The sequence below is a fragment of the Pseudonaja textilis genome, chromosome 1 (assembly GCF_049901715.1).
Source record: "Pseudonaja textilis isolate UNSWEBS1 chromosome 1, rPseTex1.2, whole genome shotgun sequence".
Taxonomy (NCBI): Eukaryota; Metazoa; Chordata; class Lepidosauria; order Squamata; family Elapidae; genus Pseudonaja; species Pseudonaja textilis.
In genome coordinates, this window is record NC_141990.1 from 226,984,063 (window position 1) to 227,043,302 (window position 59,240).

A 59,240-nucleotide genomic window follows, 5' to 3' on the forward strand; every position below is an offset into this window, starting at 1 on the left:
CAACTTTATACGGCCTTGGTAAGACCACACTTGGAATGCTGCATCCAGTTTTGATCACCACAATATAAAAAGGATGTTAAGATTCTGGATAGAATCAGAGTAGAGCAACAAAGATGATGGGGTGGTGGGGTCTGGAGGTTTTGAAGAACAGTTACAGGAATTGGGTATGTCTAGTTTAATGAAAAGAAGGACTAGGGGTGACATGATAGAAGTGTTCTAATATCTAAGGGGCTGCCACAAAAAAGAGGGGGGGTCAACCTATTCTCCAAAGCACCTGAAGGCAGGATAAAAAACAATGGATGGAAACTAATCAGAAGAGAACCAACTTAGAACTAAGGAAAAATTTATTGACAGAACTATTAATCAGTGGGACAACTTGCTCCCAGAAATTGTGGGTGCTCCAATACTGAAGGCCTTTAGGAAGAGACTGGACAGCCACTTTTCTGGAATGGTATAGGGCCGTGATGGCAAACCTATGGCATGCATGCTGGAAGTGGCACACAAAGCCATCTCTGCTGGCACACGAGCCGTTGACCCAGCTCAGTTCCACCACTCATGTGTGCACCTCCCACCAGCCAGCTGATTGTTGGGTATCTGCCACGCATGCATACAGGGCGGGGCATATGTGGAGACACGTCAACATGTGCAGGGGGTTGGGGGAGCATGGGAGGTCACGTGCGCATGCACAGGGGCACAGGGGGGGTCATATAGGCATTGCATTATGGGTACAGGCACGCATGCGCGCACCCTTTCAGCACACAACAAGGAAAAGGTTAGCCATCACTGATATAGGATCTCCTGACTGAGCAGGGGGTTATGCTGGAAGACCTCCAAGGTCCCTTCCAACTCTGTTATTCTCTTATTTTGAAATGTTTTCTGCAACTCTGAATTCAGCTGTCACATGTTAACAAGCAGAAGAATTCGGCTTCCAGTTTGAAGGGCTTCAGTGACAGACAGAAATCCGCAATTGTGCGTGGTTTCGGTCTGGGCTTGCCGCTGGAGCGCCCCGAGCTGGCTGGTTTCAGGGCTAAGCCACCCTGTAGAGGTGGTGAAGAGGGGGGAGACCACCAGCAGGGTTGAGGAGAGCCGCATCTCTCCTCCTCAGCTGGCCATTACTCCCTTTCCCGAAGGTGGTAGCAGCGGTGGTCAGAAATGGCCACCACAGAGAAGAACTCAACTGGAAAAGAATGTGCAAGAGGAAGATAAGAAGTGAAAGTTTTGGTTGACTGGGTTAAATTGTAAAAGCAACAACCAAGGTACCCTGGAATTTAAACTTACAAAAAATAACATTGTTTTCAAAGAAGAGTTGGAAGCAGCGAAGGAAAGGGAAAAGGGAAAAGTTTGGCTTTTTTTTCCCTTCTCTCTCCTCCCCTATACTGACAACTAAGAGACTTAAATAAGAAATCAGAAAAATCCGCTTTGACATCAATAGGCAATTAAGCTGAAAATAAAACAAAATGCCAACGGGATAATAAAGATTTCTGGACATTAAAAACTTTCTTTTTCATAAGCAGGAAGGGAGAGAAAAAGAATAAGGGCAGGATCTGGAAGAGGGAGGAGACTGCCTGGAATTAAAAAGAATCTACAGTAAAACTTCTAAAAGATACATTTTAACTGAAACTTTGCAACTAAATAGTAACCCCAGGAAGAGAAAGTGGAAAAAAAAGAGCAAAAAAGAAACAGCTTGTGTGTATTTGGATTATTTGGTGATTTTTGGATTTTTGGTTATTATATTTGAATGACTAAAATCAAACGGGTGGTTGTTTAAAAATTTATACAATGGCACCACTTCTGGATGAATTGAAAATGGAACTTAAAAAGTACAAAGAAGATGCACAAGAAGGGAAGGGTTCTTTTGGCTTCATTTTTCAATTCTTAGAAATGGAGATTTGGAACTAAGAGAAACAACAAGAAAAGACTGCAAAACAAGAAGACTGAGACAAAGAAGAAGCTGTCTTTAATGAACAAGTAATTCTATGTGGGGAAGAAAAAGGAAAGGGGGGAAAGAGAATGGAGAATTTAAGACTTAAAAAAACAACCAAGAAAAGAAAAATAATTTGAAAAATAAGTATAATACTGGAAAGCAACAGAAAAGGGGAATACAGAAGAGAGAAATAGAGGTAGAGAGACAAGGGGGTAAAAAGGGAAGAGAGAAGAAGAGAGGGAAGAAGGAAAGGAAAAGAAGTTACAAAGGATCGGAGCAAGATATAGAGAAACAGGACCTATTTAGAGATAATGGGTGAAAATCTAACTGAAAAAGGGATTCTGTAAAGGTACATAAGATTGTATTAGTAATTATATTAGTAATAGAAATAACTTTAGAAAATTGGAAACAATGTATGATTAAAATGAGGGATAAAATAGTGTAATTTAGTGAAATGTTTGTGAATAAAATAAGTGAAATAAAATAAATGAGAAAATTGAATTAGGAAGGAACGGGAACATTTTAATTAGTCACTGTTTTATAAATTATAAGTGAAGAGGGTGGGGGGAATTAACTATGGAAAGTTTATAATTGTTCCCTTAGAAGTATGATATTTAATTGAAAAGTAATGTTAAAGATCTTAAGACTTTAATGAATATTAATATTAATGATAGAATTGAATTGGAATGGAATGTTGTTTTAATTATATATATTTATAGGGTTTTTTTTAAGAATACAGTGTGTATTTTAAGAATGTACCAAGCAGAATCCGAATGGAAGTTATGTATTATATTGAATGTTACAACTTTAGGGAAAAGATATAAAGGCGTCATACTCCAATCAGTAACTACAGGAGAAATTTTGTTTTATGAGAAAAGATAATAGATAATTGAAACAGGACAGACAAAAAATATAAATACAATGATTTGAATTGAGATGAGATAATTAAAATAAAATTGATAGAATTAAAAGAGGGGAGAAGCTATGCAGAAAATGTAAAATAGTAATAAGATATGGAATAGAATATAAAAATGAGCATGAACATGAATTTGTGTCTGTACAAAGAAATGTAACCCGGGATTACACTACTTTCAAAAGAGATGTTTTATTTGTATTTTTTTTCTCTTTGTGAAAACTCAAATAAAATTTACAAAAAAAAAAAAAACCAAGCAGAAGAATTCAAGCCACAGGTGCTGAGGAAAAAAAAAGTTACAGTGGAAAATTTATAAGATCTTTCAGAATCACTTTAACGCAGTCTGGTTCCCCAAAAGTACGTGTGCAAACTGGTGTAATGCAGCAGCAATAAAGATGATTTGCAAAATCCCCTTTTCTGTTCTTGCTTCAGGATAATGCTGCACTGAAAACGTTCTTGAAAAGTTAGATCAAGGCCAAAGTGCCTTTCGTTCTCCATTCTGTATCAGTGGCCAGCCAGGTGAATTCAGATTGCTCTCATGCATTAATGGTGGTGAGGGTGGCAGGTGGGAGCATTTCTTCTATTGTCTTGACCCATTGTTCTCTGCTAGCTTTGTTCTCTGCTAATGCTGGGGGGGGAACCTCAAATAATTAATAATAGAGATTAAGAACAGTCATTGTTTAGGTTTTTGAACTGTTTTGCAAAGAAGGCAAGTGTTTGAGTGCTAAAGCAGCAGGCTATCTAATACTTCCCTACTTTCTTCAATTGTAATTGACTAGCTGAGGTACATCTAAATACACATTCCAGGACTAGTTTTATCATCAGAGAAAATAATTTCCATGACTTGCCCAAACCCTTTCAGTTAGCCTTCTGTCTTCTATGGAAATCACTGTTTTGTCATAATATTGAAGTAAGAGAAAATTACTAGTTCAGTCAATTTCTAATCCAAGAAAGAAGAACAAGCGACAGCTGCTCTATTACAAGCAACAAATACCTTGACCTCATTCTCACTGAGAATATTGCAATGCAGTTCAACAAAATCTAGACCAGTGGTTCCCAAACTTTTTCAGTCCACCGTCCCCTTGGTGCTACAAAATCATCCTCAATGCCCTCCACCCAGGGGCGGGATTCAAATTTCTGTGGGCATGGCCTAATTTGAGGTGTGGTTTGCTGGTAATGTGATTGGGTGGGCGTGGCTTACTGGTGACATGACTGGGTAGGCGTGGTTTGCTGGTGACATGACTGGTGGCGTGGCTTGCTGATCACATGACTGGGTGAGTGTGGTTTGGTGACTGGCAAACCAAATACCAGTGGTCCTCACTTAATGGCCGGTTGTTTAGCAAGTGTTCTAATTTATGACTGGCCTCCCCAGAACTACTTGACCTGTTTTTGGAGTTTTGACAGCCATGCACACACATATACACATACTCCCTTCCAACCCTGCTGGAGCAGGTCATTGGACTAGAATCAGCAAAGCCTCTCTGATTAGATTCTAGTAGTGAATAAAATCTAATCAGAGATTCTTGTTGATTTGTTTTATTTGTATTTCTTTATTTTATGTTGCTGAATTGCATTGACATGTGTGTCCCTTCTTGTGCAGAACCCAGAAGCTTTTGTGATTCTTTGCAGCAAAAATTACTGACCTCTGGCTTTGCTCTACTTTTCAAACGTGCCGGCATTGCTGTGTTCTAGGTGCTGGCCCCGCAGGTCCATCCCATTGAGCCCGCTGCACTTTCTTTCCCTTTACTCTTTCTCTTCTTCCTTCTTTCTCTCTCTCTCTCTTTCCCTATCTCAGGCTCACCCCATTGACTTCGTGCACCACTCTGTTTGGACTTGCTTGGGCAGGTGCCTCCAGTGCAAGGGGCTCAATGGGGTGGAACGTGGTGGCGGCAGGTGTTAGATCTTGGGAAAAGAGAGACTTGAGACCAGCGTGACAGTTCAGCTCTTTATTTTGTTATATAGGTCTGTGCTGGACCTGCGATCCACGGCAGCCCTTCTTATAGAGATTGACGACGGCTCGCAGCCAATGACGGCTCTTTGAATCTCCCACGATCGGCACGGCCAATTGCGGTTGATTCCTTATGAGCCAATCACGGTAGCTCTTCCCACCAATCACAGAGTAGTCCGTTTTGGCCAATCAGGTGAGGGTATTCCAAGAATGCTAATATGGAACAGCAGGATGTTAGAAAAAGAGAGCAAAGCCACTCTGGCTTTGCTCTCCTATTCCCAACGCTGCGTTTGGGGCGAAGCTCCTTGCACCAGAGCATGATTCCATACTTACCACACTCCTGTCTCTGCTTGGACAGAACCATCAAGGCACTTCTATTGGATTGCCCCTTGTACCAAGGCTCTGATTTAATATTGCTGCCTCCTCCTCCTCCTCCTCCTCCTCCTCCTCACTAAATGCATGGATTGACCTCAGATATGGATGTTACCTTTTTCTACTGGTGGATTAATCTGTAAAATGTAATATAAACTGCCCCTTCATCACAAGGACACAGCTTTAAAGATATAAAAGTCTGCCCCCAAGGGATACTTGCTCCAGGCTACTTTAAAATGCTTTAAAGCCCGGTTCACCTTCAACAACGCTTCCTGGAACTTTTCCTTGTAGTACTGAGCTCCTTGGCTTTTATTTTGAAAACCAGAACTCTTGGGCTTCAGTGCTGGATTTTAAAAGGCAAGCAGCTCCTCAGTATTACAAGTGCCAGGAAGCCAATAAATTAGTTAATTAAATAATACTTTTAAACTACTTTATCTCCCAGCAATCTGGGCTGAAGCAGAACTAAACAATATCTGTTTTGTTTTCTGAATAGATTTTATAGGAAGGAGGCTTAATTTCACATGCGCACACACCAGCCACTTCCCACTCGATCTACCTCATTTAGGAAGCATGGAGGATGTCATCAGCAACAGCAAAACTCCAAGTGGGATAGGCTGGGGGCGGGAAGGGAGGAGGAGAGAAAGGTATTTTTGCTCCAGGCTTAAAGCCCGGCAGCTCCAGAAACATATTTTCAGCCTCATCAGAGGTAAGTGGCTGAGAAGGGAAGGGGAAGAGGCGGGACCACCCAAGGGCATGATTTGCCACTTCTCCAAACTGAGCAGAATCATAACATCCGGTTCTATAGAACGGGATGGAACCAGTAGAATCCCACCCCTGCCTATATCATTCCAGACAAGTGGCTGTCCAATCTCTCCTTAAAATCTACAATGAAACACTCACAACTTCTGAAGGCAAGCCATTCCACTGGTTAATTGTTCTAGCTCTCTAAATTTATCCTTAGTTCTACTGTAGGTTGGTACTCTCCTTTATTAGTTTCTGTCCATTGTTTCTTGTCCTGTCTTCAGTTGCTTTGGAAAATAGGTTGACCCCCACCTCTGTGGCAGCCCCTCAAATATTGAATTAGTGCAATCATGTCACCCCTAGTCTTTTTTTCACTAGACTGGACATACCTAATTCCTGCAACAGTTCTTCATACATTGTAGCCTCCAGCCCCCAAAATATCTTTGTTGCTCTTCTCTGCACTCTTTCCAGAGTCTTGACATTTTTTAATAACATGGTGATCAAAACTGGATGCACTATTCCAAATCTGGTCTTGCTAAAACTTTATAAAGCAGTCTAATACTTCAGGTGATTTTGATTTTATCCCTTTGTTAATGCAACCTGGGATTGCATTGGCTTTTTTGGCTGCTGCCGCACACGGCTGTCTCATATTTAGGTGATTGTCCACTAAAATTCCAGATCCCTCTCATAGTTATTGCTATTGAGCCAGATTTCACCTAATCTGTACATTTGGGTTTTCTTGATTAGGTGTAAAACCTTACTTACTTATTAAATTTATACACCATACAACTCTGGCAGTATATACATGGAAAACAAGTGTGGATAAATTATTACCTTTATTGTCAGAGTACAACCTGTGTACAATGAGATTGGCTAAATGAACAGTGAAATAGGAGCTGGTGATGCAGTTCTTCTCACTACTTCTGAAAGGCCAGCATTAGAAACTAAGCCCTCCACAATGTGGCTTCACACATTGTGAACAGCAGTGGGATCCTACCTATTCCACTACCAGTTTGGTGATTGCACATGAGTGCACGCACAGCTAATGCACATGCACAGCTTTCTCCACACCAGCTGAGGCCTGCAGTGTCAATCAGCTGAGAGGATAAAGAAGAGAAAAGTGGAGAGATGGGTGGGAGGGCTGATCCTGCACTTTTCTCTTCTTTCTCCTCTCCGTTGATCATTGGAGGCTGTTTTTTTTTTTACTATCGGTTCGGTTGAACCAGTCTGAAGCGGTAGCATATCACCACTGATGGTGAACCATTTTTGTACCACAAAAAAAATCAATTGAAGGCTGCAGTGAATTACAAGGATTAAGACAGGAGGCCTTTGACTTTCTGCCTTAGGTGTTACTTATAGAATTCTATAGCAAAATGGCTGCCTCTGCCTACATGCACAGAACTTCCCCATCTAATTTTCATGCAGAAGGAACTAATTATCATGCAGAATGAACTAATTATCATGCAGAATGAAAGGTCTGCTCCCACAGTAATGTTTCCATGAACTTGTCAGTATTTCATCTGAGTTTTATGGTCCAGATTCTGCTTCTTCTATTTACCCTCCTTGCTCTGGTTTTAATGTCTGTTGAATGTAGGCATTCCTCTTCATCAAGTCCCATCTGTAAAAATGTTGTACTGAGATTTTCCAGTGATTTTATTCATAACCCTTTAATTATGCCCTGTGCTTTATTCTGTGCATGCTCATCACTTAGTCAGTAGGTAATTAAAAAAAGACAGGTAATCAAATAAATAACATGTAGTTGGAGAAAATCAGCTACTTAAGATGATTGCTTCAAGTAAGTGCTTCTAATTGAACATATCCTGATCTTTTCACTTCTCGCTACAAGGAGAAAAATATCAACACTGTGTTACAAAAACTCATTAAGAAAACTATCATAGGCAGCCAGGGATCTTTGAAAGAGATGGATAGAGCAGAAAATCAGGGACCAGATGTAGTTTTTTCAAAACTGTGGATGCAACCTCAAAAAATCCAAAACAGGAGGACAGGAATTAGGGAGGACATGACTTTGTAATACATTCCAAAGAAAGACCCTTCATAGCATATGTTACCATGAATAAAATTCATCTAGTCAAATCCTTAAAGCAAAGGCATCTTTTGCAAGGCTTGTATGGCACAGCTGTTTCAGAAGCCACTCCCAATCTTCTCCACATGGGTGGAGTTTTCCCATGTTTATACAATCAAATAATTATATTAACTGCCTCAAATTAAATTAGCATTTAATCAAATTTAACTTTTGTCCTGGTTCTGTCAAACGCATGGTTCAAAGATCAAGTGCAGCTGTGGAACCAAAAACAATTGTTGATCCCCAGTCAACATGAATCAGTTCAGATGGTTCTGAACACAATAATCTCTATTGGGTTTGCAACTATAACCAGTTTCCTTTTCTGGCCTGTAGAAAATGCATGTCTATATTCAAAAGCATACATTTATCAGAGCCCTCTTTACACTTCTGGCCTGCTGACTTAGCTCCATCAAAGCCTTGGGAAAATTGTGCAGTGTATATGTTATGAACCACTCTGCCCCCCCCCACACACATACATATACACACCCTGAAGAATTAACAGGATCAATAAAGCATCCTCTAGCCAGGTCTATGCAGTTTGGCAATGTGGGAAAAATCGATGAGGTCAAAACTCTTGTCAGTCATTGTGCTGCCTGCCTGTAGGCTGATTACAGCCTACGAGGGGGGAGGTCTGAAATTAGCCCACTTTCATCTGCCTTCTTCTGGCAACTAAGTGCATAGCCCGAGAAATTTCTATTCTATTTTCTGTTACAGCACATTGTATTGTAGGTGGCATGATGGCTCAGTGATTAAAGACACTGAGCTTGTCAGCTTGCAAAGCCGACAGCCTGGGTTTGAGACCCTAGCTCCTCAGCCAAAAAACAGAGATGAGCACCACACTCTAGAATTGGACACGACTGGGCAGGGCAACTTTTACAGATACTGTGTCCTTTTTTTGATGGTTCAGGAGTTGCAGTTTAGAATCTGGATGCTGCCAATGCAGTCCTGTTCTATCCAAATCCATAGGCAGATAATGATGGAATGTCCTCAGCAGAGGTGGGTATTCAGCAGGTTCTGACCAGTTCTGGAGAACCAGTAGCAGAAATTTTGAGTAGTTCAGACAACCAGCAAATACCACCTCTGACTGCAGGTTTTACAGTATCCTTCCCCTCCCACACCCACCAAGCCATGCCCACAGAACCAGTAGTAAAAAAAAAATATGAATTCCACCACTGGTCCTCAGCCTTTCCCTTGATTGTCCTACCCTTCTCGACCTCTCTGTTATCACAGCTGCCTTGTATTTATTCTCTTGAACGAATGGTGATCAAAAGAGAGATAACGAAACAATAGCTTATCTGTGTTTGGCGTTTGTGCTCATGAGGAGACATTTGAAGATAGCCTCTGACTTTATTGCAGTTCAAGGTTGTTGTTTTTAAAGACCTGTTCTTGCTACCGTGTTGGATCTGTTTCATTAAAATCATTGAGACTATTTTAAATTTTGAATATAGTTACCTTCTTTGGGGAGATGCTATATAGATATCAATGTGTATTACTTCCCTTATTTTTAAATGTGGTAAATTCACCCCCTTTCAACCAGCAGCTGGGGAGCTGACCCTTTCCCCCAAATCTTAATGTCTTATATTAGAACTTTCTCTGCTGCTGTCCACCCAACCTTGTGTCAATGTTTTAGCATGGAATTGCTGCCTCCACTAACAACTTCTATCCTGCCTTTACTGCTTTTATTTTAAGTCAGTTCCAGGCACCTGACTTCCCTTTAATAGAATGGGGAATATATTTTATCCACCTTGTGACTGTCCTTGGATAGTGTCAGAATAAAGATGATATTATTTTAACATCAGCTCAGTTAATGACAATTTCAGCTTGTCTTGCACAGAGGGGGGGATTTGTTTGTTTAAAAGTCATTGCTAGGGTAGTTTAGTGCTGCGACTGGGTGCAGGTAGAGAACTTCAGCAAACATGAGAATATCTAAAAGGGATATTAAAGGATTGTGAACATAATTTTCAGTGCTGTTTCCACGTAAGCTTCGGAATGAAGGCTTGTGCATAGTTTCTGCCGATTCAGATTGTGCCCCAGTTGTGCTGCTCTGAAAAATGATTTATAATCAGCTGTTGCCCTGGCGACCCCACTGGATTTCATTAGAAGCATTGCTGCTGGTGCTAAATTTAGAAACAGCCAAAGAAATGAAAGGAAGGTCTTATTTGAGAATGTCAAGGGACCAAATAAATGTAATGTTAAAAAGAAAAACCAACAACCTTATACATACTCTGTGTCAGAAAGGTTTTTTTTCTAATAATGTGAAAATGCAAGTAAAGCAGAAAAATGCTCCATTTTTACAATGGAACAGAAAGGGTTGCACTGCAGGGGACTGTAAATGAATGTATGTCCAAGTGAGATATGCCCATACAGCTTAGAACAACACAGAAGAAAGCATGCCCTACTTACAAGTTTTTATACAACTTGCACAGAGAGGGTTTTTTAAAATAAAATAAAATCCTGAGTAAACAATGATTTAGAGAGGCAGTTTGGTGCAGTGGTTAATGTGTTAGCCTAGAAATTGGAAGACTTTGAGTTGTAGTTCTGCCTTAGGCACCAAGCCAACTGGGTAATCTTGGGCCAACCTCTCTCTCTCAGCTCTAGAAAAGAGGCAATGGCAAACAACTTCTGAAAATCTTTCCCAGAAAACTGCAGAGACTTGTTTAGACATTTGTCAGGGATCAAAACTGTCTTGAAGGTACACGATGTATGTGTGTGTATAAATAAATAAGTAAATAAATACATAAGTTGTTTTGTAGGGAAGATCTAGAAGACTTAGTACATAAATATGTTCCATAATACATTGTGATGATCTTGATGTATGTGTGGGTTTTATGTATGAGTGTGAGTTGTGAGGCCTATTTGAGGGGGTTGGATCTTTGAATATTTGGAGATATTCCCTTGAAATTGCTGTCCTAATTTGGTTTGATGAAACCACCACCAACTTTTCCAGAAAGGAAACATGAATTCAGTTTGCCAGTTGCAAATCCAAATATGTTTTCCCTCTTTGCAATCTGTCTGAGGTGCAATTTGTCATCTGCTCAAGCATGGGAAGCAGAGGTTATTTTGAGCCCTCCCCTCCCTACTCCACCCCCACTGTCATGGCAAATAAAGAAAGTCTCAAGCAGCCTCTCTAAAGATAATCTTCTAGTTTATAAGTGGGTCAGAGCTTCTCACCACACAGAAAATGGGGGTGGGTGCACCCTTGGCTGACAGATGCCCGGAAAACTCTCACTTTAGGTCTTTGTCTGAGGGATCGGTGCCTTATGACCTTGTTGTCTGTGTTGTATGTAACACATGTAAAGCCTGTAATAAATGGCCCTTTCTGTCATGGGAAATAATGAAATAATCAATAACTCAGACTGGAAGGAAGTTCTGGTCTCTTAAAATAATAACCCCAGCCACTTACAAATACCAAGGAACCCTACAGAATTGCATTATTGTAACTAGACAAAAGTGCATATCTTATCTACACACACACACTTGGCAAAACACCTCCATGGGTATATTCAAACTTCAGTATACGGTTCTTTTCATTTTCCTCTTTCCCTGAAGGCGGTGGGAGCTCAGGATCTCTTTTGTAAACATCAGATTCTTTTGAAGAACTTGAGACACATTCTTTGTTCAGCTGAACTGAAATAAAACCACTGTTCAGAAATGATGCAAGCAAGTCTCAAGCAGCCTCTCTAAAGATAATCTTCTAGCTTATAAGTGGGTCAGAGCTTCTCACCACACAGAAAATGGGGGCGGGTGGGAGAAATTAAGCAATTATTGTGTCACTAAAACCAGGATAGTGGAGTGACGGAAAATAAAAGAACAAAACCCGATTTCAGATTTCTGAAATTCTACAAGTCTGGTTTTTCTTAGAAGGCAGGGAAGCCTTCAATTCAACCACTACTATCTGGATACATGCATAACATTAACCCATCATTTTCAGACAAAGCTGACTGGGTGGACCCCAGCTGGGTGAGTGATTTTGTGCTTCAGACTGGAAAAGATGAAACATTCAAGGGTTTTTATTTCTGCATCCAATTACTGAATTCTTTTATTCCTAGGCATCAAATAAAGTAATAGGCAAAATATAAATGGTGGGAGATATTTTATAGAACTACAGATTAAGTATGCTGGCATTTGAAAGTTAAAATTAATAAAACTAATACCTGCAACCATAATCCATTATTACCAACCTAACTCCTCGCTTTTTAAATAGGAAGGGGGAAAAGACCTTACAAGCAGCGGGAGCTTTGCAAATGCCCTAAATTACCCTAACCCTAACCCTGATGAAATTCCTCACCTCTGCTTGCTCCTCAGTGGCCAAATGGGGACTTTGCCTCATCCAGCCGATTGGCAAGACTTCCTGTAACTTATGTTCCTTTATGGGAGACATGGGAAATTTGGAAGGGAATACATCTAAACAAAATTGGGCTATTTTTTTAAATAAAAGTTGGCCAAACAGGTAAGCCTGTTCAAAATATAAAAACATAACAGCATAAATAAATATTTAATGTGAATACCAGTGCATTAGTGCATGGGCATATACTATCAACCAATCTTTTAGGTTTTTAGGTATCACCAGAATTGCAGCAATTTGAAACAATAAAAGTCTTGTGGCCTACTGAAGAAAAAATGTCTAGGTAAGCTGTTGCTATCTCGTTATCACTTTTTAATTAGTCATTTACTCTTGCTTTTAAGCAGAGAGACAATTAAGTCAGGAAACAATACTAGATATTGACAGTGCAAACTATTAGTGGCATTTAGTACAATTAGTGTTTCTAAGCATCTTATCCTTATGAGCCTCCCTTAGAATAAGGGAGGCTCAGCCAATCTCATTGTATACATGTTGCACTCTGATAATAAAGGTTTGAACTTTGAACTATTTTAGCCTAGCCTAGTCATCTGGGGTGGGATGCTACTGGTTCTGCCTGGCTCTATAGAACTCGTAGCTCTGAAGAGCAGCAGACACCGAACCAGTTCTGTGTCTGCTGCTGTTTGGCCCACCCGGGCTCTGACCTGTCCTTTATTTCCTGCTTTTTCAACCTCAGCTGCTTTGCGCAGCACAGCTGAGATTGAAAAAGCAGTAAAAAACTTTGAAACCTTTTCAAACGCTGTGTACCCACATGCAGCACTTATCAGCTGTCCGGGCAGCACAGCTTAAGGCTTATTACACACGCGCGCAGTGCGCATCTGGCGTGTGGGTGCGCAAAGCGTGCTTGTGCATGCAAAACATAATCACCAAACCAGTAATGACACTGGCTGAATCCCACCCCTGCCTAGTCTACCCTGTCCTGTCCTGCCTTGCTCTGTCTTGTCCAAGGTATCCTTTTAAAACCAAAACAGCTTGCAACAATCCAGCCACTCTGCCTTATTCAGACCCATCTCCTGCTTGCATCCAAACAACTGATTTGCAGTCTATTTAAATATGGACATTTGGGATAACAGCTGTAAATTAGTTAATTGACATTGACTCTTTTGCTGGTTTTAACAGCCATTTGTTTTCAAACAGGCATTTTGAGAGCTATTTGTTTATTTATTCTGCAGAAGTGAAAGTCTGGAGATAATCAAAGCCAAGGGTGTTTACATTGAAAACAATATCAGGAAGTTTATGGATAAAACTTGAGGGATGAGCAAGTTTTCTAAAACATCCTGAAAACACTAGGAGGAGATGGAAACGTTACTTCTCAATTGCACTTTTTCAGGCTGCAGTTCCTAACCTTTCTATCTCAGGAAGTGAATTCCGAGGGAGATGAAGGAGGGAGGGAAAGATGGGTATCATTTGGGAGGAAAAACTCCCGACTTTATATTATCGGTCTCCTGAGGTAATAAAAGAGGCATCTCACATCTGAGGTGGCACTGAATCTGTATGCAAACAAACGTCAATGTGGACTAAGAAAAGACAGGGCCTGGAATGTTTATTGTGATCTTCAAGAATCTCCTTGATCTTTCAGTGAGATTCGCTTTCTTTGTGAGACTCTCTGAAAGGAGATGAGCTTTGATTGCATTAAAGCAGCCTGAACTTGAAAGAGCAGCCTGCAGCAGAGCCCTGATGACCTTTCAGGAGCTTAGTATCTTAGGATCAAGATGAAACAGATGCGTCTCGGTTTAGAAATGGCCTCTCTATACCACATTAGTAGCTTTGCCCTGATTAAAGTGTTGATTTTCTCACTTGCCTCTGCCGCTGTATTCTGCTGATGAGCGAGACTCCCGGGCAGATAAGACTGAAGTCAGTTCTGCACAGTTGCACTGAAAGGTAAGCTGTCCCGACAGTGTTGTCTGTGAATTTCCTGTCATTTTGAGCAAAAACCTTCCTTGCCTTAAGCAGAGACCACAGATTGAGATAATCAGAAGTAAATATAGAAGGAACCAAACACACACACACACACACACACACACAAAACACATAGGCAGGCACAGGAAGTGTGAGGCTATTTATTGAAACAAAGGCTGTTATTTTTGTCAGGAGGCATGGGCCATCTTGGTGGCAACACTTGCGTCAATGCTGTTCCTTTGCCTGCTTCCTCAGCAGATATCATGGGCCAGGACCCTAATTCTAACCCTGACTTAATATAATTGAGGGTGAGCTTTAATGACTTTAGAGCATTAGCACTCTCAGGAAGAATGTGCACCATTAACCTGGCTGCAGCTCATTATTGTCTATCATTGGTACATTACACTGGAGTATTTCCATTAAGTGTATAGCAAAGAGGAGTACCGACAATGTGGGTTTCAGCCAGAAAAACAAATCTTCATGGTATTTCACTTTGGGAGGGGAAAAATGGAATATGGAATTGTCCAAAAAAATTATTGGTTTTATAAAATTAGCCTGGGTCAGGCTAAGGAATTAAGTATAAATATGAGAAATAAAATAAATAAAAGAATAACCTCTACTGCACTGCCCAACTAGATGTATCCTGTGCTTATAATCACAGAAAGAGAGAGTTAACAATAGCAATGTTACTGAAGCTAAGCTATCCTTAACTAATCAGTTAAGCCATGATAATGTGCATTCTTCCAGTTCTTGGCCCAGCGTATTTTGTGCTGCCCCAATGTCTGAGCTGTAATCTTTATTAGTAAGCAGGCTCAAGGCTCATTCATAAGTGGTCCTGTCCTTAGAGTACCCTCTCACAATGTATGTACATTGATTCATCTGGCTTTGGTTTTTCTACTATTTATTGTGAATAGCTGGTAGGACAAACATAACTAATGGCTCTCTTTTAAGTGTGACAAGGAAGCCATGTCCAAAAATACACAGACACCTTGGACAGAAACTTCAGCCATCTTTCAAGATCCCTAGCTAATTGTTTGCCAGTGAAGAAATACTTTATTCATTTGAGCTACTTTGAACATTGGTCTTTCAGAAGACTGAAGAAGTGTGTTCAAAAATATGTTGGTGATGTAGAAAGGACTTCTGAGATAAAGCAGGATGAAAGTTGTTCCCTCAGCAACAACTTTATCCCAACTTCCACCCCATCAATATTTTAGTTGGGTTGGTTTTAATGGGCTTTCAGAAAGCAGATAGATTTAAGGTTACCAAATGCCCAGCAGAAGGACATGTCCTCCTTTTTGTCCTCATATCAACCATCTGGAAGGCATTGCCTCAGTAGTGGTATTCAGCCAGTTTGCACCACTTCGGGCGAACCGGTAGCAAAGATTTGGCAAGGGTCGCCGAACCGGTAGTAACTTCTGGGTGGCCACGTCCCCAATCCAGTCAGCCAGTCACTGCTCGCTTGTTTGCCTGATGCTCACCCGCCCAGTCACTCCTTAAGGTATTGGGGCTTTCAAGAAGAGATTGGTCTGCCATCTGTCAGAAATGGTGTAGGGTCTCCCACTTAGGCAGGGGGTTGGACTAGATGACCTATAAGGTCCCTTCCAACTCTGATTATCTGTATCTGTATTTCTTTTTTTTTAACCTCTTAACAATCCCCTCGCTCCTTACTGCTTCGCCCAGGAGGCTTCCCTGAGGCCAAGAAGGCAAAAAATGGAGGAAGGGGGTGCAGACCTAGAGCCCAGGGAAGCTTCCTGGGAGCAAAAATGCCCCCCTCAGAGACTCCTCTGAGGCCAGGAAGGTCCCAAAATGGACCGTGGAGGGGTGCTGCAGGTCCCTCCTATGCTCTGTTTTTTTTCTCCTTCCTGAGCCCTAGGGGAGCCTTCTGGGAGCAAAAACGCACCCCCAAAGGCTCCCCTGAGGCCAGGAAGGCCCAAAAAATGGGGTGGGATGGGGGTGGTACTGCCAAAAAAAAGCCACGGTCACCCAATCACATGGCCCTGCCCACATAGCCACGTCCACCTAGCCACACCCACAGAACCGGTAGTAAAAAAAATTGAATCCCACCATTGCATTGCCTGCTTTTTGAATGTCTTGTTTGTTTTCATTTTGAATTGTTTTCACAACAGTAGTCGTTGAAACTTTCTGGTTATTGTCATCTTGTAAATTGTGTGCTTTTCCCCCCTCTTGTCCATCAAAAGACCTCATAGCCTAGTTTTATGTAATTTATTTCCTGGTTCCAGCAATCAGTTTCAACCTTGAAATCTACAACTACTGTTCTCCACAGATCATATGACTCATCATATGGTTTGATGGTGAAACATGAAAAGTGTGTCATTGATGCCATAATCTTTCTAAGTTATATTCTTGAAACTAAAGATCTGCTGGAAAAACATTGAGATGGAATAACCGGTCTTTCTGAGCCTGGAAAAATAATTTCATATACAGGTAGCCTAAGCAGATTTTTACGGGCTTTTTGCTGTAATTTTTATTGTAGATATGAAGAAAATTAAACAGGGCATTTTCCTTCCCTTCAGACCACAGATTTGGCCTCCTTATCTGTATCCTCCTTTGTCTGTTGAGATAGTTGGAAACTTTAGGTCAGTGATTCTTAAAGTATGGTCCAAGGAGCCCTGAGGAGCTCTCATGACCATTTCAGGAGACTACAAAAATCAAAATTATTTGCCAGATATTGATATTTACAAAAACATGTGTGGAAATTTACAACAACAACAAAAAAACACCCTGTAACCCTGAGGCCATGATATAATGCAATATCTGTATCTCTCTGCTCTGAGAGCTTAACGGAAAGGGGATTAAATATACCATTCTTATAGAGTTCCTATTGTTTAGTTCTCTTGGTTCTCTTTACAGGAGCAAAACAATGGTAATCTGTGGAGCCGCCCCATTATTATCTGCAGACCAGGACTTCATTATGAAGGGTTGGACAGAGCATAAAACTAGTGAAGAACTGTCAGAACAAGATCAACACAAAATGGTGGACAGAATCTGATGTATTGACAGACGTTACGGTTTTTTTTAATGCTTTTGAATCCCGCACACTGATGCCCCTAGCGTACAGAGATTGTTTGCAATAGGCTTTGCTCTGGGTCCTGCGCGAGCACTTATTATCCTTAACTCAATGAGCTCTGTCCTGCTCCTAGAAATATATACACTGTATGAGCTGAAATCTGACTTTTGTAGTTCCCATGGCAACCAGAAATATTGAGCAGCCTATCTGTGGTTAACTGTTCATTAGTCACAAGTGAAACGGTTGCAACACAAACCTACCATTTGGGTAGTGAATGCTGTTCTTGAGAGACTGATGATGTGCCTGATTGCCTTTCTGGTTACCTTCATTTTTAAATTTTGGTCTTCCTCATCAGTTTCCTCAAAGAGATCTAGCCTCTTGGACCCTTCCAAATTAGGCAATGCTGAACATGATCCCATCTATTCAACTTTTGGTTTTCTTTATGCTAGCTGCAATTCATCTGTCCCTCTCCCTCTCCCTCTCTCTCCCTCTCTCTCTCTACCATTCTGTTTCAGAGATATCCATGTTGGGGTACTTTTGTGCCTGCTAAGTAAACAAGAATAAGGGTGGATGTTTTTGTGGTCTGATAGTGTGAATCCCTTTGTGAAGGAAGCTGGGGCCCAATTCTAAACCATTAAGTCTTTAAAAAGACACCTAGTGAAGTACGCTCCAAGCCATTGTTGAGAAGTGACGCAAAAAAACCACATCAGGAGGGAGAGGGAGAGGAAAAGCACTCAGTCTTGCTCCCTACCCCCTCCCTTCAACCATAGCAGGTAGCAGAAAAGCCACGGCAAGGACAGAAAAAGGGGTGCTTGTATTGCATCGGATGTGGTGGAACAGACTAATGAGATTCACGCATCTTCTAGGCTTTATCCCACTAATGTTGGTGGAGATGCGGGGTGAGTAATTTTACAAGACTACGCTATCTGCACAAGTTCAAATCTCAGCAGGGGAGTATAAATCATGCAGAGGCTTCTATAAGGTCCTAGTTGATAAACTTAAGCTCCAGCCCTTTCTGGACAAAGACAAGACAGACAGTCCTATTGGGATTAATGTTGTTGAACTAGGGGTAACTGAGGACTTCAATACTTGTGAGAAAGATTAAGAAAAAAACTGAGTTCTTACAGTTTTCTTCTATTTGGAAAGTTTTCAGACCCTGACCCATTTCTGGGAGAGTTGCATGTAGTGTTCCCATATCTTCTTGCTTCATCTGGCAAGAAATTTGGGTTGGCTGTGTGAAACCCAGGAATTCCAATATCAGTTCTGCGCAAAGCCCTTTGTCTCATATGCTCTGCTCCATCATCAATTCCTTCCCCTACTGTGGTGGGGTTAGGGGCAGCTGAATTTGGCGTTTTCACTGCAGGGTTCCTATCTTAGATGTTCTTCTTTGTGACAAAGTACCTATTAAATCCCCTAGGGCTTTATTTAAAATATTCCATTTTAAGAAGATTATGATTAATTTCTTTTCATGCATATGAAATGTTTTAAATTGCTAGAAAGTTGCTGCTGCTATCTATATTTTTCACAAATTTTGTAGGCTAACTTGCTAATGACTTCCGTTATTTTGCTACTAGTTTTAAACTATGTTTTGAATTGCTAATATTTTAATACAATGCTGATAACTTTTGATAGCTGGCTACACAATAAATTTGGGGGTAGAGGCTCATATATTGATAGAGAGCCTTCTTCAGGGCACTGTGAATGAATGTAATGCCTCTGAGATTGCTGTGGTTTTGTGGGGTCAGTAATAGGCTAGTAAATATCAGAGTCTCAGCATGAGCACATATAGGTAGTCCTTAACTTGCAACTATTTATTTAGTCATCATTGAAGTTACAACAGCACTGAAAAAGCTTACTTATGACAGGCTCTCACAGGACCATCACAATATCCCCATGGCCACGTGTGTGGATGTTTGGTAACCAGCATTTTTTTTTTTTTACTATGGTTGCAACTACAGCCAAGCAAAGTCAATGGGAGAAGCTGGATTTGCTTAACTACTGTGTCAAGCACCAGCTATATTGTATTTCTAAAAACTTTGAAAGTTTATGAAGATTTGAACAATATGCTGAGATCACTCCGCTTTCTAGGGGAAAGAAATCTAGGTTCCAATATTAAACACACAAGCCAACCTAGTCAACCTAGTCAAAGAAGGAAGATTGATGTGAAAATGCAAGTTAATACAGGATGTAATCTATGTGAGCGCTGCAGATCTACCCACCGTATAACTGCAGCCATTAAACTGAGCTGTAATTAAATATGTATATAGTCTGGGAAGAGATTTGTTGCGAATTCTTGCTACTTATTTGTACCAAGTGTTGATTCATTTTGAACAATATAAACCTGTCTTCCTGTTAATATATCCACCCTACCCAGTCATTAATCAAAAACTCCTTTATCTGTTCACACCCTCATTATATTTGAATTAACCAGAGATCATGAATTGTGTCTACTGAAACTTGGCAGGACTAGCAGAAAATGTATTTCAGCACAAGGCTGCACCAGTCACTCAAGCTACCCACAGAATATAATTATTGTACACTAAAAAAAAGAGTACCTGCTTACTGAAGATGGAACCGTGATGTTAGTTACAAGTGGAAAATCAGAATAAGGAAATCAAGTCAGTTCTTGAATTAATTGCAGTGGGAGGGGGAAAGGCAAGGTAGGCGGGTTTTTTTTCAGTTCTAATCTAAGCAAATTGACTCCACTACATGTCCTGCAAAAAGTGAATTTATATACTTGCCATGGTTTACATTTAACACCTTTCCTTTCCTATCCTATCCTATCGTTCCCCCTTTCTCCTTCCCTTTCCCCCTTTCCTTTCATGTTAATGCAAGCACGGTTCCATAACAGTTTTGTATATGGAATACAACTATACCTTGAAAATATTATCTGATAAACTGATCTTATCCAAAGCCAAGGCATGAATTGAATGAGAAAACTACTGTTTCTCATAGTAATGTGTTTTTAAGGAAAAACAATTTTATTTTCTAATTCCTATTGAGGACCAAATCAAGATGGTAGCTATGTTAGTGATAAGTGATTGTAACATACATACATACATACATACATACATTTATCTATCAAATTTATAGGACTGCCCATTTCACACAGTGACTCTAAACAACATGTAACAATTAAATAAAACAATAAATATATTAAAAGAATCATTAAAAGCAGTTATTACTGTCAGAGATTACAGATGGATACCAAAAATTCATGTTTAAATTCAGAGTTTTGTTTTCAGTTCACATCACTGTCTAGTTCATCCTACTTCGGCAGAGAGATAAGAATGTTCCCATAATGTACTGCTCTTCTGGTATTCTGTAATTCTCTACAAAAAAACCAATGTGTTTGGGGATACCATATGTTGATTTTTGCATCTTTGGTTTGTCATGAGGCAAGATATTTCTTTTCTCTTTACCAAATATAAACTTCTTGTGATTGTATTTAAAATGAATGTTTACACTAAAAATGTTAAGCATTTTTGGGTGAAGAACATTACGCTTCCATTATTATTTAAAATAATAACATTTAAAGTAATTACTTTTTGAGCTCCCTATCCTTGAATATATTTTCAAAAAAACCCTCTTCGTTATATAAAAAAAAATCATTTCCACTGCAGCTGCTGGTTGTTGTTTTGTATATGCAAAAAGTTTGCCCCACTTCACTAAGGAGCCAACAGGTTCTAAAATATATATGACATATTTATTTTCTTGGAGATTTTTTATGTTTATAACTAAAATGCGTATATTTATCACACCATATATTATTCATCAGGAACACAGTTGTATATAAATAGAAACTCAGATAGTGTGATTCTATCTTTTTAAAATTTGCATTGGCTGAGGATGATCTTTATTGCAAAAACAGAAAAGCAGAACTTTTTTTTAACAATATATACTATTATAATTGGGAATGCATACCTAATTTGTATTAGGCATGCATTTCCAATTATTCCCACCCATATGATGTCTCTGAATACTTTTTAAAAATACCATAGAAATTATAGCACACAAAGAAATTTCTGAAAATGGAAAGTGATTTGTTTCTTTGCTATGATTAATTTTGATGATGCTTGTGCAACATCACTATCTGTATTTCTTTTTAAAATATCTCATCTATTTTTTACCTAATACTTGAGGAAATCAAAACCTGATAAATCTATAACTTAGACAAGTAAATGGATACTCAAATGTATTTTTCTGGGTGCATGAACATGCATTGTATGGGCATGAATCTGCCCAGATGTTTTTTTAAATCAAATTTAAATATACATTTGGCAATGGTAGGAGACTCACCTTGGCGAAAGACTCTAAATTCTATAGAAAATATAACTTTGGATAGATTTATCTGAGTGTAAAAACACTCAGCAAATGCTATTACAGCAAAAACACTAAACCCTTTCTGTGCTAGTTGGCACTTTCAATACCTCTCCTTGCCTGCCTCTTTTTTCCCCGTAAAATTTGAAGTGATTGTCTACATTTGAAAGGGAAGAAAAACATTTGTGTGTTGTTTGTAGAAGAAATGCAGCATGTATGTCTATATAGATTCTCAATCATCCTGGTCATGGTTGTCTCAAAATTGTTTTTCCAAAAGGCAACTGGATTTTCTTGATCTTTTCTTTGAAAACATTTCACTTCTCATCCAAGAAGCTCTTCAGTTCTTAAAAACACAAGAAAGTCCAGATGCCTTCTGGAAAAAAGGACCTTTGGGATACAGCATGAAGATCTAGTCACACAAGTATTCAGCACACATTGGTGGAAGTGAGGTATCTCTCTCTCTCTCTCTCTCTCTCTCTGGGGAGCAGGTTTGTTTATCTTTTCTTTAAAAAAAGAAATTTCATTCAAGCTCTTCCAAGCGCCAACATCTCCTGCTTGAAAAAAGCAAAGGATTTCTTCAATCATTTTTAACTGAATGAGGCTGTAGAGACTGCAAAATGCAAGCATTCTGGTTGCTGTGGTTTTAGCCATGCCAGGTGTGGATGAAAGGCAGTCTTGCATAGGGTCCTCGGTACTTATAGACAACAGCATATTGAGCAGATTAAATTAAAAAGAAAAATGCTACAATGAGTAATGTCAGCCAAATATGAATGTACTAACCCAGACCTTAGAGCTGGGCCTGCCTGCAGGGGCCTCAACAGAAGGAACAGTAATGATAAAGCAGATGCAGACAGATGATGGGGAGAGGAGCAAACGGGTAGCAGTGTCCGCAGAGAAGTCAGAATGGCAGCAGCAATGGCACAATTGAAGCCTTGCTCCATTTCATATGAGCGATTTGCCATATGAGGGGGAGAAATGGCTATTCATAAGAACACTCATTGTGATTTTTCTTATGCTATTGTCTTGATGCTCTGAAAAGTCCCCTTAATCAAATTACTATTTTCCAAAAAAGGTAACCATTTGAATTGGAGCAAGTGAAACAGACAAATACCATGATTTACATCTTCAAGTAACCTCCCCAACAAATTACACTACAAATGTACAAAAATACTGCAAGCTTCATCTTTTTTTTTTGCACATTTCTTATTAGTTTTAGTTGAAGTATTATTTTTCTCATGTAATAGGGTTTTTATATACAATATTTAAAATTATTCTTGCTAAAATCAAGTGTACTATAAAACTGATATCAATCAGAATATTTTTTGGCATATCAGAAGTTCCTTCTTTACTATTTTTTCCCACAATTATAAAGAGCAATCACTAAGAATTTGCTAAGAAAATCATTGCTAGAAATATTCCTTCAGCAGTCCATATGCTCATTTGTTTTACAAATACCTCCTTGCCTTTTTCTGCTCTACTACAAAGCATTGTTCATTTTCAGAAATAATAGCAGGAATAGGGGTTTCACATGAAGTTTTCTTCTTGTTACTTGTCAAGAGTTTTGCATTTTACTACCAATGAAAGTATTTGATGGGCAGAGTCCAGGAAGGGCACTTTCTCTGCTCCCAGAGATGAAGTGGGTCCCATTCTGCTGGCCTTTCAGAAATATCTGGAGACCTGAATCTGCTTATTTGCTTGAGGCTCGCAAGAGGAGCACTCAACCTTGGGAATTGGTTAGTGCCTTCACTGTCATCTCCCCACTCTTTAACTTTAATCATTTTCTTCTGGTTTTAACTGCCTCCTAGTAGGACATATTTACATGGTTCATATGTTTCTAACTGTACACTGTCCAGAGTCACTCTGTGAGCAAGATGGGCAGGTTCCAAATTTGATATATTTATTTTTATTTATTTATTTAATTTGTCAATTGCTTACAAGATAATAGGTATAAGTATAAACATGAGTAAGAATACAGGAAATAGGTACAAATAAATGGGGACAATAGGACAGGGACAGGAGACACGATGGGGCACTTGTGCATGCATTTATATACATTTATATGATATATAAGTAGATAAACATGTATGGTATTCAGCTTTGTTCAGGTATTTTCCCACGTCATTGTAGTTGTGCTTTTAAAGTTGTAGGGACGTTTCAGCAGAATATCATCTGCCATCATCAGGCTTCTGTATTGTGTTCATCTGGCGAACACAATGCAGAAGACAAACACAATACAGACAAACAAAATACAGAAGCCTGATGATGGCAGATGAGATTCTGCCGAAACGTTGCTACAACTTTAAAAGCACAACTACAACGACGTGGGAAAATACCCGAACAAAGCTGAATACCATACATGTAAGTTCCTGCGAAAACTTAAGAAAACATAGATAAACATATATATACATTTTTAGGCAGTGATAACTGGCCTGCTAACAACAGAGCCGGAGAACCCAATATGATACTAGTGGTCCACCTAAAAATTATCAGGTTCTGAAGCCGGATCCTTTTGAATAATCCACTTGCTCAATTCATATGCTATGTCAATCTTTCAGGGTAAGTAAGAAACTGAAGCAGCAGAGGAGTGCTCTTTATTGGTGAAGGGTAGACAATGAGCATCTTGAAAAGGTTTTCAAATGATCCCTTCTCATCCTTTCTACTTTCTCAGGAGTTAGTTGCTGTTTCTCCTCCCTTAATTGCTATCTTCTCCCTTCCAAAGGGCAGATTTACATACTTTCACACATTGCCGTGTATCAGCCAAAGTATATACCCCTAGGATTTTTCACTGTAGATCCTCAGAAAAATTGCAGACTATGGGAACCATTTGCACTTCAGTTTGAGATGCAGACAACACAGACTCATCCCCAACAGCCTGTGCCTGTCTTTAACAGTGAAGGGACACAGGACAGAAAACAACTTGCAGCCAAGAAGGTTCCACACACATTTGCACTACTCTGGTGATACTGAAGTGGCCTCAACGTCTCTCTAAAAGAATACAAATTCCCAGTCAGAACTGAAGAAACTTCTTGGATGAGAATCGTAATGTCTTCAAAGAAAAACAAGAAAGTCCAGTTGCCTCCTGAAAAAGCACTTTGGGACACCATAGCTGGAAGATTGAGAATCTCCATAGGCATGTAGATCCTCACGTTCCCTGAAAACATACTCTTCAGCATAGGTACATCTTCCAAAGCAGTGTGCAAGGACCGATCCTATTATTGCATAGAGTGCAAACTGCAGTAGTGGATGCCACAAGGCAATAAAGTTTTGAAGGAGAGTGCAGTATAGCACGTGTCCTAAACTCCCTAAGCTCACTTGCTGCCTTCAGGTGTAGTAGGACCAAAATCCATTTTTAAAAAATCAACTCTCAGTCAAGAATCTCTGATCTTTTGTCCAGGTAGCAAAATATTTCAGGCTAGCTTTAGCAAAGTGCAAAAGTGTTGCAATTTTGAATAGATCTGTGGATTTCCCCTATGTGCGCAGAACTAATCTTAGCAGGTGTGGCTTTTCAGATCTCACCTACACACCTCATCATCTCATCTCTCTAGTCTTCCTATTGTTCCCTTTATCTCAATGTATCTCATCTGTTTGGGGAATTCTGGGAGTTAAAGTCCACACATCTTTCAAGCTGCCAAGGTTGAGAAACACTGCTTTATCTCATTCCAAACTATAAGTGAGGCAGCTTAAAGTCGTACTTAGCTGCTCCAGTTTTAAAGTAGCATTCCCATTTTCCCCCCAATATTCTATGTGATGAACATGATCTATGATGCCAGTTAGAAGGTAAGATCCTATTGGCCACTTTAGGCTTCTGCAGGCATACCCCTCCTCTCAAGTTGCTGGTACTGCCCTCCATGGCCATTTTGTGTTGGACTACAGAACCTGGTATCCAAAGAGATACCTGCCCACTGCTTCCTTGCAAACCATGATTCAGGCAGAATGTGGACTGATTATATACAGATTTGTGTTTTAAAAAGAGGCTCTGACAAAAGATAGTGCTAGACAGCACTAGTCCTGTACTGCGAAGAAGACCAATTTAGTAGAAAAGAGAGCTAGGTTCTGCCAGCGTTTTTTGTTAGCTCTGTCATAGATATGTGCAATTTCCACAGCTTTTGTCAGCATTAAGCTTTACGTGGCCGTGTTTTAAAAATATCTTTATTTAATGAGGTAGGGATTTGAGCTACTCCCACATTATTTTGCAAAATTCTGAGTGGATGTGGCTGTAAGGTCACAACTGCAGTCATTGGCCATTTACTACAAGCACACGCTTGGTCCCTTACTTGCAGTAAACCATAAAATAGAAACATTCAGTAATACCATTGTTACACATACTCATTCCTGTTAATGGAAATAAATACTGCATATAATTCCAGAAGCGCAATTCTGCATGTCAATAAACAGACAATAGTGTTGAAGAATTTTACGGAGACACATTTCTTTTATAGCATTTTTATTGGTCCTTAGGAGTTAATAAGATGAAGGAGTGATGCTGGAGAAGGAGATGTCTCCTATACCGCCTGCTCCACCCAACCTTTTCTCCATAAGTGTGATCTGGTGTCAAGCTCTTTGAGACTGTCCTAGAATGCTGTCCAGAACAGGAAACAGATTCTACAAGAAGACTAGACAGTTTGGGGTACTTTCTTGTTGGTCACCTCCATGACTTCCTATATTGCAAACTCGGGGAACAAGAAGTACTTGGACGTTTGAAGAGATCTTTATTGCTCATAGCTAAATAGAGCAGAATATTGAAGGAACCACCTGATATACTAGGAGAGCTCTTTGCTTTTTTATTCTGCATACTCTGCCATGCCTGTGATCTATCTACTGGATCATTTTTGTACAAAGGACACATTAATCTTCTTTCAAAAATGTACCAGAGTCATATTCAGAAGAGATTGACAAGGAATGGCCATAAAGGCAATTTGAAAGATGGGTAAGTAATTGGTCCAGGCTTCTACCGGTACTTGCATTCACCCAACTACCCCCTGCCACACATTAAGGAGAGTGATTGCTGGATGCATTTTCCACTGGGAGATGATGTGGACAGAAGTATAAACCAAGCTGAGTGGTTCCAACTAACTACTGCCCTTAAATTGTACTGCATTAAAAATTAAGGACAGGGCCATTTGCCAGCCTCTTTACTCAAACAGAATAGAATTCAATTGCCAAGACAGTACAATTCTTGCTAATATATTTTTATGTCAATTCCAGGATTAGAAGAAAGCATATTAATAGAGCTATTATGAAGCAAAGCAATGAGTGAACTGCTTTGGGAATGGGCTCTTTCAATCATCATGTTACAACAGAGCCTTAGAAAGGTAGTACCACAGCTTTCAGGAAGTTACGTTCATTTTATAATATGTGGGGTAAGCTCTGGATGGATTTGGCCTGGATGGACACATGTAGTAGAACTTGGAATTTAGCCAGTGATGTTCTGGGGAGGAAATGGCAAAAGGTGTAGCCAATGACAGACTAAAGAGCTAGTGAGTGGACTGGCTCTTTAATAATTCCTCTCTCGACAAGAGAGGACTTGAGATATCCCACTAGTGCTCCAGACTGCTGCCCTAGATGATGAGACTGCAAGATAATGGTCTCTAGTGGGTTTTTAGCACCGGGAAATCAAGGGAATAGCCCTCCTGCTCAAATTATGGTTGGTCCCTTTGAAAGGACACTGTCCACATAATTTCTTTTTTTAATCATTTTTGGAAATTGCTTGTCATTTGCTTCCCAGCTATTAGAAACCTTTGGATCAACACATTTTATAGTGCCAGGTGAGTTTTCTTCAATTCTTAATGATAGAAATACAAAATTAAGGACATTTTAAAATGCAATAAATAGCAAAAAGGCAATTAAAACTTTGATTTTAGAAAGTTACTAATGGATCATTTGAAATAAAGTGCTGGAATTAATTATAAAGACCCCTTCCCATGGGATTTCTTTTTTTTTTTGAAAAAAATTCCTTTTCAAAAATGTAATACAGGTAGTCAACTTGCAACCACAATTGGACTGGAAAATTCATCATTAAATGGTGTAGCCATTAAGTAAGGCATTACATGACCCACCCAATATTATGACCTTTTACATCACAGTGATTAAGAAAATCATCATGGCCATTAAGCAAGATATCATGTGACTGTGACTTGAGACCTTCCCTGCTGCTTTTCCTATTAACTTTGCTTGTCAAAAGCTACCTGGAGAGGTTATAAATAATGATCATATGATCACAGGATGCTGTGACCATTATAAATGCACAACAGGTGCCAAGCACCTGAATCATGATAATGTGATCATGGGGACTCTACCAAATAAGTGCAAGGACTGATCATGTTACTTTTTTCAATTCCATCATAATTTTGAATGGTTGCTAAACTAATGGCCATTAAGCAAGGGTTATCCATAATATAAGACATTAAAAATTGGACACTTGAGGGAAGTAGATTAAAGATTATAATTAAAGGAGAAGAACACTCAAACTCAATTCACAATTACAAATTGAAGCCGAATATTGTAACATTGAACATACTAAAGGATATTTTTGAACAATGAATCCAAAAGTTAATTTTAAGAATGTCTGCCTCTATAGACAGCCCATGTCTAATAGATGTCATGAAAGACGAACAAGTTTTATCTGACAAGATTGAGAATGCTTTGGAAATGGATTTTAAATTGCAGGCTTCAATTAGAGATGGAAAAATATGTTACACTGGACGTACAAAACAAACTGACTGATACTTTAATAATTAAAAGGGATATGCAAATAACAAAGTAAGAGGGTGATCTGGATAACTTTCCTACATTAGATTTGCAAAGGAGACTTGTTAAAGCTTTGAAGAATTTGAGTGAAAAGGGACAAAGAAAAAGGGAAAAGAAATAAAGTACTGTACTGGAAAATTATTTGAAGGGACTAAAGATCAAAATTGTTATAAGTAAAGGGAAGGAATACAAAATTAATTTATTTAACCAAGTTAAAATAGAGTTTGTTATCTGTTGCAACCCTTAATGCACTTTTGCCAACATCAGGACTGAAATGATGAAGCTTTAAGCATTAATTTAGAGACAAGAAATGGGATATGAAAGAAGCGATAATTTGTTGTATTTAAAAGAAGGTGATAAGTTACTAAAATTGTTTGTGCATTGTGATAAAAGCTAAGTCACTTCTCTTCTCTTTTTCTTTTTCTTTATTATAGTCTTATTTTTCCTTCCTATTTTTCTTTCTATTTTTCCTTTCTTTTCTCCACCTTTGATTTTTTTTCTCTTTAATCTTTTTTTTTTAGATTTGTAGCAGTTTTTTTGTAATTGCAATCTTTAATAAAATTACTGTTAAAAAAAAGAACTTAGCCAGTGACATGGCATTATTGGACATTTCTTTTTTAATTCTATTTTAGCAAGATGCTTATGACAAGGTTAGAATTAAGTTTGGAAGTAATAATAAACAGAAAAACCACTTTGCATGAATATTTGTCATAATTTTAAAGGCAAAGTTTTCTTGTTGCATTTTGTATGTTTCTCTGTTGTGCTTTAGGATTGTAAAATACTCTGAACTTATAGAGTTAAGCTGCATGCAAATGCTTATATGCATACATGCCACCTTCAAAGCAACATGCATACTGGTTAGCACACTCTTGTCTTCAGCCTATTTCAGTTCTACTTTTTAAATTTTATATTACTTTTTTTTCCCAGTAGGCACTTGTAACAGTGGACACGGTAGAAGTCCTGAAGGTTAGTAATCTACTTCATCACCAGGTTCAGTTTTAGGGTCAGGACAGAGCCTGTTCCTCTAGCTCTTTCCTCTGAGCTAAAGGAAGTATATCACATATGGCAGCAGAACAAGAGAAACTGTAGAGAGTAAGGCAAGATCCTGGGTGACAGATCTTTCATATCTCCATCAAGGTCATCTTTCTTACTTCTCACAAAAACAGTGGTGGTTGATTGAAAGTCTGTTAGCACCTTCCAGCATCTACTTCTCTAGAGGAAAATATTATTTATGTCACAAGGCCTATCTTATGTCTCTTTCTTAAGCCCCTTAAGCTATCCAGGCCAGGGGTGGGATCCAACAGGATTAACCACCAGTTCGGTCACTTACGAGGCTCGGTGATTTACGATGTGCTTCCCTGCACGCTGCCTATGGCACGCCTGTAAATCGTCATCAGCATACTGCGTGCAGAGAAGCAGCCTTTCAAAAAGCCCTTTTTTCCTGCTTTTTAAACTGCAGCTGTGCCTCGCATGGCAGCTGAAGTTGAAAAAATCAGGAAATAAAGGACAGGTAAGAGCCTGGGTGGGTGGGTGAGCAAAAACATCAGCAGACATAGAACCGGTTCTATGTCTGCTGCTCCTCAGAGCTACCGGTTCTACAGAGGTGGACAGAACCGGTAGAAACCCATCCCTGATCCAGGCATAGAATAAAATTTACTAATTTTGTAGCATCTCTGTGTAGAATGAGGAGGGAGCGCCATTTTATTTTTTTTGCCTCAGGCACCAAAATGCCAACCCTGATTAAGGAGCAAGTCTGAGCCCAGTGGGAATTATCTTATGTAAATATGCATAAGCTTCTCTTGGATCTAATTGTCATGAAAGTATGGGGAAATATGTTGATTGGTAAGCTTGTGGCAAATCTCAGTTCAGATTTCATTTTGTCTGAAAGGAAAAAAAGCAAATAGGTATGTCTTTTTCAAGACAAATAATGTTTCCTTTTTCCTTTTTAGTGACGGTTGTGAAGCCCAGCTCCTCTTAAATATTGAATACTGTAGGCACCTTTTCTTGTCATATTTTCATAATAAGGAAAGGAATAAGATGTATAATGTTAAGGACTATGAAATCCCATTTACACTGCCTAGCCATGTTTAACCATGGTTTAATAAATAAATCTTAATTGGTCCACAAATCTTACCGAGTCTAAAGCAAACCAATCACTTCATACACATGCGGTCCCAGCAGTGCTGAAAGGAAGAGGGGAAACTCTGCAATATATCTGCCGGGGTCTCAATAATACCTTTTTTTTCCTATCCAGAAATGGATTTGAGGCTTAATGGTACAGGCTACAGATGTTCCGGGTGGCTGGAGGTGCTTCATGCAGCCATGTGGAAGAGGATTGACAGCAGAAATTTTACACAGCAGAATGCAGAACTTGCCTGCAGAGAACTTGGTTGCCACTTACCCTTCGGGATCTTGCAACCATATGTTGAAGACTCAGAGAAGCACGAGACTTGCTTGATGACCTGCCAAAGGAATGAGACAGCTCTCAAGGACTGCATAGCCTGTGATTCTCATGGTTTCATCTCTCTGGGTGTGTTCCTAGTTTGTCAAGGTATGTGCAACCAACCCCTTTCCTATTTGCATGCTCTCTTTGAACAAAATCTGGGTCACATGGGGACAGCCGCTGGGAAACTGATGTTGTGATCTAGTTGAATTGGAAACCAGTCATAGAGGACCGTACGTGGATCTTGCCTATGTCTTAGGAATTCAGTGCAAGAATCTTGAACAGCTGCTCTGCCTAGCTTCAGGAAGGTTACTGCATTATGTGCCTTGGGCAAGAGACTGTGAGCACTGCCACACTGGCACTGCTTCCCTTCCTTGATCCTTCAAAAACATTTGGAAGAGGATCTGAGGCTTGTGGGGGGTTGTTGTTGTTGTTGTTGTTTTGCAGTTTCCCAGCATCAGAGCACTGGGGGTAGGAAGCAGACAAATCACGACCTCATAATGTGTTGCTTCAGATCTTGTAGCCATAAAAATCCTCGTGGTTCCATTCCACACAGAAAGGATAGAAAGAAAAGATATTAAGTATGGGTAATTTTCAGCAGACTCCCTATACCCGGAACAGAGTAAGCATAGACACCACTCAGTTCAGTTAGCACATAATAAATATAGTTTGACATTTATTTTTTTAAATTCAGCATCCTTCAAAAACAGTAAACTGGCAATACACAGCAAAAGGAAAGCAAAAACAGAGAATGAAATATGATCAAGAAATAAAAAGGCAAAGGACTTGATGTCAACAATCAACATTAACATATATTTATATATCAAAAAGGCACAGAGCTTCCCAGAGCAATGGAAATGATATAGTGGGCAATTAGCATGGTACTAAATTAGCAGCATGTTATTATTAGCACTAGTACTAAATACTACTTTGCATTAGTACTTAAAACAGTATTTGGTTCTCTAGATGTCAGCTTTCCTATATATACACACACAGCCAAAGAATAGAGATGGCAAATAGCACATCAGCTGGTCCTTCTTCTATTTTGCACCATGAAAAAAAGACATGGGTGGACAGGGGTAATGCACCCAATATTAGGGACCCAGACTGTCTCTTTGAGGGTTCTTATTTGTATCCTTGTTTACTTGCCTGGACTATTGAAGGAGAGGAACAAAACTGTCAAGCAGGTTTTCCTCTGAGGTGCATGATGCATCCTGCCCCCCAGTTCAGTCTGAAGTAAGTTGGGTCAGCTGCCTAAAAGAAATGAAGGCACAGAATACACAGCTAATTCAGATGTGGCATGAAAATCTCATGCAGATGTATCTTACGTAGGTAACCTTGAACATTTCCCAAAGAAAAGCTGAATAAAAATACTGTATATAATAATTTTTTCATAAAAGAGAAAAATAAAAATGGATACAAATTAATAAATCTCAATATGATTTTAAAAATGTGAAGTCTAGTTAAGGCACAATGAAAGGGACAAAATGAATAACTGAATTAATGTTCGACTTGCTAGCAAGTTGTGAAGCCAAGATTATAGCTCAGTACTAAAGAACAAGTTGAAGTGCTACAGAAACTTTATCCCTTGTTTTATTAATTTAGGTGCAATGTTAATATAGATTGCTAGTCCATGTATGATAGCCATACACTAAATAAAAGAAATTTATCTCTTGGATTGAAATCTTTCTTTCTAAAATGCTTTGGATTATCTTTATCATTTCAGCTCCTGTGCAAACCACCACGATACTCCAGCCTACAACAGCACCAATGATGACTTCCTCAAAACCCCTTGGTAGGAAAACCCAAATCTTTGCTGATGATGGTAGTGACTTAAAATTATACTCGACCTGACTTCCAACAACTTTGAGTAGTTATTTTTAGATCATTCACAACAACATGGAGGCAGTAGAACTTTCTCAGTTGTCCCCACCCTTAAAACATTTCAGAATAAAATATATATATTCTTCAATTAAAGTATCTTGATTGTCCCCACTTTTGTTAATTTTCCTCAAGGCTATAAAACAAAACTGCCTTGTGACAAGGTTGGCTAATGCTGATAGAGTTAATATTCAAAACAGCTGGAGAATATTAGCTGTCTACACTTCATGTATTGTATCTAAAGTATTCATAAGGAGGTATTTATGGTTTTCATTGGAAAAGTTAAAATATGAACACAAAACCTTGAGTTTGACATTTGTACTGTTAATCATACTACTGCTACATTACTTGATCAGTGCCTTGTGTTACCTTTCACAAATCGCCCAAGGACAAAGATTGAAGAAGGAACCTTCTTGTGTTTAGGGATTTTGGAGCCAGATGTTGAAGTCTACAAGAAAATGCTTTGCCTGAATTTACAAAAATGGTGGAATAAGCTGGTATATCCAAGACACAAGGATCAGAACAGGGAAAGGTCGCTGCATCACTGGGAGAAGCTGTAGTGTGAGAAAAGGAATCTTAGTGTGGGTGACTGCTCAGGAAACACACAAGAGTGCTTAAGCCTAACCCTAGTTAGATGTTCAGGTGAGCAAACCTTACTGGGAGAGAGGAAATCCCTGCTCTGCTTTTCATTTGTGCTCATCATTTAAATTACACAAAATTGGTCTTTCACTGCAATTATGGGAGGGCAATTTTGTACGAAGTGGTTGAGTAACGCACTCGAATTCTGGAACTGTAGCAGCTTGTGGAGGAATGATTACATTTTCTAGTTTCCCTCCCCATTTTTAAAAAAGAAGTTCCCTGTAGTCTTATTCCATGAGAGGGGTTTTATTCCTGAAATGCTGGATCTACTACTTTCTAAAAATATGGGTCTGCTTCTTCCCATAGTACAAACAGTAGCATCCAGAATTCTACAAGCTCAGTAAAGCCACTGATATTATGAAGGTTAGTTCTTTGTTTCTTGAGCAATCGGAAAGGGAGGTTTGAACTATACAGGCAAGAAAACTGTTAGCCTAGTATTCTGAACATTGATGTTCAGAGGTAACCTAATGGGTGACAGATGGTATGTAGTAGATAGTATCTAAATGATACTTATAATGGAATAATTCCAGTACAGGAATTCTTCCTGTACAGCCAGGCTGAATGCTGGAAGGAAAAAAAATGAAGTTATACAAAAAGGAGGTGGGGGGTGGATGGGAATCATTCTGGTGCTGAAATATTGAATGAGAGGACCTAAAAACAATAGCATTTCTCTGAAAATGAGCTTGTTGCTATTGAAGATATAGAGTTCTTTCAGATCTAGCTGCAGTGCCAGTATCCATGTGAAATGAGTTATCATCTGCTGATCATTTTGCATCTTGACAGAGGCTTGCAATTATTAGCATTTTCAGTATTTCAGTGTCACTCACATTGTATTTGTGGGCAAGGAAATATTTCATGGCAGGAAATGTAACTTCTGCAGGGGCAATGGATTGCACTCTGTGCCTCAAGGAGTGCCCTATAATCCTTTTCAAAGAGACTTGATCCATGTTGATTTACCCTATGTTATCCTTTTGGGAATCCTGTCGCAACAGAACTGCCAGCAGTATGTCAGCATTGGGAATTTAAAGGACAATGGAGGGCTTCTAAATCATTTCTGGGCCACCCTGAAAAGACTGCAAAAATCATTGATTGGTAGATGATTCTTTCTGAGCTTTTGACTCACAAACCTATAGATATGATTATTTTCATAGCATCTTGATAACCAAAGAGAACTGCAAATAATCCAGAGAGCCTGATCAAGTCTTCAGCACATTTTCAACTTAAATTGGGAAATGGAAAAATCTATAATCTATAGGATTTTCTGTTTCTCCAGGTCAAGTTTTGAAGTCCCATAAGTCCAGTTCAGAGACTGTCTTAGGAATCCTGCTTGGTCTTGTTCTTATTGCTGGTCTTCTGATCATCTGTGCTCTTCCTACCTACAAAAAAATTATGAAAAAATGTAAGTAAGACTGTACTGCTAATAGAAAGAGATTGTCAGAGTCTGTTTTGGGCCTCACTTTTGTGTGTGTGTGTGCTCTTACAACCATGTCAAAAATGTGTGGAAGTCCAGAAAAAAAGCAGTATGACATGCTTTTTCCAGAAACTGGTAACACAGGCTGAAGAAACTGACTTGGGAGATCCATTGATCCATTGCACCAGGAATTTTCTGGTTCTCACATTTCACTCTAGGACTACTGTTTGCTATATTGCACTCTCTACTCAAACGTATGCACACATACCCCTTTCTTTTTTAGATACCCTAATGACATCAATTTGCATGGTGTATTTTTGTTCATATGCCTTCATTTAAATTTTACCTTCTACCATCTCGAAATGTCTTGAAAATAAACCCCATTAATATCAAAGATGTAAATCCCTGCATCAGATTCTCTCCATGTTTAGATGCACTCTTAATAAAAGAAAATATATGTAGCTCAGGACTGAACTGTGAACTCTCTGAGCTTCGTAGTTTGCTTGCAGACATTTCATTACTCCACTGCATGACATAATTAATCATTTTTTTTGGGGGGGGGGATGATGTTACCTAGGTGAGTAATGAAACATCTACAAGCAAACAATCAAGCTTGTACAGCAAAAGGGACTCCAGAGATGGATACTGCTGGGCCCATTTTGTCTCCATTTATTGTTTCCATCTCCCCTGTTTCTCACCAGGTCACAAAAAATATGATGGCTGTACAGATATTTCCTAGCAGTATCTGGCACTAATTAATAGTTCTTCTATTATGGTATTACAGTTATTTTCAACATTGCTAGAAGGATACTATGCATGTTCTAATCCTTCTGTGAACATTAACAGCCTGTGTATGCAACCTGCATTCAAAATGATTTTATAAAATCCTTTCTAGTCATCACAGTTTTGGGGAATATAGTTAATAACAATGAATGGGAACATTCCTCATGCTTTTTTATTAGCATGCAAGCATACAGGGCTACAAAAAAAATAAACAGGATCTTTCTGATTACAGCCATTAATCACTTCAAAATATCGGTGGCTCCTTAATATATTGCATTACAACAGAAGCATTTCACTTCAGAGTATTTTACTATTATTTTAATTATGTCTGGGTTGGAAGTGATTACTGCTGTTTAAAAGATAATTTTAAAGGCCATTCAGAGGAGGTTACAAAGGTTCCTGCAGCAAAGTGTTGAAAGAATTTATGCTGAGCAGTGATAGTTAGCTGCTTAATAAGTCATTGCTGAGGTCAAAAGCAAGTCTATCTAAAAAGATATAAAAAGCTAGATTGTACTGGCAATGAGTCTATTACATCTTCTTTGGGGGGAAAAACAGACTTCCTGCATATCCAGGAATGGAAAGCACGTAGTTTGATTGTATTATGTAACCATTTTCCATCCTCCTCAACATGAGTGATGCCATGCAACCTCATCCATAAATTCCTTGTCCACCATGCATTGCCTTCCACCGAGTCAAAGGTGGGCCGATGAACCTGTGTCTGTAGGTATCCCATGCCACTTCATGCATGCTCCATGCTTTACACACTAAAAGCGTATGGTTATTAACTAGTAAGGATTATACTCCTGGAACTTGGGGGAAGTATATTTATGCCCTAGCACAAGGGTCTTCAAACTTGGCAAGTTTAAGACTTGTGGACTTCAACTCCCAGAATTCCTGAGATAAACACGACTGGAGGATGAATTCTGGGAGTTGAAGCCCACAAGTCTTAAAGCTGTCAAGTTTGAAGACCCCAGCTCTAGCTGATTATATCATCAATCCCATGTCCCCTTCTTTCCGTCCTCTGCAGATTCCAAGAAAAGGCAGCAATGGATTGGCCCAAGTGGGATGAACCAAAATGGTAAGAAATCACCTGCAAAGCAGGGAGCAAGAATCCACAGTCTAATTTCTCCTGTAAGTAAAAGGGAATAGGCATTTGCATGTCTCATAATGTACACAGGGACACTGAATAAACACTTTTCCTAATGCAGGTTTTATGTTCTCATTATAAATGGATATAAGTGGTCAGGTTGGTGATGTGGACCATATCATCCTAGTAAGATTTGATCTCAGAAAAGTAGGAACCATACTACCTACCTTTCAATCAACACACTTTGGAGGGGGTTACAAGAATAACCACTGCTTACTTTGGGATAGTGGGACTTTTAATCCATCTGGCAAGAAGAATAAAGAACTAAATAGTCACCCTCCATCCCAAAGTGAGCCTCTCACCTAAAAAAGTAGATGGGCAATCTTACAGTATCTCCACCTGCATCATTAAATGTAAAGCACAATCCTGCTGGATGATGAGACAAACTTGTCCCATCCCAATCATGCAGTCTTTATGGGTATAACTTTATCTTCCATAAGCCTCAATAAATCAAGATGGAAGAAATCAGATCTTCACATTTGTCAGACTCCTAAGACATTGACCAATATCTGTGAGTTACAGGCTGCTTAAAGCGACTGTCATCCTGTATTTCTAGCCTCTGTGAGAAGAGTGATAATTCTCTTCTAAATGTACTCTTAAACAGCACTCTGTTATTTATGACTGGGCCATATATTTTACAACTAAAGTTGACATTCCAAAGCAGATCTGCTGGGTCCTGGTCAAAATTCCTCTCCCAAAGCACTCACTTTCAGGTTCCACACGAGAGGAAAAAAAGAAGCCATCCCTTTTAAAGTCTCACTATCTTTGCAGTGGATGCAACATTATTGAACTCGAAACATATGGCAGAGAGGAACTGCAAAAGAATTCCAGGCAAGACTAATGTCATTTGTTTCCTGGCAAACATGAGGATTCTAATGTAAATGCCACAAATGCCTCTTCTGATTATGGACAGAGATCTAGTGTCATAATCACAATTTCAATGAAACATGTGGGTAGAATAATAAATGGGTAGGTTGGTGTGAATATTTTACTGTTCAGTTATTGCGGGAGACCCTGTCCCAAAAACATGGTTTGGCTCCCTCTAGAGGTGGGAAGTAGGTTGGCAGCCCAATGAAGACTGCAGTGCAGACCTTCTGCTTTTGCTGATATCCAGCCAAGAAACCCTTTGAAGAGCCAGACTGGACATAATGTTAACTATGTGACTGTAATCATGATCTTTAATTTTTGAATACTGAGTAGCAGCAATGAAAGGCCTTAATCAGGATGTTTTCGCACCTATTTTAAAGATTCTTCTCCCAGTCCCAGGACATAAGATTCAAAATATTCTCTTCTTCCACACCACTGAGGGTGCTTTTGATCCTGGGATGGAAGTGCAAGTTACTTCCAGTTTAAAAAGAAGTGGGTACATTTTTGCAATGAAAGATGTGTGCACAGAATTGACAGTGCTGTTGATGGTGATTTCAAAGGATGATCCAGAAAAGCATGTGTTTTGTTGAACTAGAACTTTTTAAGAATATGATGGTTGGCATTAGCATGTAGCAATAGCACATAGACTTATATATCACTTCACAGTGCTTTAGAGTTCTCTCTAAGTAGTTTACAGAATCAGCATATTGCCCCCAACAATCTGGGTCTTCATTTTACTGACTTTGGAAGGATGGAAGGCTAAGTCAATCTTGAGCCAGTGAGATTCGAACTGCTGAACTGCTGGCAGAAGTAGCCTGCAGTACTGCATTCTAACCACTGCACCACCACAGCTCTTAATACATTGGATGCACATGAGCATGGACGTTATTTTTTTTTGATAAACTCTTTTGAATGGGACGGCTCCCGGATGTACTCTGTTTTTAAAAGGTGTCCTAAAGAGCACTGCTCCATCAGGGCTTTCCCCTACAAACTATAATTTTAATTTCAACTGGTCACAAAGCCAGGAAATGTGTATCTTCACATGAATGAAGATTTGGAGCAAAGAAACAAAATGGTAACATGAACGAGATTCAATATATAAGAAAGTAAGGCAACCTTATGTTTTTCTTTAGTTTCATTCCATCGCAAGACCTCTACTCCCTTCCAGACACATCTTGAAAACCCAGTTGTTCAGGAAGCCTCCCAGAAAACTTATCTCTCACCTTATGCAGGTAACATTTTCTTGCTTAAACTAAAAGTGTGTGTCACCTCTTAAAAATTGTACCATTAGTCCAAAGATGTTGATCCAAGGCATCTTAGTCTCACAACAGATCAGATGGACATTCCTGATAGTAGATCTAATAAATATGATGATAACTTCATCCCAGTTCAATTTCTTTCTTTCCCCATATATTGGAGTGCAATCATTTGTAGTTGTGCCAACCAAAACATTGATCTAAACAAAGCATCAAGACCCATTGTAATGTTCAGTTTTATATCAGGCTATGAATATATATTATTTTTATCTCTACTGTGGGCAATTGACTCATAAGCTACATACAGGTACTGATTATCAGATCAGGGCACTACAATATGTACTTTTGCTGTGTTTTCAGGGTCATTTTTTTCCTGTGTTTTCAGCAATATCCTAATGGAGGGCCAGTTTCTCAATAATTTATATTTTGTGATGGATCCAGATGAAGTAAACTAATCAATTCTCATTATGCCAGTACAAATCTTCTGTTTCTAATTATTCTTTGTGAACAAATTATGAATCTGTAGTTTTCCATTTTTGCACAAAATCAAAAAGTGCACTGATGCTAATATTGGCCTGCACCATATAAAATCTTGTTCCAATTCTTACAAGTAATCACAATGATAGAGATAAGAGAAGGCAAATGTTTTATATAACCCATAAGGCCATTAGAACTGTAATTTTGGTTACTATTTGTGATGTTATGAAAGAACAGATTAGATAGATAGGAGACAGAGGGGGGGATAGATAGATAGATAGATAGATAGATAGATAGATAGATAGATAGATAGATAGATCGAGAGATAGATAGATAGATGATAGATAGAGAGAGAGAGAGAGAGATAGATGATAGATAGAGAGATAGATAGATAGATAGATAGATAGATAGATAGATAGATAGATAGATAGATAGAAGAGAGAGGGGCGGGGAGGGAGAGAGAGAGAGAGATCTAATTTAGCAACCACAATTGAATCAGCAACTAGGTCTTTAAATGAAGCAGTCCCAAGTGAAACTGCAACTGTGTTTCACGTTTTATTTTAGTTTTCTTTCCTTTATAGACCAGCAAAGATCATAAATGTGATGACTGGTTACAAAATTACTTTTTCATCACAACTGCACGTCACAGTACAAGGCAGTTACTAAACAAGGACTACTTGTGCATAGTGGATATACAGTTAAGCCTATGGGATAATATCAATATGCCAGTACCTGGCTAATATTTGGATAGATTTTGCCCCTTGGGAAATCCAGGGCTATAAGTCAGATTGGGAAAAGCATTCTGAAAAAAGGAAATAGCAATCCACTTTGGTACCATTCTAAGAAAATGACAAAGATTTGAGTCACCAGGCATCAGACTGTACTTGGAGACAACTTTATAAGGCAAAGATAAACCAATGGTTTGTGTTCAAGCAAAATCCTCTGAGTGCATCTCTCTCTATAACTTGCCTTGTGCTCCACCTAGTGTCCATAAATAATTTTTTTCATAGTTTATTTTTTGCTATATTTTGTACAGCTCTCCTTAGTCCTAGGTTGCTTCTCTCCTTTTAGTTTCCATCCATTTTTTCTTGTCTTGTCTTTGTTGCTTTGAAAACAGTTTGCACTTTCTTCTTTGTGGTAGCCTCTCAAATCCTGGAACACTGCTATCCTGTCACCCCAGTCCTTCTTTTCATTAGACTAGACATACCCAATTCCTGCAACCTTTCTTCATATGTTTTAGCCTCCAGCCTTCTGATCATCTTTGTTGCCCTAACCATTTTTGTAGCTCTAAGATAAATCATTTTGATGCAAATATTTCAATCATATAGGAAGGGGTAACCTATTGGCACCAATTGGTGTTTCATGCCAATGTGATTCCATGCTGAATGTTGTTGGGGTTGTTGTTTTTTTCATCCTCCATGTTCCAGCTTTGGAAGGGGCAGCCAACAGATCTTCCAGCCCTTTGGATAACTCCTCTGACAGTGATTATGACTTATGTTCTGCACAGCAGCTGTAAATTCTGGGAAGAATGGATGACACTCCTTCCTGTTCACCTGCAGTGTTCTGTACAGACATTTGCATACTCGAAATCCGGCAGCCCGGATTGGCTAAAGCGCACGGCCACCGGATTGGCTGAGTGTGCGGCACTGATTGGTCGTTCGGAATCGACCGCGATTGGCTGAGCCGATCGCGGGCGATTCAAAACGACCCGATTGGCCGCTGCACTCGGCAGAAAGTGCTTTTAAGCCGCGCTTCTTCCCCACTCTCCCCACTTGTGTTTTACCCCAATAAATGAGCTGAACCAAGTCACCGACTCGCGTCCTTTGTTCGTATGAGATATACGACACTGGCGACGAGGGTGGGATTTTAAAACAAGTCCCACACCGCACGTGGCCCACGAAACCGCAACCGGCAGCATGGCCAGCGGCAACGTGCCACCCGCTCCCTTCAATCAAGCTACGGAGGATTGGGAATCGTACATAGACCGATTCCTCATGTTCCTGGAGAGTAGCAACCTCAAGGACGCGAACGGGCAGAGGAAAAGGGCCGTTTTCCTCACACACTGCGGGGCCGCAGTGTTTAAAATGGCAAAAGCCCTCGCCAAGCCGCTCGACGTAAAGGCCATGGACTGGGCTGATCTCGAACCGCTGCTGAGGAGCCACTACGCACCCGCCGTGCCCACCCTCATCCGCCGGCACGAATTCTACCGCCGCGATCAGAAGCAAGGGGAGAGCGTCAGCAACTTTGTGGCCGACCTCAGAGACCTCGGGGGCCTGTGCGGGTTCACCGATCTCGATGAAGCCCTGCGGGACCGCGTCGTCCTCGGCCTCCGGGACCCCGTCCTACAGAGCCGGATCATGGCAAAGGGCGACATCTCCCTCGCCGACGCCCTTGCCGAAGCCACCGCAGCAGAAGCAACCCGGAAATCAGCGGCCCAGTTGCGGCAAGCCAGCACCGCGGAGCGACCCGCCATGACCGAAGCGACCGCGACCCCCGAGAACCAGCCCGGATTCGACCATCGAGCAGCCACCTCCACACACCATGGCGATCTCGAATCCCCCTCCGACTCAGAAGATGACGAGGAGGACATCCACCGGCTGCAGACGGGACGCGACCGGCGCGAGCCACGGAACCGAAAATCAAAGTTCCAGTGCGCCGGCGAACACCCGCGGTCGGAATGCCAGTTCTTTGATGCAATATGCCGGCATTGCGACAAGCGGGGCCACATCGCCAAGGTCTGCCATTTCAAACGGAACCACAGCCCCCGCCACCGAGACGGCAGCCCACGGAGACGCGACAATGCCAGATGCGACAGCACCCCCCCGAGGAACCGCGATCGGGATAGCGAGAACCGTTGGAGCCGGGAAGCGAGGAGCCGCCATTTCAACGAAACCGCCAGCGCGAGGAAACGCACCAGACGGTCATCGTCAGCCATTCCTCCAACTGGGATGGCCGGAAGGTCCACGTGGAGGTCGCCATCGAAGACCGCCCCTGCAAGATGGAAGTTGACTCCGGATCTTACCTATCCATGGTCGCGTGGCGGGAAATTAAGCGGCTAGTACCCTCCATGAAGCGGCACGAGCTGGAGAGCCAGAAGCTCATCCTCAAAGACTACCAGGGGAAATCGCATCCCCGTGGTAGGGACCGGGCACTTCAAGGTCACATTCAAAGGGCGCACCGAAATACTTCCCCTAACCATCGTTGAACGAGACTGCCCCAGCCTCCTGGGACTTCAATGGTTCGCGCCGTTGGGACTAGAAGTGACCGGCACCAACCACGTCGCCGAGGCGGACTGGGAGGAGCAGCTCGTGCGCGAGTTCCAAGAGGTCTTTGACGGCAACCTAGGCAAGTACCGGGGGCCCCCAATATCGTTCAGCCTTGACCCCACCATTGCCCCTATCCGCCTCAAACCCCGGCGAGTGCCTTTTGCCCTCCGCCCCAAAATCGATGAGCAATTAAATAAGCTCATCGAGCAGGGAGTCCTCGAGCCAACGGACCATGCCCAATGGGAGACCCCCATAGTCACCCCGATAAAGCCAGATGGGTCGGTGAGAATCTGCGGGGACTATAAGGCCACCCTGAACCGTGCGCTACAACAAAGCGCCTACCCCGTCCCAGTAGTGCAACACCTTCTACACTCACTGGGGGGGGGGGCAGGGTTTTCGCCAAACTCGACCTGGCCCAAGCCTATCAGCAACTGCCGGTCGACGAGGCAACCACAGAAGCGCAGACTATAGTCACACACCGAGGGGCATTCCGCTGCAAGAGGCTCCAATTCGGAGTCAGCCGGGGCCGACCAGAAACAATTGGAGGGCCGCCTAAGGGAAGTACTGCAAAGATTCCAAAGTGCAGGACTAAAAGTTAAGAGGGAGAAATGCCAACTGCGCACGGCACGGGTCGAATTCCTGGGGTACCTACTAGATCAGCACGGAATCCACCCCACCGAGGGCAAAATAAAAGCCGTCAAAGAAGCCCCGAAACCCAGAAACAAAACTGAGTTACAAGCGTTCCTGGGGTTGATTAATTTCTACAATGTTTTCCTGCCCCAAAAGGCGACCGTGGCGGAACCGTTGCATAGGCTGCTCGACAAGGCAGCCACCTGGACGTGGGGGAGACGAGAAGAGGATGCTTTCAACAAAACCAAGGACCTTCTCACATCGGACGCTGTCCTCATCCAGTACAGCGAGACACTCCCCATCACAGTAACGTGCGACGCATCACCCTTCGGCGTAGGAGCCGTCCTCAGCCACACCCTCGCCGACAGAAAAGAAGCCCCCATCGCCTTTTTCTCGAGGACCCTTTCAAAACCCGAAAGAAACTACAGCCAATTGGACAAAGAGGCTCTAGCAATCGTTGCAGCCGTAAAGAAATTCCACGAATACCTTTACGGCAGGACTTTCTCCATAATCACGGACCACAAACTGCTGCTGGTAATACTGGCGGGAGACCGGGCCACCCCAATCATCCTCTCCCCAAGGATGACAAGGTGGTCCGAATTTCTCGCCGCCTACAATTACCGGCTAATCCACCGCCCCGGTAAGTCAATCCCGCACGCGGATGCCCTCAGCCACACACTATTGCCCACCCTGGACGCTGACCCAGCACCCACCACATCCACCCTGAGCATCGAGACCTTACCCAACCTACCCCTGACCGCGTCAGACATTGCCCTAGCAACCAATAAAGACAAACGTCTGGCGCAGGTCCTAAGATGGGTGGGAAAAGGGTGGCCGGAGAAGGACGTGGACAACGAGTTCAAAGCTTACCGGAGCCGACAAACAGAGCTATCAACGCAAAAAGGCTGTCTACTGTGGAGGGACAGAGTCATAGTTCCAGAAAATTGCAAAAGAACTCCTGAGCATGCTGCACGAAGGGCACCCGGCATCGTTAGGACAAAAGCCCTGGCCAGAAGTCACGCCTGGTGGCCAGGGATGGACAAGGAGATCGAAGCCTCGGTGGCCTCCTGCAAGCAGTGCCAGGAATCAAGACCAAACCCCCCGCCGCCCGATCCTGGAATGGGAAACCCTCGGGGCCATGGTCCCGAATCCACGTAGATTTCAAGGACCAACCAGAGGACACACCTTCCTGGTAACCGTGACGCTTACTCCAACTGGCTGGAGGTAAGCAACATGAAGACAACTACCACAGACGCCGTCATCAGAGAACTCAGTAAGCTCTTCGCAACCCACGGCCTTCCCGGGTCATCGTGTCAGACAACGGGCCCCAGTTCACCGCGCTACCCTTCGAAAATTCTTGGCAGAACGAGGGATCCGACACGCATTAACGGCACCGGCGGAGAAAATGGTCCAATTCACAAAAAGACCATCCAAAAGATCGAAACCGGGACATACAAGACAAAATAAACCGGATGCTACTAATTCAGCACATAACCCCGAGAACTACGACGAACAAGAGCCCAGCAGAGCTACTAATGGGGAGGAAACTGCGATCACCGCTCGACCGCCTGCACCCCACATACAACCCGGAAAGACCCCCTGACTCCACCAGCAAACGCAGAACATTCGCACCGGGAGACAAGGTCTACGCAAAAAACCTTACCGGGGTCCCCTTCTGGATACCGGCAACGATCACCCAAGCAACAGGCCCACACTCGTACCACCTTCAAACTACCGACGGACGAGCGTGGAAACGCCACATCGACCAATTGAGATCAAGAACCACCGCGGGAAATACAACCGACACGCAAACACCAGACACTGAAAGGAACCGGCAAAACACCAACCAAGAGGGGAGGGAAGGCCCCAAAGAACAAAAAGAACAAACCCACCCAAAAAGAAACCAGCAGTACTCACCACCTGAAGAACCGGAGAGCGACCCACTCGAAGCCTCACCTGGAAGGAGCAGCCGAGCCAGCTCAACCAGCCCCGGAAGCCCGAGCGGGAGCAGCCAAGCCAGCTCAACCAGCCCGGAAAAGCCGAGCGGGAGCAGCCAAGCCAGCAGCTCGACCAACCCGGGGAAACCAGGAGGGAGCCGCGGCGAGAGGCCTGACTCACCCTTCCAGGCGGTTCCATCAACGAGGCGGAGAGCGACAGGAGTCCCACCCAAACCGGCCGACAGCCAGGAGACAACTGACCAGCGCAAGTCCAGTCGGAAAATACGGAGCCCCGCCTACTTACGGGACTACGTCACGTAGGACCAAACCAAGAGGGGAGGGGTGTTCTGTACAGACATTTGCATACTCGAAATCCGGCAGCCTGGATTGGCTAAAGCGCATGGCCACCGGATTGGCTGAGTGCGCGGCACTGATTGGTCGTTCGGAATCGACCGCGATTGGCTGAGCCGATCGCGGGCGATTCAAAACGACCCGATTGGCCGCTGCACTCGGCAGAAAGTGCTTTTAAGCCGCGCTTCTTCCCCACTCTCCCCACTTGTGTTTTACCCCAATAAATGAGCTGAACCAAGTCACCGACTCGCGTCCTTTGTTCGTATGAGATATACGACACAGAATGGTGGTTAAAGGTGGCATTGAAATGACCTTTACTCCATCCTCAGCTCACTGGATGACTTCAGGCCAGTCAGTCTCTTTCAGGCTTAAATTACCTCATGGGGTGGTTGTGGGGGGAAATTGGAGGGGAATCCAATATGTATAGTTTAAACTTCTGGGCAAAAGACCCAATATAAATCTAATAATGGAATATCCTTTGAATGAATAGTAAATTCCAGGGACATGATCACTGTAGTAAATTTAAAGCAGTTTTTTGAAAGGAAGGAAATTGGTATTTATAATATAGATCTTGGATAGAGGAGTTTTTCCCTTAGCTTATGAGTTATGGGTTCTTTATCAACAATATGAAAAGATGGATCAATTGTTTTCCCTAAGGTCAAAGTTTAACACTTTGCTTAAAAAGTGAGTTCACCTTTCCTCTTTATCTTTTCCTTTCCGTTTTTTTGATACTAAAATTCTAAAAATTGTATTTGTTAGACATATGTGGAAGACAAAACCTGCCATCTGAAAAAAAAATCATTCCATAATTATATTGATTATAGAACATTTCAAAATAATTCATGGAGTTTATGTTCTGCTTTGCAGAAACAGAAAGTTCAGTAAAAATAAAAAACAGTTTAGGGGAGGAAGAATTTTATTGTCCAACACAAATTGCACTTGTTCTGTAACATGTACACTTTCTCTACCTCCACAATGATAGCACTATACACTGAGTATTAATATGTTTTTCCCAGCCAGTTATATTGAATTTCAACCCATCAAAGATACACTGATGAGATAGAAATTTCCCAGTTTCAGTCACTGAAAACCAATTTGGATTATAGACCACTGTAGGATTAACATCCTCCTACCTGATCACCCAAAATAAGGCTAGGCGATCTCTGGCAAGCCAAATAAGGAAGATTTATGTGTCAATTAAAATTTGAAGAAGATACAGTATACATGAAGAAGCCATATGTAGAGAAATGTATAATCACCTTACTGAGATACTGAATTAGGGTAAGTCAGAAGAGCTAATATTATTCAGCTGGAAAATTCAAATAGCATTTATCTCTTGGCCCAGAGCATTTAAATCAATGTTCCCTTTTTAGGCTGTACAGAATCTACATATACTTATAAAAAGATTATAAGTCTCTGTGTTATAAATACATTGCAATTAAATAATTTTTGGAGCTAATTGGTGAGAGGATTATTTATTGTTAGATCTATTGAACTATCTTTAAGCAACACTAGTTTAATTTGAATGGTGGGTGGGGGGCGGAACTATGCAGTCAACATTCATGTAGCACATATGACATTCATTCTTTATTTGGTTATTGACATTAGTGACTGCAAAAAGTTGGTCCATAGTTCCAATTTTCACATCCAGTTCACAACTGATTTCTCATATGGATTAATGCTGTATTGTTCACTTGTTTAAATTGTTGTACATTTCAGAGATATCATGTTAATCTTGCTCACTGTCTTGGAGAAAGGGAGGTAGCCTCTCAACTATTTAATATATTTTTGGTGGGTCAGATGATTGTATCAAGCATTTTCAACCAGTTCTATAGTTAGTTCTACGTTTGGAAGGGAAAGGTTTTTTTAATGATACAGAAGTTCATTCTTTGTGCAGTAGTTAATAAATGGCCTACATCTTTTTGGTTTCTTGAGCTGTAGTTCAACTGAAATAACCATATGCACAAATGCTGATACGTACTTTTTCGTCTGATGGATTGCAGCTTACAAAAGCTTATATCTTTTAATAAAATATGTTACCAATAGAAGAGAATTTTTTTGGAGCTTGGGGTTGAACTGTGGGGTCTTTGGTGCTCTTTGTGGTTGATTTATAGATGTTTCATCACCAAACTAGGTAACATTATCAGCAAAGATGGGAAAGAAAAAGAACTAAAACACATCAAGGAAGCCCTCAGAATGTGTGGCTATCCCAAGTGGGCTTTCATCAAATGTCAAAAAAGACCCTACAGGAGCTCTTTGATAACAGACAACAAAGTGAACTATAAATGAAGCAATGTTGTAATTCCATACATTACAGGAATATTGGAAAAGTTCAGGAGGTTCTTCAGCTAACACAACTTACATGCATACTTCAAATTCAAGAATACACTAAGGCAGAAGCTTGTCCACCCCAAGGATAAAACTCGCAAACACAAACTGAGCAATGTGGTATATGCAGTACAATGCAGTGAGCCATGTGCAGATCTGTACATTGGGGAAACAAAACAACCATTTCATAAATGTATGGCACAACATAGAACAAACTCATTAAGACAAAGTTCAGCAATCCATTTGTATTTAAAAGACAAAGTCCACACTGTTGAAGACAACAAAGTTCACATTTTGGACAGAGAGGACTGCTGATTTTGAAGAGGGGTCAAAGAGGCCATCTATGTCAAAATTGAACAGCCCTCTCTCAATAGAAGGGAAAGGATATGACACCATCTATCTTGAGTCCACAACACAGTCCTTTCAAGAGTTCCAAGGTTTTCACACCCAATTGCATTACTCAGGTGATCCTGAGAACCCTGAAACCTCCAGGTGGCCTCAATGTCTCTGTAAAATAATGCAAATGACCAGCTGTCTGCAAGGAATATAAATCTTTCCATTCCCCACTATCCAGTCAGAGCTGAAGAAGCTTCTTGGGTGAGAAGCAAAACACTTTCAAAGAAAAACCATAAAGTCCAGTTGCCTCTTGAAAAAGCATCTTCGGGACAACCATGACCTGGATGACTGAGAATCTCCATAGACACTTGAATGGGTTAGTACTTGCCTACTAAAGAGTGGTACCTTCTCTACAACAGCATCTGAAATCTGTATGGTTCTACTCCACTGGCACTCTTGGAGGCTTTTAAGGCTGTGTCAGACCTGCCTCAGCTTGAACCTCTAAATAAGAATGTTCCTTAATTCTCCCCATTGATTGAGAAAGGTATAGTTTACTAGAAGTCCAATAAATTCTAGTAATCCATAGCCAGAATTGAAAATTTTGTGCCAAAATCCCCAAGTCTAATTTTTCCTTCCTATCACTGGGTGCCCATATCCAAACAAATTTAAACAAGATGTTTTTAGAACAGTCACTTCAGGTGTAGGTTTGGTAGGCAGCTGCATTCCATTCCCAGCGGATTGTCCTTGAAGCCCATCTTGGAGAGGTACGGTGAAGGTGAAGTTTCATTTCCCTCGAAGCATATCCCTTCCCATCTGCTCCCCACTCCCCTAGAGTTCATGGCAGCTGATACCAAATGATGGTGAAGTGCAAGCTTGAGGTGGTAGCTGGCAACCTAGCTGTTCAACCAGGCCTTAAATTAGGATGAATAAATATCCTTTGTAGTCTGCATTTTTAGATTAATTGGATTAAATAAACAATAAGAAACATCTGGCTACTTACTTTGTACAGTGTTATTTTTAAAGTCTGTCTTGCTATATTGTGAGTCATCCAAAGTGGTATGGAAAGTCAGGTGGTGACTAAGTCAATTAATCATTATCAGCTTTAGTAGAAAAGATTCTGCCCATGGTTTGCTTAATGTAGCTAATGATGATACAATACTTAAATTCCCAGAAAACAATAATAAAAAACAAAGTAATTCAAAGTAAAAATCGATGGTTAAAATGGAACTGAAGAAGCTTCTTGGATAAGAAGTGAAATGCCTTAAAAGAAAAACAAGAAAGTCCAGTTCCTTCTTGAAAAAGCACCTTTGGGATCCCGAACAAAGCATTTTGCAAATGTAAAGTCTATTATAATAATGTAAACCATCATGTAACTAAGATGAGAAATGTTATTTTCCTCAAAATAATGGAAACATAATGGTCTTCTCTGGAAGTGTAATGAAATCTGCGACTTCTCCTCTAGAAAAGTGCTGTAAAGAAACAAAATCTAAGGACTTCACTGTATTTCCCCCACTCCTTCTGCAAAAAGAGAAAAAAAATATACAAACACATATAAAGTAAATGACAAATTGATATACTTATGATGCATTCTGTAAAGAACCCAAAGAAAAGTCCAGTATATCATAATTAAAAATGCCTTCATAGGTGATGTAGGACTCACATATTTTGTTTATTGCTGATTTATGAGGGTACAAATTCTAGCTCGTGAATAACTAAATGGCAAGATATACTACTCTCTGACTTTTGATATTGCAAAATCTTCTTCTAGTTTGATCAACCAATTAGTTAAGATCTTCCTTTTTTTACTAGGGAAGAAAACATTAAACTTGGAATTATACCAATTAAGTTGACGCGAGATGAAGTTATAGAATCTTCTTGCATTCCCAAGGAAAGTCGAAATGTGGGAGTCACAAATTATGATAAAAATATTGGGAAGGATACAATTGCTTCATGTGTTTATATTTGTGGAATGCTATGGAATGTGGTGACTTTAATAGGTGAATCAGTTGGAAATAAGGGGAGGGGGGTGTTTGGTATGTCATCAATGTTATTTGTTGACTAAACAGCTGAATGATTTGCAATCAATGTTTGCTGCCACAATGGTCTTGGTTCTGAAAAATAATGTACAAAAGATTAAGATGATTGCCTTTGATAGGGAAATGGAGTGGATGACTGCCAGCTACACATACTGTAAACGGAAAAAAAACTAGCAAATCAATGTGTACTTTGGTCGAATGCTTACTAAATATGGGAAAATGGAGAAATTTTAGGATAAATGCTGACAGACAGTGGCCCCCAAATGTTCTGGTGTGAGATTGTTATATATAACAATTTGCTTCTGCTCAATTTGTTATACAGAGGTGAGAGGTGGATAAGTTAAGAGAAACATAAGAACTTGGCTGCAGCTGGAATGGGGTACAATACCTAATGTATCAGCAAAGGAAGATAGGGTACATATTCAGGAATATTTAATGAATATGCACTGAATGCAAAAGTATCATGAAATGATTTGGTTATTTGTGTGGTATGGTTATTTATGGAGAATGAGAATCAAATCTCAAATATACGAATAAAAAATGAGAGGCTGAAGAGGAAGGGAAACTGGTGGTCTAAATAAACAGATGTGAGAAAATGTAATATAAAAAGCAAAAGGCTACATATGAAGAGATGAAATGAAACAGTGGAACCAAAGATGCAAGGATACAAAGATTTGGAAAAGTCTAGTGAGCGGTGTTTGTGTAAATCACAGCGTTTTTCTTTTCTATCTCCTATCTTTACTTTTTCCCCCTAATTCTTTACTCCTTTGTACACTTGATATGAAGTTGCCTAAAGAGAGTCATGTTATGGATATACAGATATAAGAAGTTATTACACATTAGATCAACTTTGAGGAAAGCTAAATGATAATTTAAATTATTATTGGCTGGAAATACTGGAAATAATACAGAGAATGGAGTCACTAAAAGAATAATAAAGGAGGAAGAAATGAATCATGAAAATTAAAATTTAGAGAAAAGAGATGCTTCAATGTTAAAAGAATTGGAGATGAGTTAAATCTATTGGTCTATAGGGGGATATTGTCACAAAAATATATCTTTAAGCAAACTAAAGGTCAGCTAGTGCAAAAGTTATGAACCTATGAGATGAAAATGAAGAGACGTATTGATACAATATAATTCAGAGAGAATGTTGTAAAAATTTCAAGTATATATTAGCTACAATCTCATTTCCAAAATTCACAGCCACACAATTCTATGCAGTTCATCAAATTTTATTACCATAATCACATATATGCAATTGCTTCCATCAAGTCTGAAAGTTAGTCAAATCTATTTTTAAAAAATAAATTACAGATGAGCAAGAGGATAAAGTGCTTAGCAAAACTGTTTTGTTTTCCATTACATCTCCTGCATTCTATTAATTGATACCCAGTGTTTCTTCTTCTCAACCAAAGTGGAACAATGAACAAAAAGGAAATGCCTGTTTCCTACACTTTCTGTAAAATTAAAAGATTATTAAAGAAAAGGATCTGGATATGATGGAAGCTACAAATCCAAATTCCTGAGAAGGTTGTCACACTCAATAATGTAGGTAGGACATTACTTCATTTATTCCCCAATATAAAAAAATGCATAGTGATTTGGCTATTTAGTCTATAATGCTAGTCAACTGCCAAGCAGTACCAAGATCACAAGTTCCTTAGGTCAAACAAAATCATACAGCAATTGTTCAAAGGGTAGTATATGGACTGAAGAAGTCATGGTAAGTCTTGCTTGATGTTATGAAATCAAGAAAGTGCAAGTTACTTAAGTGTTACGGAAGAAAGAGGAGAATCTAAACAATGGCAGATTTTTTTTAAAAAAAAATTGCAGCATGGGATAAGGAGCACTTGTGGACTTTGTGGAAGCTCTCGCCACAAATTGCAAAATGGGTGAACGGTGAGCATAACAGAGCAGAATACTTTTGGCCTTTGGTGCTGACCTCATCCATTGCTGTTAACGCAGTTCTATGAAAAAACATGCTCCCTTAGGCTGACAAGGGTTCTCCAAAGCTTCCATATGGGGACACCCAGCAGCAATCGTTTGGTAATCTGCAGTAGCTACGAATAGGTGAAGACTCTTTTTCTTTTTTTCTTTCTTTCTTTCTTTCTTTCTTTCTTTCTTTCTTTCTTTCTTTCTTTCTTTCTTTCTTTTCTTTCTTTCTTTTCTTTCTTTCTTTCTTTCCTTTCTCTTTTCTTTCTTTGTGGAGTTAGCAAACATACTATTATTGTCAAGGAGGTACTTCCTAATGCCAAGAGAAACTTTAGACTTCTTTAGAAAGCATGTTTTACATCAGAAAGGCTTAACTGATTTCTCCATCAGATTCTTTGTAAGAATACAGGTATATAGAACTTTTTAATATATTCTAATAGACTAAATTAGAAAACTACACACATATGCATACACACTTCCCTACACAAAACCAGATCCAGGTTGCTGTCAATTAAGTCTTCCTTAAAGAGCTTAGCAAGCACAGTGCCATGATAAGAGCTCTGGGTCTTTGTATGTACTGTATACTATGGCTTGAACTGAATGTTTGGTCAATACTGATTCCATTAAGGCTGCCTACCATCACTATAACTTACAAACAGAACCATAAGCGACGACCTTCCTTTGCAGCTCTTAACAGTATTATTCCATCATTTATTACATCAGTGTAATGCTTATGTATATATGTTTCTCAGGATGACCCTCCCCAATTTTCATCTTGGGGTTCATTAGCTAACAAGACATCATTTCATCAGCCACAATGTAAAATACTGCCTGGAAAGCTGGTCTAATAAGTATGGCCCCGAGGGGGAAGATGTGGTGGCGGATACCCAAAAGATGGAGGATATGGAGGCTGGGAGGGAACAGGGAAGCCAGCCGCTGCAGGTTGAGTTGGGTAAGGACACTGTGGTCTTCCTCCCGATGGGAAATAGGGAGGCTGCATAGGCTGAGGAAATCCTGGTGCTACTGATGGAGCCCTGAAAGAAGGCTGTGGATACCCTGGACCAGAAGACGATGTTCTGGATGGAGACCAAGAGTACCCGGATGAAGCCAGATCCCCTGCCTGAGGCTGGGGTGCTGGATTACTTGAAGGAACAGATGGGTATCCAGGACCTGAGGGTGGTTTATATGGAAATGGGGGCTGAGCACTTGGCTGAGAGGAGGCACTGTGTCCCACTGCAACTGGTGTTCCTCCAAAGGGGCCTGGCTGGAGAGCCCCATAAGCTGAAGGGCCTGTTGGAACACAAGGAGATAGACCATAAGGTAAAGGAAAGGCTGGTTCCCCAGCTGAACGCTTCTGTGGCTGCTGATTTATAGGTCCAGAAGATATGTGGGAAGGAGACTGGTTGTCTGCTGGCTCTGGCAAGGACTGAGATTTTTGCAACACTTCTTGAAGTTTTTCCACTTTTACACGTCGTAGATGAGATAACTTCCTCATGGTAGAAAACTGTTCAAGAAATGTCTCCAAAGGCACCTCCCCCTCCAGGAACTTTTCAGCCATCATCTGGAATGAAATATATATATATATATATATATATTAAAACAATGCTTCCATCTGCATCAAAGGGAACAGACAGATAATCCTCAGTTAACAGCCACTTATTTGGTGACCATTCAAAGTTGCAAGAAGTGGTACTTGCAACTAGGCTTCATTGTCCCAGCATCCTCATGGCCCCGTGGTTATGATCTGGGCGCCTGGCAACCAGAAGGTGGCAAAATCCTACAGTCACATGATCACCCTTTGTGGCCTTCCCTGCAGGCTCTCATAAGCAAAGCTAATGGGGAAGCCAGCAGAGAAGGTCCCAAGCTGCTTGTCTCCCAAGCTAAACGATGTGGCATTGCTTAGCAACAGAAATGCTACTCCCAATTACCATCAGAAGCCAAGGACTGCTGCATTCTAATTCCCTGGCAATAAAGACTTCCATACCCAAGATATTCAAAAAACCCTGAAAATGGTAGGATAATGCAAGGAGAAAACTAATGGTTATTCTTCTCCAATAGAGAAAGTGAAATGAAGAAGCTTAAGACCTAAGTTAAACACATGAAGAATTTGAGTAAAAGGTGCAAGTTCTGTCAATTTCCTTTCATTCCTAAATAATGCAGAGAACATATTTCCTGCTATATTTTAATCTGTGCTCCATTTATGCTTAGGTGACTAACCTCAATTAACCTTCCAAGGCTAATTGCTTAGGTGAAACAATCCCTCAAAATAGATGAAACAATGAGATAACAGACTATTAAACACTTTCTTTTGATGCCTTCACTGAATTTACTTGAAAACTAATTGGATGCTATGCACATAGTGAAGGATCAAAAGCTGGTAAAAAATACTGATTTATTACAAGCAAAATACCTACCAGATCCAAGGAGGAGGAAGAAGATGAGGAAATATACTCAATTTCTTTGATCACTAGCCCAGTGGAATTTTCAGGTGCAACCGATACCAATTTCAAGGGTAAATAAGGGATGTTTTTAAGGGCCATATAAAGATCACAGGTATATGCTTGTGTTGTATAACAAGGACAAAATGTGGGAAAGACTGACTTTTAAAGTTCAATTTCTGACAATAAAAACAATTAAAATCATTTATTCCCTCTGGAATTTAAATAACAGACTAACCTCAGATTCTTCTTCAATGTTGAGTCCTTCCACCTTCAGAAGATTTAACAGGGTATCAGGCTTTGTTGCTGCCGAGAATTGCTCTGAGAAAAAAAAAAGACACCTAAAAATTAAACAAAAATATCTCTGTCTTCTTTTTCATTTCAATGCAAGCACCTGGTCCTGTACATATACAGTACATGAAGGCTACCAGCTTCTAAAAGAAGAATTCTATTGCTTTAAGAGCTAGTGCCATGGAATCTGAAACCATCACTAAGAAGGAAGAAGGGAAGGTGATCAGTTAAAACTAAAACTCTATTACAAGTGCTGTGTTTGACTAACCAGAAGGTCACTGACACTATAATGCCGTGCAGGCTTGACTACTGGGGTTATCAACAAATGCATCCAGATGAGAAGATGCCAACCATATCCTGTTGCCATTCCACGTCCCAAGATCAAAATGAAGGAAATGCACACACATACAAAATCTTGGCTAGAGAAAGCCTATTGGCTAATTTTATTCCACCTCTATCCCCATCAGCCACAGTCATCTGAAAATTTACCCAGCTTTGACTTCTGCTCCTCGCATCGCTCTATCAGTTTCTGCAGATCTTGATATCTGTCAGAGAGGTTTGCACGTCCTGTTTCCAGGGGTTCCTGGAACTTCAGGTTTTGCTCTGCAAGACTACGATTTGTGGCCAGAGCCATCTCCCTTTGCAACTGTACATTTTGGACCTGAGAAATGAAATGTCAGGCAGGTAGAACTCATTTTAAAAAATGGTTTCTCTCTTCAATAACTTTCATGTACATGAATGATTACCTCATTCGACTCCAATGCCAACCGTTCAATCTCTTCGGAATTTTCCTGCAGTTCTTTCAATTCATCTACAGTTTTGTCCCTGAAGGTCTCCATCTTTTGGGAGGGTTCATCAATTCCTTTGGGATTAAGAGAAAAAGATGATTAGTAATTTCATATCATCATCTAACCATATTTGGTTGCAGGATAATTTGCAGTTTAGGGAAGCCATATCCACAGGCAAAAATTATATTGGAGGACAGCCTAGTAATTACTCATCCTTTCTCCAGTTTTGCATATTAATGTGAAGGGTAACTTTACATATAAGTGCCAGACCAATAACAGAGGGTTCTGTCCAATAGGGCACGTTTTTGTAAGTATTGTATATGTAGGTAAATACATCATGCAAACTACTGCATTATTCACCCTAAAAGAGGGACCAAAACAACTGGAAATAGATGCAAGGAAGTATACTTTATACCTCTTCTTAAGGGTAAAAAAGCAGAAATAAAACCAGTTGTTCGGGAATACAATATGCTAACCACTACTTTACCAAAACTATTAGGATAAATATCTGTATATATAATATGTTCTTAGTTTTCAACGTAATTTTTAAACAAATATTTAAGTAATCTTCTCTTGTGCAGAATCCTTTTATTTTTAGAGCAAAACAAATTCAATATCTTTTTCACTGAATTTCCGATTATTGCACAATTGTAAATGTACAAAACTATCGGCATTAAATATCACTTTCCTGTTCAAAATAAATACATCTTTATGTCCCTTTTGAAAATTATGGCTTCAAAGAACATCCTAACAAGTAAGAGAGATTTTTGATTCATTATTACTACTCACTGACACACAAAGCTTATAAGTCAGACAACTCTTGGTTTTTCAGCAGAAATCAGAATACATTTTTCAGCTTCTTGTTACTTTCTATTATTTTCCCATTGATACGTGTAAGTCCTTTAGTGTCATTGCAGCATCTTTCCAAACCTTATTATGGTTTAATAAACAGCTTCTTTGTACAATAAACAGCTTCTTTGTACAATAAAAATTACACCAAAGCAACCAATAAAATTTCCAATTGTGACTGATCCTGGACAAAGTGGAGTTTTGTGATCCACTAGGCCAGACAATTTGATGTTTGCAATGTGTAAACAGATTTTGAAAACAAAGCGTCTTCTTATTCTGTTTCCACTGTTTTTTAAGCAGCTTTCCTCAAGCTGCATATACAGATAGTCTTCAACTTATAATTATTCGATCAGCAACCATTCAAAGTTAGGAAGGCGCTGAATAAAGGGACTTACAGACCTGAAGTTATAGCCAAGAAGCAAGTCGCTATAGTTATAGCCAAGAAACAAGTCACTGTATCTGTTAAGTGAACCATGTGGTTGTGGTTGTTAAGCAAATCCAGAATATCCAATAGGCATTTATTGCAATTTTCCAAACCAGCAAAAAACATTGCAAACCACGGTCACATGACTGCAGGACATTGATACTGGTCATAAATGCAAGTCGGCTGCCAAGCACCCAAATGTGATAACATGACCATGGATGGAAGTCGTAACTTCAAGGCTGGGTCATAAGTAACATTTTTGAAGTCCATCGTGACTTTGTACAGTCATTACACAGCCAGTCATAGGTTGAGGACTACTTGTATAAAAATATTTTGGCAATCAAAATCATTGTTACGAAGCATTAATTTCAGAAGGAAATGGCATGAGAAAAGGAAACTAACTACAGAAAGAAAAAAAAACCCTATTGTAGCTACAATGTCTTTTAAAATAGCAAGGAAATTCAATCATGGAACACATATAGTTTAGTCTCTTTTATTTAACTCCAATATCTCAAGCTCTTATAAACCAGACAATTCTGGTAATATATATTCTGGCTGAATATATATATTCAAAACTGTCTCTTTTATATGTCCTGTTGCCCATGAATTCTGTCTGGTTTACAAGAGCTTGAGATATTGAAGTTAAATTGAAATATTTATTAAACTGATATTCTTACTCTCTGCTACTGATTGTTCTACCTTTGGTTCAAACAAAATGTTTCACAGACTTGTTTCTGAAGAGTCACCATCAGTATCTGCAAAAAAAAAAAAAACAAGTTTGTATTTGCTTTTATGGTTCCCAAAGTGAATACTAAATACTCTCTGGCCAAGGAGAAAATATAAGTAATGTTTGGGTTGTTCTCTCTGTACTGAACACTTATTTTATGAGTAACACTAAGTTTATGAGTAACAAAGAAAATGCTTTATATATAACTTGAAAATAAAAGTGTGCTTCCTGACAACTTGTTTGTGCACAATATAATTAATATTTTCAGGAAAATGTGTAAGTCAGAAATAGTTTTTTTAGATCTTTTTTGAATAAATATTTAGCTAACATCCCCAGTTCTTCTGGTATGACATTTAACTATTAATAACACTATTTTCCCACTGCAATGAAAAGACTCTTGGAGGCTTACACAGAACACAGATAAATCTTTCCTATTATAAAATTCCATAAAAACAACAAAAATGAAAACCCCCAAACATAAAAATATAAAGAACGAAAATAGAAGTTAAAGATAGGATTAAATCAGGACAGCGCTTTCTCATATATAATGATACAAGTACAGGGCCATTTACTCCTATTTATCAATGCCCTTGACCGCAAAAAGAAGTTGTCTAATTGGAAAAGAGGCGCCTGTGAAATCATATCCTGTGCAAAGTATATTTCAGATGTATCAGATTAATCCCCTCTAAAAGGCCAATAATATCTACTGATATGTCTGTCATCTTATAACTTTGAAAGCTATAAAACTGGGAATAACTTTCATGGCACATTTGAGAATAGCAAAAGAAGAGGAATCCGTTATCAATTATCTGGAGGAAAAAAATGACATCTGCAAAACTTTAATTTCCATGGAAGTTGCTCTTTATACCCTGAAAGATACGTGAAGCATATACAAATACCTCAGAATGGTGCCACTGCCAAATCTGAAGTGCCCACCTGGGGTCCAACAGGGATGAAGGGCAGATAAATTTGATGCTGAATGAGATAAATGACAATAGAATTCATCACAAACTAAGCAGAGTATTATAGTCCCTCTTTCACTATATTTTTAGTGACAAATTACGGTACAATAATAAAACAACTGGCACACCTCTCCCAAACTAATTAATACACTCAAAAGAACACAATCACCCACCCTTTTTAATGGGAATTAAACATTTACTCTGGAACCTGTTTGGCCACTGATATACTCATGTCCCAACCTTATGGCCTCCCGATATGTTGCCTTACACAGCAATCTACTACAATCCCCATAATGTCCAGTCAGCCCGCCCAACCTTAGGAACTGCATCTGGAGGACCCCAGATTGAGATTCATTTTAAACCCGACGCTCCTGCGAAGGGTTTCCCTCCCCGCCCCCCCACCGCCCCCGACTCAGCCCCAAGGCTCCTGTCACAAGGGTGGAGCCTTCCAGAGAGGAGCGGAACGAACGCCGGCAGCCTCCCCAGCGCGCGGGCTTGGCAGGGGAAGCATTGTTCTCCCCCCTGCCCCCAACCCCGCAGGGCGGCGGGGGGGAGAAGGCACCGCGCGGACACCAGCGACCCTCCACCCGCTGAGAGCGACGTTCCAAAAAGGAGGGCGGGGCGGGAGAGGGGGCTTCCTCTTTTCTCGCGAGAAAGGCTTTAAGCGATTCGCCCCTCTGACCATAACGGTGTACCTTGGGAG

At 40.3% G+C, this 59,240-nt stretch overlaps 2 protein-coding genes across 11 annotated transcripts in view; one reads left to right on the plus strand and one right to left on the minus strand.

Annotated features, from left to right (window-relative positions):
• Positions 1 to 14,083: 14,083 nt before the first annotated feature.
• CD5 (CD5 molecule) lies at positions 14,084 to 46,882 on the plus strand. Of its 4 annotated transcripts, XM_087920815.1 has the most exons (10): positions 17,942 to 18,167; positions 26,047 to 26,515; positions 29,263 to 29,301; positions 30,590 to 30,886; positions 32,505 to 32,573; positions 34,572 to 34,697; positions 36,520 to 36,570; positions 38,640 to 38,738; positions 40,667 to 40,797; positions 45,706 to 46,882. In XM_087920815.1, exons 2-9 carry the CDS (start codon positions 26,512 to 26,514, stop codon positions 40,753 to 40,755), a joined length of 774 nt encoding a protein of 257 aa, XP_087776941.1. In that variant the 5' UTR covers positions 17,942 to 18,167; positions 26,047 to 26,511; the 3' UTR covers positions 40,756 to 40,797; positions 45,706 to 46,882. The 4 variants fall into 4 exon arrangements, with proteins under 4 accessions (XP_087776942.1, XP_087776943.1, XP_087776941.1 ...); XM_087920816.1 differs by lacking the exons at positions 17,942 to 18,167; positions 26,047 to 26,515 and adding an exon at positions 14,084 to 14,222; XM_087920814.1 differs by lacking the exon at positions 26,047 to 26,515 and having other exon boundaries at positions 17,943 to 18,167.
• A 5,433-nt stretch (positions 46,883 to 52,315) lies between these two features.
• VPS37C (VPS37C subunit of ESCRT-I) overlaps positions 52,316 to 59,240 on the minus strand; it is a 7,025-nt gene continuing 100 nt past the window's right edge. Inside the window, exons 1-7 of one of the 7 annotated variants that reach the window (XM_026720121.2) lie at positions 59,233 to 59,240; positions 58,475 to 58,550; positions 57,548 to 57,603; positions 55,534 to 55,649; positions 55,277 to 55,448; positions 54,735 to 54,817; positions 52,316 to 53,619 (exon numbers count right to left, since the gene is read on the minus strand). The exon at positions 59,233 to 59,240 is cut by the window's right edge and continues 100 nt beyond it. In XM_026720121.2, coding sequence (XP_026575906.1) covers positions 52,903 to 53,619; positions 54,735 to 54,817; positions 55,277 to 55,448; positions 55,534 to 55,626 — 1,065 coding nt within the window. In that variant the 5' untranslated portion in view covers positions 55,627 to 55,649; positions 57,548 to 57,603; positions 58,475 to 58,550; positions 59,233 to 59,240 and the 3' untranslated portion in view covers positions 52,316 to 52,902. Of the gene's footprint in view, positions 53,620 to 54,734; positions 54,818 to 55,276; positions 55,449 to 55,533; positions 55,650 to 57,525; positions 57,604 to 58,474; positions 58,551 to 58,852; positions 59,156 to 59,232 lie in introns of those variants that run through there. The other 6 variants (XM_026720118.2, XM_087920820.1, XM_087920822.1 and 3 more) reach the window with 6 other exon arrangements.

Coding starts and splice junctions, on each gene's coding strand:
- CD5 (XM_087920814.1), top strand. CDS start 18,095: ATGTGGTGGAACAGACTAATGAGATTCACGCATCTTCTAGGCTTTATC. Junction 18,168..29,262: donor AATGTTGGTGGAGATGCGGG/GTGAGTAATTTT, acceptor TTTTTTTCCCAG/TAGGCACTTGTAACAGTGGA. Junction 36,571..38,639: donor AAGTGGGATGAACCAAAATG/GTAAGAAATCAC, acceptor GTTTTTCTTTAG/TTTCATTCCATCGCAAGACC.